This window comes from Chaetodon auriga, chromosome 8, assembly GCF_051107435.1.
Source record: "Chaetodon auriga isolate fChaAug3 chromosome 8, fChaAug3.hap1, whole genome shotgun sequence".
In the NCBI taxonomy this organism is placed as follows: domain Eukaryota; kingdom Metazoa; phylum Chordata; class Actinopteri; order Chaetodontiformes; family Chaetodontidae; genus Chaetodon; species Chaetodon auriga.
Genome location: NC_135081.1, coordinates 1677583 through 1749671, shown reverse-complemented (window position 1 = coordinate 1749671; position 72089 = coordinate 1677583). Strand labels below are relative to the sequence as shown.

General features: G+C 40.8%; 2 protein-coding genes across 3 annotated transcripts; both read right to left on the bottom strand.

Moving 5' to 3' along the window:
- Nucleotides 1-35347: 35347 nt before the first annotated feature.
- LOC143324296 (alpha-N-acetylgalactosaminidase-like) lies at nucleotides 35348-50521 on the bottom strand. Of its 2 annotated transcripts, XM_076736657.1 has the most exons (10): nucleotides 50429-50449; nucleotides 45233-45281; nucleotides 42173-42326; nucleotides 41546-41686; nucleotides 40368-40579; nucleotides 40147-40241; nucleotides 37948-38109; nucleotides 37067-37264; nucleotides 36641-36781; nucleotides 35918-36319 (listed from the first exon to the last, which is right to left on the bottom strand). In XM_076736657.1, exons 3-10 carry the CDS (start codon nucleotides 42322-42324, stop codon nucleotides 36113-36115), a joined length of 1308 nt encoding a protein of 435 aa, XP_076592772.1. In that variant the 5' UTR covers nucleotides 42325-42326; nucleotides 45233-45281; nucleotides 50429-50449; the 3' UTR covers nucleotides 35918-36112. The 2 variants fall into 2 exon arrangements, with proteins under 2 accessions (XP_076592771.1, XP_076592772.1); XM_076736656.1 differs by lacking the exon at nucleotides 45233-45281 and having other exon boundaries at nucleotides 35348-36319; nucleotides 50429-50521.
- A 4016-nt stretch (nucleotides 50522-54537) lies between these two features.
- Nucleotides 54538-59918, bottom strand: LOC143324906 (uncharacterized). Its single transcript, XM_076737713.1, has 2 exons — nucleotides 59821-59918; nucleotides 54538-57648 (listed from the first exon to the last, which is right to left on the bottom strand). Exons 1-2 carry the CDS (start codon nucleotides 59837-59839, stop codon nucleotides 56156-56158), a joined length of 1512 nt encoding a protein of 503 aa, XP_076593828.1. The 5' UTR covers nucleotides 59840-59918; the 3' UTR covers nucleotides 54538-56155.
- Nucleotides 59919-72089: the final 12171 nt, after the last annotated feature.

Here is a 72089-nt window from a genome sequence, read left to right as displayed (position 1 = left end):
TTTTTTAATCGAGTCCCACCCCTAATATATATATATATATATATATATATACACACACACACACACACACACACACACACACACAAAGGCAGGTGTGAAAAAATGCTATAAACTAAGAATGCTTTCAAAATATAAATAATAAATGTTTATTTTTCTCAATTTACAAAATGCAAAGTCAGCAAGCAAATGAAAAATCTGAATCAAATCAACGCTTGGTGTTACTATCCTTTGCCTTCAAACCAGCATTAATTCATATAGGTGCACAAGTCAGGTGTACGATCAACAAATTATACCAAACAGGTGCTAATGATCATCAATTTCACATGTAGGTTTAAACACAGTCATTAACAGAAACAGAAATGTGTACGAGGCTTAAAACTGGGAGAGGATCTACTACCAAGATGAGGTTGTGAAAAACAGTTTCATGCCACAGGTCGTACACCATGGCAAGACTGAACACAGCAATAAGACACAAGACAAGACACAATCAGCAAGGTCTCTCCCAGACAAAGATTTCAAAGCAGACTGGGGTTTCAAGATGTGTTGTTCAAGCTCTTCTGAAGAAGCACAACGAAACGGGCAACGTTGAGGATTGTAGACGCAGTGGTCAGCCAAGGAAACTTGGTGCAGCAGATAAAAACACATCAAGCTCATTTTCCTTCAAAATCGGAAGATGTCCAGCAGTGCCATCAGCTCAGAACTGGCAGACACCAGTTGGACCCAGGTACACCCATCTGTTGTCCGGAGAAGTCTGGCCAGAAGTGGTCTTCATGGAAGAGTTGCAGCCAAAAAGCCATACCTCTGACATGAAAACACGGCCAAGCAACTCAACTATGCAAAAAAACATAGTAACTGGGGTGCAGAAAAATCACAGTAGGTGCTCTGGACTGAGGTCAAAATGTGAAATATTTGGCTGCAGCAGAGGGCAGTTTGTTCGATGAAGGGCTGGAAAGCGGTACAATAATGAGTGTCTGCAGGGAACAGTGAAGCATGGTGGAGGTTCCTTGCAAGTTTGTGGCTGCATTTCTGCAAATGGAGTTGAAGATTTGGTCAGGATTAATGGTGTCCTCAATGCTGAGAAATACAGGCAGATACTTATCCATCATGCAATACCATCAGGGAGCCGTATGATTGGCCCCAAATATATTCTGCAGCAGGACAACAACCCCAAACATACAGCCCATGTCATTAAGAACTATCTTTAGCGCAAAGAAGAACAAGAGGTCCTGGAAGTGATGGTATGGCCCCAACAGAGCCCTGATCTCAACATTATCGAGTTGGTCTGGGATTACATGAAGAGACAGAAGGATTTGAGGATGCCTACATCCACAGAAGATCTGTGGTTAACTCTCCAAGATGTTTGGAACAACTTACCAGCTGAGTTCCTTCAAAAACTGTGTGCAAGTGTACCTAGAAGAATTGATGCTGTTTTGAAGGCAAAGGATGGTCAAACCAAATATTGATTTGATTTAGATTTCTCTTCTGTTCATTCACTGCATTATGTTAATTGATGAAAATAAACTATTTTTGAAAGTATTGTGTGTGTTACCTGTGTTAGTGAGACTAAATAACACTAGGCAGATTAGATTACCAACAGGGAGCAGAAACTTCCAGACTCCCTACTCATTGTTCTTAGGGACTTCAACAGAGCAAACCTAGAAGAAGAAGAAGAAGAAGAAGAAGAATCGGGGGAAGACATTCCCCTTTATTTGTCACACACATGCGAACACTGCACACGAGGTGAAATTTGACTTCCGCCTTTAACCCATCCTGGTCGTCCTTCCTCCGCGGCAGACCAGGAGTGGTGGGCAGCCAGACCGGCGCCCGGGGACCCATCTTCGCTGTCACCATTGGTCAGGTGGTGATCTTCTTGCATGTTTTTAGTGGGGGTATATTTTTTACGGAGGATACCCCAGGTGAACACAGGGAGAACATGCAAACTCCACACAGAAAGGCCCTCCTCGAGCAGCAGGCACCGAAGGCATGGTGGAGGACACACCCGGTGCCCGGGACCTTCTTGCTGTGAGGCGACAGTGTTGCCACCGTGCCACCGTGCCACATACTCAGCCTCAGCTACAAACTGCCAAAATATAGAGAGCACAGTAAGTGCCCCACAAGGGGCAGTAGTAAACTACACCACAGCTAAACAATATTCAAGGATGCATATCACTCTCTCTGGCTCTCCCATCACTGTTTGGTCCAACCTACAGACAGAAATTGAAGTCTGCTAAGCCTGTAGTTAAAACCACGAAAAGATAGACCACTGATGCAAAGCATACCACAGACCTGCATCTGGATGAACTCATTAACACTGTGACATCTTATATTAGTTTTTGTGAGGACTTGTGTGTGCCAACTTAAACTGTCCACATATACAAGACAATAAGACATACCTCTCTGCTAAACTGAGGGAGCTTCATCAGGCTAAAGCCTGGTTTATGCTTCTGTGTCGCGGCAATGCCGTACCTACGGCGTACACCCGACGCCGTCACTGAGCATTCATTGTCGAGGGAACGTGTTGCTCCGCAATTCACCGCCAAGCCGCTAGGTTACTTGGTTAGGTTTAGGAAAACATCATAATTTGGCATATTTACATTGATGCTCTGTATGCTTTTAACACAGACACCTCCTTTCCCTTTGGTTGCAAGATCTTGCACTTGGTAGATCAGAAGTGACACAAGTAGTCATGTGAATAAGGTAAAATGGAGCTTGAGAGAAAACTTCAAACCCTATACCCTTTTTCTTAACCTAACCTGTGTAACAATTGTCCTCTGGGCCCTACTGTAGCAAGTGTAACAAAAAATATTGGGTCAATGATTAAAAAAGTTTAAGATTATGTTTTTGAATAGATAAAGTGATTAATTGATTAATGGCTGCAGCTTTAGATGGAATAGAAGAAACAAAATGCTGCCCTTGTGACATCTTTCTGTGCCACACATAAATGTTAAAGATTTTGGGGTTTGTACATTATTAGTGCATGTAGACAAATAGATCATGTATTAATAATAATCATACTACAAATCCTGCAATCACAAAATGCTTTGATAATAACAACACTGACACAATAATGACGTTTTGTGACTACAGATGTGTCTTCACTCCTGGACATCTGAGCCATTCATTTCTTCTTCTTTTTTTTTCACAGATGGGTTAGCCTTTATGTTCTCTCTTATGACAAATTTGTTTTGGGCATTAGAGAGAACACAGCTGATGTGGAAGCACACTTGTACAATCAAACTACAGTTGAGGTGCAGTCGGTGTTGGGCAGTAGCAGCGCTAACAGTGGCAGTATTATTACTTTAACTGCATTTCTCAGTATTGTTTTTGGTAGCTTTAATGTTTTCGGAATCAAATACATAGCTTTTCAGCAGCTTCTCTCTTTTATTGACTAAGTAGTGTGGTAGCGTCCACACAAGTTACTATTTTGCTAGCATTTCTGAAGTTCAAATGCAGCTGAACTTTCTGCCACAGTCTGAAATAAAACTGCTAAGGATCAGTAAGTGATAGCGCCACCATACACAGATGTGTATGTGTGCCGACAGAAGCGCTTCCATATGTTGGTGACATCACACACCAATTCTTGGGCTCTTGTCTTCAACGTCTCCAGAAGATGAACCCTTTCCATGAGCTTTCCTCTGGCAGCACCCTTGGGGCCACATTGTCAACTTTGTATGTAAGATTCCTGATAATTTATAGCATATTGGAATAAGGATCTTTAGAGATTTTGTCTAATCAAACATAGTTCAAAACATCCAATGTTTCTCACTAAAACATCCTCTAGTTCTAGCCTACATAGTGAATACATTTCCATCACAAAAATTTGCAAAGGAACAAGTCAGGTGACGCAGTTTAAAGAGCAAGAAAGTCAACATTTGGAGGAAGGTGGGGTAGATTGATGAGTCCAAAAATCATACAAATACTACTGTTCATGTTCTATGTGAAGCTGAAAGTGTACTATGACCTATTTTAAAGTACCTTATGTTACATCATGAATGTAAAAGTAAAATAATAATTATTATTATAACCCAGGATCTTTTCCTATACTTAACCTAGTCCATTTGCTGCCTAAACATAAGCAAGTGGTTTTGTTGGATAAACGTAACCAATTGGTTTAGGTGCTTAAACTGAAACAAACTGCAACCATTTCACAATGTTAATATGTGAGGATGAAGGTCTAGTATGACAAAATCTTGTTGCTTGCACTCTCCAATGGTGATATATGTCGTTTGTCGATTTATTCAGTCATCTATGTATGAATATGTCATCAGGACCCTTGTGGCTGCTTGGCTGTATTTGAAACATGAGTCTCTGTAGATGGAAGCCAGATGGTGGGAGAAAGTGTAGAGTGCCTCTTCAAAGGACAGAGGAACACCTTCTCCCACTGAGTTGTAACATGAATTACGTAAGACACATGTTTTTCCATAACAGGTCTCGTGGTGTTGAATTATTAGCCATGTTTCAAATCTGGCACATTGCAGTGATTTCAGCAAGAATCATATGACACCTTTTCTCACAAGTGTGTGCTCCCTGGTAAAACAAGCCATAAATGTTCTTAGTAGGCCTGATTTGAATAAACCCATAAACCCACTTAAATGCTACCCAATCTAGATTTACTTTGTAATTACATTTATCTCATAAACATGCACTTCAGCCTGTGATTAACATTTTTCTCCTATTAAAAACCAGTGAAGAAGGCAATTTTCATCATTTATTAGTCAGAAATAAAGTGCTGAGTGTTCCAGAAAAAAGATCTGTAGCTAAATTAAAATGAATAAATCTGAAAGCATTTCTTTTGATCCTCTAGAGTCCATTCCTATCGTACAAAACATCTTGGCTCCCTGTCCACAAATGTCAAACCTGCAGCAAATGAAGTGCTTGTTGGATCAACTATCAGCATCTGAATCCTCCTTTGAACAACAGAATTGAGGCAACTGCATCCAATAATTTTTAAAACTTTCTAAAACAGATAATCCTGCCCACAATCATGCCCACTTTACACATTGGCCGGGTAAGTGGAGGTGTGGAAGCAGGCAGTATTGGAGCTTTTTCCCTCATACTTGATTCTTCACTCAACTACTTCCATCACTTTTCATGTGAACAACCAAGTGCAACACAATGCAGGGCTTGAAAGTTGTGACATCCCTTTTCACCTCATCCTCAAGGACAAACACTTGCCTTTGGACATAGAAAGCATTGACCAGAGATTACAATCAAATCAGCCAATCATATATTAATGAACTGATAATTATCTATGTAGGAGAACCAGAGACCTCCAATTCACCTTTCCCTCCCACATTCTTTCAGGAGGGCTGGGGAGGAAGGACATTTCAACTACAAACGGTTACCGATCAGTTAAGCTATTTTCATGGAGATGCTGATCTTTTCTTCCAGCTCCACACCAGATGAAGGCGTTAAAACCGTCAGGATGGACAATTAACAGGTCTCAAGAGGCCTCAAGAACCATATAACACTGACGAGTTGCAAATCAGACATTCCTAGAGCAAACTGTTTTGTGTGTCTGTGTGCTTTCTTGTCTGCCACATCAGGATAATGCATTCATTTAATCTATAATGGAGACATGAAAGCAGATAGAAAAGGTACCAGCTTGGTACCTGGGTCAGCCTTCATTTTCTTTGGAGATTTTACCAGGTGACAAACAAAATTGCATAGTGAAAGTGAGGCCTATAGCGAACCAGAATAAACACAGATGGTATCATTATTCTATAGCCTTTACTTTGTGCATTGTACATTGTAACACTTACTTCATAATGATATGTTAAACAAAAAAATGTGTCTTTTGATAGTTTAATGAAGAAAAAAATTCTTAATTTCTTAAGTGTACAACCTGTGAGGCTATACTCGGGAGAAGCACCTTTGGCAGATGACGATCTTGGCCCACTCCTCTATGCAGAACTGTTTGAGTTGGGAGAAATTTATTGGTTTCTGATGGACAGCAACTTTAAAGTCATTCCACAGATTTTCTATGGGATTTAGGCCACGGTTTTGACTTTGCCACTCCAGACCATCCACCTTGTTCATTACAAATGACTCCATGGTACTTTTGGCATTGTGCTTTCGGTTGTTCTCCTGTTTTTGGTCTTTTTGCAGACCTCTTCAGATTCTTCTCCAGAATCTCCTTGTATTTGGCTCCATCCCCCCTTCAATTCAATCAAGTTTCCCAGTCCATTTAGATGATCAAAAACATTCCCACAACATGACACTGCCACCACCATGCTTCACAGTTAATATGGTATTGTTTGTTGATGGACATCTGTGGTTTTTTGCTGAATCACCAAACTTTGTTGTTTGTTGCAGCATCCTGAAGGAGTCTCTTTGTAAAATTCAGACAGGCCTCTAGCTGAACCTTATTCAGAAACAGCTTTTTTCTTGACACCCTCCCACACAAGCCTCTGTGTGGTTGTGTGCACACGTTGCCCTCTGTTGGCCATAAAACCCTATAGGCCTTTCAAAGTGTCCATTGCATTCTGCATAGCATGTCTGACCAAATGTCTTCTCTCCCAGTCATCTACCTTAGATGGACATGTTGGTAGACTGTGGGTGGTGCCATGCACTTTCCACTATTTAATGATTGTCTTCACAGTGCTTCTAGGACAATCTTTTTATATCCCTCACCTGATGTGTGCTTTACGTCAGTACTGTCACAGACATGTTTTGAGACATCTCTGGAGTCCATGCTGCTGTCTTTATGTGAGAATGCACTTTGGACTAGATGGACCATGGCAAAAAACAGTTTTAATTCATGTCATTAAGTTCATTGTTGTGATTCCACACAGGTGTTGGAAATTGAGTTATTGTATGATCTTGAAGGTATTCTGAGACAGTTTAAGTGATACTTCAGTGAGGGGGGTATATGCTTCTAAAACCAAGTTTTGGTTTGTTAATTCTTATTGTTTATTTTTCTTAGTATTGTGTGCACATTAGCAGGGAAAATAAATAGATTTATTCCACTTTAATTCCAGGCTATAGGTCAACATAATCAGAAAATTGTTCAAGGGGGTGCATTCATTTTCTCCCCACTATGTAGCTACATCATTTCAAATAGAGTCACATTGCTATATATACCTATACACACACACACACACACACACACACACACACACACACACACACACATATGTATGTATGTATGTATGTGTGTGTGTGTGTGTGTGTGTGTGTGTGTGTGTGTGTACTTATATACTTTTCTACTGTCCTAGCAGTGCAGAATGTAATGCTTAATTTAAAAAACAATACATTTTCATAGAACTGGAAACAAGTAAGCTAATGCAAGAAAGAAATAATGAAAGAAAGAAAAGGGTATCAGAGTATTGGTCATGTTTCCGTCAAATGCAAATTTGTGAATTCTTACTTATTCTTAAATCATTCACAGGCTATAGTTAATCCATTAGTCTAGCCTAAGTAGTATTTTAGCATATGTGCTATTCTTTCTACACCAGGAAGGTTAAAGAGAATCAAAGACCATTTCAATCAGGAGAGACAAGAGAATAAAGTAAGATAATTGCTTATTTCACAGTTGATTATGTGACATTAGTATAAGCAGAAGTTTTTGGTGGAAGGACTCTACAGGGGAGAGTTTTTGTAATTGAGGTGTCTGCCCTGAGTAGCAGCTACACTAAAAACTTTGTGGAGTCCAGACACTGGTGATGGTGGCTGTTGACTGAGGCTGATGAATTGATGAAATTCAGAAAACTGGGCAGAGATGGGTAGGTGGAGGGGCGCACATAACTGTAGCATGAAAAAAAGAGCAGAGAGAGAAAAAATTAAAGCGTGTCACTGTGCTATTGCTTAGATGTGCTGATGAAAATAGATGATATCTCAATTGACAGTCCCAGACAATGACAGCAAGGAAATGAGTGAACATGCATGTGGGGTGAAAGCAGGATGGTATGAGAAATAAACTTCAGGCCTAAGCATGCCAGAGAATCGTCTTCCTGACTGAACTTTCACTAGAGCTTCACTTACCTATCTTGAAGAACAGGTAAATCCTGCACAGATCAGGACATCAGGCTGAAGTCTGAGGGAAGTAACATAAACTCTTTAGAAGATATGAAGTCTCTCCATATTCTATCTCACTCTGCAGAGGTGATTGAAATCACTTGGACTAGTGTTGAAATTGGAGCATTGAACCAACAACCTATACAACAATACCTGTACGTACAGCTAACAAACTAAATGAGTGTCTCAGCATGATAGTATAATGACTCAGGAAAGCTTGAGTAAGATTACTTTGTCAAACCACAAATCCTCAGTTTATGTCTCCTTCTGAGGTCAGCAAATTATACTTTACAGTTTCCCCCTGTAAATACTATTTGAAAAGCAAACTTGCATCATGCTAGTTTTCACTGATTGCATAAGCCACAATAGTCAAAAGAAAACCCCCCTATTTAAAAAAGGCAAAATGACACTTCCATTTGTTGTCTGTTCCATATGTTCTTGGGTATCATTTTAATCTACTTTTATTTCATTAAATCTTAATTTCACTCTGTTATGTCAGTCATGTCTTTGTATTATGCAACAGTAGAGCATGCAACAGCCCTCTAACATGGAGCAGGCTGACAAATTCAGAGAAGACACTCTGTGTATGTGTTTTACTCATACACATTATGCTTTGATTTAGTAAATGACATGAAAAAAATATTTTTGACTTGTGATGAAGGGTACTTTCGTACCCCTTTACTGCAGCATACTTTTTTTTCTTTTTGGTTGAGCAGTCTAAAATGACTGCTCTGGGCCTCTGTTGTAAATATTTTAGTGTGTGTGATAACATACACCCAAACGACACATGTATAACTCTCATCATGTTTGGTGTCTTCCTTTGTGGAATCATCTGTGAGTGATGACAGCTGGCAGAAGGGCGCTGACCCACACTGATCCCAGGCGGACCAAAAAGGCTGTGTGGGAAAGATGTGGGTGGACATGGACCACTTCCTCAGGCTCAGCAGATCCCTGGACCAGAGAAAGACCCCAGAGAGGCCAAGGGTTTCAGAGCAGTGCAAACAGCTAGGCAGAGAAAGGGTGCACAAGATATAAAACTTCAAAGTGAAAGCTTTTGAACATTAATATACACAGAAATCCTGTTCAATATTTATTCTCTTTTGGCTCTGATTTTGGTCTCTAACTGCTGCTAAATGCTCCACTATCTTCGCCAGCTAAAGCTTAATGCTGGAAATGGGGTGCTGAGACTGAGCTATACATTAAATGTGAAACCAAAATAAGTTCAATGAGGCTAAATGGCTCTCGTAAAATTGCGGAGTTGACTGATAATGACTGACTGATTCTGTGGGTTTTTCATGAGTGATATGCAGTCAAAGTAGTATTGATAAAGTATTAAGTATTATTAAAGTATTGAGTAATTCAATGTTTGAATTGTTGGGGGACTTAGAGCATGTTACATGAGCACATAATTTGGGAATGACTGTTAGTACATGGGGGAAACATTAAAACATGGCTCATCTTCCACTTAACATGACCAGAGCCTCAGAACTGTGGCCCTGTGCTTGACATGATGATGGTCTCCTTTGTCCGAGTGTGTTTTCTTACTCTGGAGGGATCACATTCCACAAGGCCTGTGATGATAGTACAGTAACTGTCTGCTAAGGCTCTTCTGGCCTTACGCAGCCCACTCTTCTCTTGATGTACACAGCTCAGGTTTTATCTTAGACAGGTGGATGTTCCAAATGTATCATACACAACTCAAAAACAACAAATCTAACCATTCAAGCAAGATAATTTCAATGTAGCAAAGCTCAACATCTCCACTTTTGCTCTCCAAGGGCCAGATGCAAAAAATTAAGATGAAATGAGATTCCTGCCCCTGTGTATACGCACAAAGACAGAAATATGCATCCATATTTTTTTGTCATACTTATAAAGCCACACGTTCATCTGATCTCAGTCATAGTGGAACTGGCCAAACATACACAGGCCTCATTTCCACTCCCACAGTTGATTCATTTACCTGCTCCATCACTCATTAGACCTGCCAGTGAGAACAGAAAAGAAGCTGTGCAAGTTCACAAATATGCACGGCTGTGGATATTTAAAATGTCCAGACCACAAATTCATCACATGTACTTGTAAACCATCATTGCAGTATTGTACAATATCTCAATTGTCGGTTTTATTTGTTTATTGATGCCACTAAATAAGTTTCATTTTATACTAAAGCCAGTTTACATTTAAACTAATCCACAGCCCTGTGAAAGCCCAGTATAGATTAGAAGGCTTAACTTGCTCTGACAACCAGAGTAACCAAGCTTACCCCACACAATCCAAAAATACCTAACCTACTCTCCACCATGACCTTGCATCGCTCTTAGCTAAAGATGGAGGCATGTGCCTTAAGAGATTAAGAAGGACTCCAAATGTCTGATGACACTTTTCAGTCTACACTGGCCTTCAGTGGTGAGTGTCTGTAACCTCATGCAGTCTGAATTCTGACCAAGAGAATTATTTCCCTTGAGGGATTCTCACCCCCGCCTCACAGAAATGAAGCAGAAAAAGCATCTCATCAACTCTGCCTAGTGCGAGCTTTGTCTGAGTATGTTCTGTGCACAGCAACCATCAGCCAGATGCAAGAACGGTTAGTTGATTTTCCATTAGAGGGCATTCACAAGGTATGGCTCACTGTGATTCTATCATATAAGCCTACTGTTGAGTCCAAAGTCAAAATAAGTCAAAGTCAAAGAAACCATGACACCTGTAGGAAGAGTGGAGCAGTGTATGGCCTCCCTGCTGAGGCCATAGAGGAAAATCATCAAAATGACACCAGCTGATTAGCTGACTGAGGACACCTGCCTGTACTTTGTCAGCAGGATCACTCTGCACTTCAGTGTGGCTTCAGACAACAGAGGAGAAACAACTGTTCAGCTTGGGTCAAACCATGAAGAAGCTACTGATATGGATGAACTGAAATGATATTGATGAGAAATGTTTGTTTTGTTGCTGAAAGTAGGAAAGGTGTAAAGGTATAGGTTTCATGTATGACTAGGATAGACAGCAGGCCTACTCACGTTGAGCAGCAGTGAAGCAACCTGTTTGGTTTTATTTGTCTCTTTGCTGGCACAAGTTGATTTCATGTTTAATGTAAATGATCACTGATAAATAATATTTGATAATTGATAAATTAGAGGCACATGGTAATCAAATATTGTAAAGATTAAAAACAGTGAATGTTCTGCACTTTAAAACAGTTAAGTTAAAATATTTGAATAATAAATTACTTTAAAACGGTAAAACATTTAATAAGTATGTGAGATGTTTTATTTGAAAGTGATGATGGTTGTGCATTCCTGTCTCTGGTTGAAGGTTTTCAACCTAATATTTCCTCCAATCAGAAAATAAATTTGAGAAGAAGAAAAGAGTTGTCCCATTGCATCCTTTGGGCTTCTTCATCCCCGTTCATCCATTTCTATCTATACACTGTGTCTGAGTCCCTCTGACTCATTCAGTTTTGAACTTGCTCAATGGCAGATGATGTGCAGTTCTTAAATCTGGCCCTTTTGCGCACATGTGGCGCACCTTTAATCCCATCATCCCAGATCAGTAGGCTTCATGGGGGAGTGGGACTACTACAGTATGTGATCACTGTCTACCATTCGGCAGTGTCATGGCTGTGTGGAGGGAGTTTAATATCCCACAGCCCCTTTCTTTTTCATACAGGACTGATAGGGTGTTGACCATGGCACAGCTGCTGTTGGCCTGCCTTATTATGCTTTGACATTACGTTAACTGTTGTATGTTATTTGCTCGTGGACATGGGTGTCATAGTAGACATTGGCTATATCACCCTTAACCCAATAGCGACAGCTCTTAGAGGGCGGAGATGATATGAAATATAACATTAGTTATGAGACATAACTGCAAAATCTATGACTATGGCTGTAACTCTCTAATACTAACCCCCACCCCCACCCCCCACCCCCCCATGCAGTTTTGCACACTTGTGTGCACAGATGTCATAGCAGGCTTTTGGCCTTACTAAGTACGAAAATGCACAGTGTTACCCCTTTTCCGGTTGTAGTAATAGTAATTTAGGGTAACCTTTTCTGTAGAGAAGGGAGTTCCAGTTTTCCCATCACCTTGTGAAAGAAATCTTGAGCTGGTCAAAACAAAAGTGCGGAAGGTTAGGGAGACCTGAATATCTTATGCCAGAGTATTTAGTGAAGGTTGATCAAGGAGATAAGCATTACAGGAGAATCACTGTGTGTATTGCCACCAAAACTCTGAAGGTTAACTCCTTGCAGTGAGAAGTATTTCACCCTTTATCAGACCTATGAGGTGTCCAAATAATAATTTACCCATTCCCATATATTCTGTATATATAACTGAACACAAACAGGATGAAAATGCTTCAACCAAAATAACCTTATTGCAAGAAAGCTTCTAATATTACAATACATAATCTCCAACATACAGAGCTATGCTTACCTGAGTTAAAATCACATTGTATACACATTCCAAGAGGAGACAACCTGTCTCTTGAATCTGAGGTGAAGTTCAGTTCAGTTGGTTTTCATATCCAAGGAGGCGGAGACAGCCCACTTTGTCAGGTCAGCTGCACTGTGATCCCTGGACAGGGAGACAGGGAGTTTGTCATTTTACATATTAATGAACTGAACCTGTTTTTTTTTTTTTTTTCCAACAGACTGAATTCTAGCCCCATTCCTCCCCCCACCCACCTGAGCCCAGACCTTACGCTGTGACTTCTCCCCCCCCCCCACAGCACTGCTGACACCAACAAAACCCTCTTCATACCACTTAACCCCCAGGGAGACCAGCCACTTCAGGCCAGTAGCCTTAATCTCCCACCTGCTGAAGAGTATTATACTGAACCACCTCCTTCAACTGGTAGGCAGCGAGCTAGACCCCCTACAGTTTGCATATCGTCCAAACATTGGCGTGGAGGACACAGTTCCTCCACAGGGGACAGTGCTCTCCTCATTCCACTTCGCCCTTTACTTCAGACTCAACACCGACGGCAGCCACATCCAAAAGTTCTCAGATGATACAGCCATTGTTGGACGCGTATGACACGGGGAACAAATTGGAATACAGGGAGGCTGTAACCAACTTCATCAACTGGTGTGGACTGAACCACCTGCACATTAACAGCAGCAAGACGAAGGAGATTATAATTGATTTCCAAACAAATGTACTACAGACTACACCAGTGAACATCCAGGGCTTGGTCATTGAGATAGTGGGGGATTACAAATACCTGGGTGTTCACCTCAACAACAAACTGGACTGGACAAATAAAACAGATGCCCTGTAGAGGAAGAGGCAAAGTCATCTGCACCTGCTAAGAAGACTGAGGTCCTTTGGAGTATGTAGGACACTGTTACATTTTACAACTCTGTGATGGCATCTGCAGTTTTCTATGCAGTGGTCTGCTGGGGCTGTGGGAGCTCTGAGAGGGACAGAAAAAGACTTAAACTGGTCAGGAGAGCTGGCTCTGTCCTCTGGACTGCCCTCTGGACACCATCAAGGGGGTGGATGAGAGGATGATGTTAGCCAAGCTGACATCGATCATGGAAAACCCATCCCACCTCCTGCATGAGACGATGGGGGGGTAAAGCAGCTCCTTCAGTAACAGACTGCTGTATCCAGTCTGTAAGAAAGAACACTACCACAGCCCTCTTCGAAAAAGAAGTATACTTCAAGTTCATTTTTTAAGTATACTTAATAGGTATGAGCCAGTACACCACTATCTGTATCTGTTCAACCATCTAAATTATCTGTATCCGTATCTGTGCTCAGAGTGGGTGGGGCCTAACAGGAATGGGTGGGGCTTGAATCTGTACATTATTTTAAGTCTGAAATTGATATACAATAAAAATATTAATATAGGCTACTTTGTGTGTTCAGCTATATGTGTGTATGTGTGTAAGTGGTCTGTAAGACTGTTTATTTTTTAATGATCTGTGTGAACTTGGTGATTCATGCAAACATCCAGTGATGGCAAACAGGGTAATAATATGTCAGCCTTTCTCACTGTATTCTTCTCAAAAGCACCGTGTTCAGTACGAGCAAAGTTTTCCAACTGACTTTATATCACCAGCCAAACTAAGAGCAAGCAGACAGTAAAAAAAAAAACAAAAAAACAAACGGAGTGGAGGCAGTGACTGACGCGACACGAGCCGTTTTCAGCTCTGTCTTGTCGAATGCACCACGTACGTTACGAAACAAGTTCACCAAGTAACTTTAAATATCATACAAACCGAAATAGAGGCGAGCTGCAGAAAACCTAAGGAGTACTGAAGAGAGCAACGTGAGCTAGAGACGTGTCTGTGTAGGGAGGGGCGGGCGCTGTGTGTGATTGGCCAATTACAGAGCATGAAGACAGTCTGTTACCCAATGAGGACTTTCCTTCAGCATGAGCACAGATAGTGACGAGATTTACTCGTATCATGCTCGTACTCGTCAAAAATGCTTTATCCGTAATGGATACTCGTCTGACATGAGTATCCGGCTCAACCCTAATACTTAAGTGAAGCTTAAGTATATTTTTCCAAGAATACTTCCTCAATGTTCTAGTAGTATACTTCTAAATGTACTTTTTTAATACTGCTTGGGACTAAATTGGCCCACTTTTAGTTTATAAAAAGTATACTTTAAGAGAATAAACTTTGAGTACACAATTAGTTTACATTCAAGTTTTATTTTGTACTGTACAAGTAAACTTACAGGTATTTTCTTAGTTTACTAGTTATATACTTCTAGCACACTTTTTAGTTTATAAAAGTATAAGTATTTTCTTAGGCTAGAGTAGTAAACTTTGAGTACGCAACTAGTTTACATTCAAGTTTTATCTTGTACTGAAACTATATTACAAGTGAACTTATAGGTATACTGCTAGTTTACTACTTATATACTTCCAGTCCACTTTTTACTCTATGAAAGGACACTTTTATACTTCAAGTCTAAACTTAGTAAAATTTCAGTAAGCTACTAGTTTAATAGTTCGTATACTTTAAAGTTTTCTTTAAGTGAAGATAACATCATACTTATAGTTTACTATTTCAATATTATTTTCACACTTTAAAATATACTACTAGATTACTATTTAGGTATACTTAACCTTTAACTGAACTTTCAGTAGACTTGACATTAAAAGGCACACATAAGAATTCACAATTAAACAACACATACTCAGGATTAAGAACTTTCGTTTTCTTTATAAATTCAAATTTTCAAATGCAGCTTTGTTTTCGATGCCAAAGTATAACAACAAATTAGTAACTACGGAGATCAACATCCCAGTTCAAAACAAACAAAACAAGACAAAACAAATGTTCCTTTCTCTTATATGGAACCAAAAACTTGCTTAAGTTGTAAATTAACAATGCCTTCTGCCTGACCAGTAGGAAAAGGCCAGTGGTGGAACTAGGGAAAAGGCTGACGATACATTCCAAATGTGTGCACTTGTGAGCATGCGTGCACATTGCTTGATCACATACACTTTCGTCAGAATGGTACTGTGTACAATGGAAAAGGGATCTTCTTGTTGGACCTTCTAAATGACTTTTTCAACTAAATTGAAACAAAAAAGTTATTTTTACATGGTCTTGTTCACAGTGGCTTGCTTGGTTTAGCGTTCGTTGTTGCATTTTTTTCTTTTGTCTCCTCCTCCTCCTCTGGTAGCTGGTCTCTGTCTGGGCTCATGATTTGAGGTTGCAGTGTTGGAAACTAAAGTTCAGCGTCTGGAAATAAACGCAGAAGTGAACGGACCTTGTGGAAATGACAGCACTTTGCCGCTGACTCAAAACAGCAAAACTAAAGGGCTGTGTACTGTAATAAATCTAATAAATAAATCTGCCAGTATCAGTCCTCCCTGGAATGCTCTCGGGCAAGCCCAAGAGTAAATCAGCTGATATGGGGCGACATCCAACAGGTAGAACCCAGCATCTGAACGAAAAAAGATAATGTGTGGGGTGCCGCAAGGGTCCATTCTCGGACCACATCTTTTCAATATCTGCATGTTGCCCCTAGCTTAGATTATGGAGCATCATAATTTTTCTTATCATACTTGCGCAGATGATACACAACTTTATATTTCTGCGTCATCATATGACTACAATCCCTTACTTTCACTGAGTGAGTGTATTCATTAAATCAATGAGTGGATGTGCCAGAATTTTCTTCGGCTTAATGCAGATAAGACAGAAGTGATTGTATTTGGCCCCAAAAATGAAAGGTCAAATATCAGTGCTCACCTTAAATCCATGTCACTGACAACAACAGATAAAGCCAGAAATCTTGGTGTAATTATTGATTCTGACCTGAATTTTAACAACCATTTAAAGCTCATTACCAAAATAGCCTACTACCACCTGAAAAATATAACCGGAATTAAGGGATGTCTGTCCAAAGATGACATGGAAAAACTTGTTCATGCATTCATTTTCAGTAGGATGGACTATTGCAATGGAGTCTTTACTGGCCAAAACAAAAAAAAAAATTAGGCTACTACAGCTGATTCAAAATGCTGCTGCACGAGTCCTTACAAACACCAGAAAAATGGACCATATCACACCAGTCCTCAGATCACCACATTGGCTTCCTGTGAGTCAAAGAATAGACTTTAAAATCTCACTGTTGGTCTACAAAGCATTAAATGGTCTAGGACCAAAATATATTCTAGATTTATTTACTCCATATGAAGTATCCAGACCTCTCAGGTCATCAGGGACAGGTCTATTGTGTGTTCCCAGAATCAGAACCAAACAAAATGAAGCAGCTTTCAGTTATTTTACTCCTCACCTGTGGAACAATCTCCCTGCACACCTGGGGTCTCCACCAACTGTCAGCTCATTTAAATCAGGGTTGAAAACATTATTTGCTACAGCTTTTACTTAAAGTAAATATATCTGCTCAATGATTTTAATCATTCTAAATGTTAAATTATTGTCTTTTACTGGCTTCTGTTTTTAATTTTCCTTTAATTGTAATTCATTTTATTTTTATTTTTCTATTCACTTCTAATTTCTTTCTTTCTTTCTTTGAAATCTATTTTCTATTTATGATTTTAATGTATTTTTATGCTTCTGTAAAGCACTTTGAATTGCCTGGTGTGTGAATTGTGAGATACAAATAAATTTGCCTTTGCCTTTTGCCTTTATGATGCATCTCACATCTTGCATGCTGATGTCAGGGAACTTTGAAAGAGCGTGGCCTGTGAATTAAAACATACACACACAAACAAAACATCAGTTTAATATTTTTTTTCCATCACCCTAAGTCCACCGTTCAGAATTACAGTCAAAGCAACATGTACAAACATGAACATCTCTGGGGCCACAATCACAGTGTAATGTAGTGAAGTGACAGCAGCAAAGCATTAGCACTGAAGTTGGACAGAAATTTCAATGGACACAGTAGTTACTAGATAAAAAATGTCTCGCCTTATTAGGATCTGATGGTTTTGACTAGTCAGGTATATGCCTAAGTAACCAAAAATAACTTAATTAATTTAAAAAAAAAAAAGTGTTGCAAAACCAATACAACACTGTCAGCTGTGTGACAGAATTTGCAGCCATAGTGCTAGTGTGATTGTTGCCTTAATACTATAGAACACATGTAGCCATTACACCTGCGCCATGGTAGCATATGTGGGTTTTCGATCCTGTCTTCTGTGTATTTGTGTTTCTTTGTCTGTGTGTGAGTGTGTGTTGATTCAATTTAGATCAAACTTGGTGGAACTGTTAAGAGTCAGGGAAGGAAGAATTGATTCAATTTTGTAAAGAATCAGTAAAAGGTCAAGGTCACAGGATATGGCCAAAGTTTCTCCCAATGCATACGCATATCGTTACTATTAAACACTAATATAAGGCCATATATAAACTTTCCATTGGTCACATGACCTTTGACCTTCAGTGACCTTGGATCAAAAACCATTTGCAAGCTGGTGACAGTAATTGAACTCAATCACTTTCACCCCCTACATGACAGTCCGCAGAGAGTTCAGCTTTTGTCTCGGGACTTTGACATTATAGCCTGGCACAAGAGACACATGCAAAATAATGGAGTGATCAGTCAGTTTGCAATAGGTCATTCATTGTTGTTACATGCCAATGAGTTATTATTCATATTTCCCAACCATTCCCCAAATCATATTGACCAAATCTGGGACAGCCTCCCAGATTTCCCAATGAAACAATTAATGTGGGTGCAAAATACTACTGTACCCGACCATGCTGCTGCATGATTAGAAGTGTCATACATTGACATGCTTTTATGCATGGACACTGTAGGATAGACCTATAACATCAATCTTGTTTTTTTTCCTCCACCATGGCTATACGTTTAACACATATAGGCTGTCAGACTATAGCTCAAAGTAGAGAAACACACTACTAATTTCCAATGATAAAGGTCTAAGATTATGCAAGATGAATTGTTATTAATGATGTGACAGATGAAACTCATTGCTGATGACTCAATAAAAATCATCACATGAATTAATGTTTTTGAAAGCTGCACATTTGTTGGGTTGAATAATCGAATCAGGACATCCAGCGTTCACTTGAGTCTTGGCAGATTTCCAGTGCATCTATGTCTTTGTATGCACAGATGATAATGAGATTTGGGCACCCATTGCAGGTCCAATCTATAAAATCCACATGTGATATTTTTCTCTATTATAAGCTAGGGCTAGGCAATATGGATAAAACCACATATCAGGATATTTTTGACTAAATCCTTCGATATCGACACTGTGACGATATTGGGGGCATGCATTCACAAAATATTTACCCAATGAGATTTTGATAAATAATCATCAGTAATGCTAATATAATAACTAAGTGGGTAAAGGCAAATAATAGAAAAGCTAGAACAGTCTGGTAAGTTCAGGAAATGACATCACTTTATTGCAATGCAGCCTTTAAAACCAGGAAAAGATAACACTTATGCCATATTATATTATGATATGCAAAATCCCAGACAATATCTGATATCTCACATCACGATAGCAATATAATATCCATATATTGCCCAGCCTTACTAAAAACAACTGAAGTGAACACATAAACCATAGAATGTCATCACATATTCATGTCTTTGCCCACCATGCACAAAAAACATTTTTGATATGGCACAATATGGTTTGGGCACACCTAACGACTTTTAAGCACGCCTAATCTTTAGTGTAAGAGTTTTGCTGCACATGACAAAATCTTATAATCAACATTTATACACGTGGACTGTAACATATCTATGTGAGGTAATTACCATATCATCAGATATTTCTTGAGGAGAAACACGTGCAGAAACGGGTGAGTCTACAGATGAGACTTAGACTTAGGTTGTTTCTTTATTGATCCCAATTTGGGAAATTGTTTTGTTGCAGTAGCAATTCAACATACAGCAAACACAGGATGTATACACAATTATTTAGAAAAAGTAACAAAAAATATAAACAGGAATAAAAATAAAACAAAGTAAAACAAAGTAAAACTAAATATAGTTATATGATGTGTATTATAATGTATAATACATATTCTATAATATTATAATAATAAAATAAAAAATACAATATAACTAAGTATATAACAGTATTTACAGCAAAAAACAGCAAAAAAAAATGTGCAAGTAGACTGAATGTGCAATATTGCAGTAGTGCAGATAATGTGTAAGTAATATGTAAAACACAAGCATTTGTGAGGTTGGTGGATTAACTGTTTAACTTTCTATTGTATAGTGTGATGGCGCGTAGCAGGAATGATTCCCTGAAGTGGCCCTTGTGACAGTGGAGCTGGAGCGGTCTATTGGAGAACGAGCTCCGCTGTCTGTCCACAAGGTGGTAAAGAGGATGTTCAGGGTTATCTGTGATGGATAACACTCTCTCCAGTGTCCTCTTCTCCACCACCTCCTCAAAAGTGTCTAGTTTGCAGCCAATAATGGAGTCAGCCTTCCTGATCACTTTGTTCAGTCTGTTGGTGTCGCCGGCTCTGATGCTGCTCCCCCAGCACACTGCAGCAAAGAAGAGTGCACTCGCAACAACAGACTGGTAGAAGACCTCCAACATCTTGCTGCACATATTGAATGATCTGAGCCTCCTCAGGAAATAGAGTCTGCTCATCCCCTTCTTATACACAGCATTGATGTTAATTTTCCAGTTCAGTCTGTTGTTGAGGTGCACTCCGAGGTATTTGTAATCCTCAACCACTGTGACATTGTCCCCCAGAATACACAGTGGTTGTGTGGTCGTCCTGTTCCTTCTGAAATCATTCACTATCTTCTTGGTCTTGACCACGTTAAGCAGCAGGTGATCTCTGCCAGAACATTCCGCAAAATCTTACACCACTGATCTGTATTCCTCCTCTCATCCATCCTTTATACACCCCACCACCACTGAGTCGTCCGAAAACTTCTATAGGTGGCACAATGAAGAGTTGTGCTGAAAGTCTGAGGTGAAAAAGGTTTAGAGAAAAAGAGACAGAACAGTCCCCTGTGGTGCTCCTGTACTACTTTCCACAGTCTCAGACAGAACATTGCCCAGTCGGACAAATTGCAGTCTGTTTGTCAGGTAGTCAGTAATCCTGGAGATTGTGGGCATGTCGACTCCCTTCACTCGCAGCTTCTCACCAAGGAGCAGCGGCTGGATGGTATTAAATGCACTGGAGAAATCAAAGAAAGTGATCTTCACAGTGCTGTCGCTAAGTCGGAGTGAGCACACTGCAGCAGGTGTATGATGGCGTCGTCCACACCCAGATGGGGTTGGTAGGCAAACTGTAGAGGGTCCAGTGATGATTTCACCTGCGGTCGGACGTGGGCCAGGACCAGCTTCTTCACCACCTTCATCATGAGCGATGTAAGGGCAATGGTTCTGTAGTCGTTGGGGCCAGATGGAGATTTCTTCTTCGGAACAGGAACCACGCAGGATGTCTTCCACAGCACCGGGAGTCTCTGCAGACTCAGGCTCAGGTTGAAGAGGTGTCCCTGGATCACGTACAGCTGGCTAGCACAAATCCTCAGGACTCTGAATGAACACCGTCAGGGCCAGCAGCTTTACCCAGGTGCAACATCTCCAGCTGTTTTCTTACGTGGCCTGCAGTCAGGCAGGGGATGGTGCTAGTGGAGGGGGTGCTGTGGGGGATGTTGGGGGATGTGGGAGTTAAGTCCAAGGGAGGGAGGAGAGGGATCACCAGGGAGGGTTGAGGGTTGGAGGGAGAAAGCTTGGACAAAGGGGGGCTGTGGAGGCCATTGTGGATAATGGGTAGATGTGAAGTGGTGGGGGACTGTAGGGCCCCTCCTGGTTGTGAGCTAAATCTGTTGAAAAAGTGCTTTAGCTTGTTGGCCCTCTCAAGGCTGCTGGCTGCTGGTCTGTCTCTTGCCTTGAGTCCCGTGATCTCCTTCATTCCTGTCTCCACATCTTTCACTCTGTTCTGCTGGAGTTTGGCTTCCAGCTTCCTCCCGTAGGCATCTCTGCTCTGCCTTAGCTTCTCCCTCAGCTCCTGTTGAATACTCCTCAGTTCTATTTTGTCCCCTGACCTGAAAGCTTGTTTTTTTCTTTTTCAGCAGACTTTTCAGTTCACTGGTGATCCAGGGCTTGTTGTTGGGAAAGCAGCACACAGTCCGGGTTGGCAGTATGGTCTGTTCACAGAACTTGATGTACTCTGTGATACACTCTATCAGACTGTTGATGTCCTCCCCATGTGGCTCACACAACACATTCCAGTCTGTTGTCTCAAAGCAGTCCTGCAGTGACTCATTAGCCTCCTAAGTCCACCTCCTCACTGTTCTCGTGGACACAGGCTGCCTCTGGACAGTAGGGACATACAGAGATGTTAACAACACCAGGCTGTGATCAGCTCTGCCTAGGGGGGGAAGGGCAGTGGCACTGTATGCATCCTTTCCATTAACATACAGTAGGTCTAATGTAGCGTTGTCCCTGGTGGGACAGTTAATAAACTGGTTGAAAGTTGGCAGAGTTTTATTCAATGTATTATGGTTAAAGTCTCCAGTGATGACTACAAACGCATTTGGTTGCTGTGTTTGTAGCCCCGCTACAGTAGAGTGGATGACGTCATGAGCTACTGCAACAGACTGCCATCTAGCACAGCGCCATCTTGCATGATTTGGGTGTTGACCAGGCAGATGCAGGACTTGAGGTCTGAAATGTGACTTTTTCAAGAACTTATATAGCTTTCTGATTACTGGAAGCTCTGTTAAAAGAATGAAGATATAAATGATTATAAGACAGGGGTGCCAAAGGTTTAAGTCTCATGACTGCATGTTGAGAAAAGTTCCAAACAACACAATAGTCCCTTTAAAGCTGGGGTAGGCAGTTTTAAAGGGACTATTGTGTTGTTTGGAACTTTTTGGGCATCATTGGCCAAATATTCCATCCTCCCCTTTCAGCCTATAGTAACTGAAGTGGTCTGAGAGAAAACAAGACTTCTGCACCTCCTCTTGGCTCCACATACAGGCTTTAGAAAATCTAGCAGGGAACAGCTGCGAATGAGTGGCAGGACAAAGAAGAAAGAGGGGAGGAGCAAGTCAGAGAAAAGGAGAGGCTGTGCCGCAGCAACTTGACTTTCACTTTCTTACCTGAGTCAGACACAAGTAGCTGAGTAGAACAGACGTTAGTTTGTCTATGCAGATTCTCATTCATCCAGGTCATATAGGCATCTCAAGGACATTGAATCAGGTCAACTAGTGACAAATTAGTCTAGTGTAGTGAACAAGCAAGGGGCAAAACATCTTTAAAACATCTTCTAAAACATATAACTAAGTCCAGTTGACCTGATTCAATTTCCTTGAGAGACGTTTGTTCGCTGCTTAGTTACAACGGTTGACAACCTCGATGTTCGGTTTCAAGCCCTTACTCCAGTTCCTGGGATGTAGGTCGTCATCTGATGATTCCTTATATTCAGTAGTTGACTACAGCAAAACACACACACACACACACACACACACACACACACAATCTACTGCGTCAAACACAAGATGAAATGGTCTGCATCCTCAGTGGCAGCAGAAGTCCCATATAAGTTAGTAATCCAGCATTTAGCCAAATGTATGGCACTGATAGAGACAAAGATGCAATGATGAGATGTGCAATGACCAATTCAGGATTTATACTTAAAATATCTATCTATCTGCAGTATCCTTCTGTCTATCTTATATATTTTCTTTTCTCTGAGGAAAAATGTCATGAATAATTGTGGTAACAATATTAGACAGAATAACTGAGATTAGCATTTCAGTCAAAATAATACAGCCCACAGTTGTACCTAAGTGAATATTCTCTGGCCAAAACCGAAAATGAAAACAAGGAAATACTCTGTTCAGTACTCAGTCACAACTGCCATGCCAGCATACAGAACATGGTGTTGTGTTTTCAATTCAATTCAATTCAATTCAATATTCCTTTATTAGTCCCGCGAAGGGAAATTCCAAATTAGAGCAGCATCAATAGAGCAGATAGAGTAATATAAGAAGTGCAGGCAAATATAAAACATCGGTATCTATACAAAAGAGTGAGAATTTTAAATAAAAATAAAAAGAAACATCATCCTAAGAAATTAAAAAAAAAAAAAAGTAATAAATTGTAAATAGTATTTACAAACTGTTATGTACATGTTTTATTGCACAGCTTATTGCACAGACTATTGCACTGATTACTCGGAGCAGTTCTTATTGTACAGTCTGACAGCTGCAGGGAGGAATGACCTGCAATACCACTCCTTTCAAATGATGGCTAAAGACTTCAAGATTTAAAAGGTTTTGATGATGCACCCCATCAAGTTTCACTTAAAGAAGGTTTGCAAATGGCTACCCTTGAGTTGTTGCCAGAAAGGGTGAAATACCTCCATACCCCTGACATGATTGCTGGAGTTATGGCAGGCACTCACACAGTTCATCACACACTGATTGAATGCATCATCATCAATATGGTGGACTGAATCTGAATATGGTGGACTGAATCTGAAAATCAAACATTGCAACATATACAAACAAACTGTCTTAAATCATAAAGCTTCTATTATAAAGCATTCAGTGAAAAACATGACAGGCAACACAGAAATGGCATTACTTTTGATTAGAGACAAATATGACACATGCCAAACTAAGATGCAAACCCTTCATTACATTGTCGTTGTCACTTGATTTATTTATTGAAAAACAGTCAACAGGGATTTGTTTTTTAAGATGTTTGACGGTGATTACATTTCAATATGGCACAATTTTGTGACATTGTTGATGGGAATGGAGGGACAACTTGTTGCAAATATTAAGTAATGCAAATTTCCAACAATGCACCTGCCTTTGTAAGTGGATTACTGTCACATTTGACACAAACTCAGCATTTAATTCTTAAAAACCATTCCCTGTTATTTATTTATTTATTTGGATGAAGAGATCAAGTGAGGTCAGAACACTGTAAGGAAGGTTTTACTTTTAGTATGGCATGTTTAATGCACATTAATGTGTAAGGAGAAAGTACATGTGTCACTTCTGTATTGCATTTTACATTTATCTGCTGGAATCGCAGAGAGGTATATGGAATCTTCATCATACTGTTGTTGATCTATTAAATTACCTGTTTTGGTGGCCCTTATCCTCTTCCACATCCTTCATCCACCTACTGTTTGTCTTCCTCTTGAGTGTTTTTTTTTTTTTTTCCAGATGTCTTCACCCTTTATAAATTCCTCCCCCTTCTTGCAGAGGTCACTGTACTATGTCTGTCTATGTGAAGTTTTGGTACAATGAGAAAATTAAAAGTGTATAAAAAGTCAGTGTGGAAGGAGTCACACAATGTACGCTTCCATATAAATCATCTCATACAACTAGCTAGAAAAAGCTTCTCAAACAACTACTGGCACAGCACTGTTTTGCCACTAGGTTAGGCTGTATATAGCCCAGTTAATTGTGACATAATAGGAATGTGTATGTTTTTTCCTCTTGATTTTTGATTAGTCATTTTTTTGTACACATTACATTATAGACATGAACAAGCAGTAACATCCATTCAGCAATTTCACACAGATGTCATCACATAATACTAGGACCAAAAGAATAAGTTCTATATCTTTGCTGTGCAAGACAGCTGAGTAACGTTACTCCCTCTAGACTCCCTCTCACCTTTCCCAAAATAGTGAACAAAATGTTTCAAAACATAGAGCACAGATGGCTTGGTTGTAGGCTAATGTTAATGTTAAATTGCCAACTTTTTTTAAATGATTAATGTCAGCTCCCAATAACCAAAACACAAACTAACACAGTTTTAAGTGAAGTTATGCTAACACAAACATTACTTAACATTAATCCCAGCAGGGTAGTTAGGCAACACATGTCAATTGCTAGTTAACATATAAAGGTAGGACGACTTACCACCTAGTATTAAAACCTATGCTGGAAAAAAGGCCAGGCCGTCTTTTTTTCCTGCCTTTGTCCCACTTAACACTTATCCATCCATCTTCATCCTCCAGTCTGGGGCACTGTGTAATATTTTTTGAAGATGTTTCTTGCTGGTCTACAATACTCATCCAATCTATTTTCCCGACTTCTACGGTCGTATCCTTGAAATAATATATTGCATACGCCATCATGATGTTTAAATATTATCACTGAGAGTAACTTTTTTGTTTCTTTTTTGAAATTGTCAGTTCATGAATTGTTGCTTGACTCCAGCAACCCCTGCTGCAATGGCTCAGTAAAAACAAGCGCGAACCGGGACCATATTATCGCGAGATGTGCATGACTATCGTCGCGTTGAAAAGAATTTCTGGAGCTAAGTTACAGCGTAACAACAGAACATGAAGAAGCATGGAGAGAAGGTTAATTACTGCAATGGCTATCATTACTTCTACTCTTGATCCAGTTTGTCATTGCTAGCCATTGTGTGTGACTTGTAAAATAACGGCAAAACGTTCAGGACCTTACAAAAGATACTTGGAGGATGGCACAAAAAGAATTCCAAGGAGAAGGTGATGGAAATTAGTGTTAGCAAAAGTACGTAACGTTAACTTTAGTAACGCTTAGTTTGCGAAGTAATGTCACATCACCTCTAGGTTGCTTTTTTTTCCCCCATTCAAAGTCAGATTACCACAGCTGTAACTTCGTCCTCGTCTATCAGAGGACGCTGCCTCAGGGGATCTTTTTCTTATTTCTTATTAACTACAATTAGCACAGTAGCTATGTGACAAAAATATCAACATCTCTCTTTCATAAAATGCAGACACCGAGAAGGCGACGGGTCAACGTTAGATGGAAATAATGAAGATGGTGATGACAGTTTGCTAAATGTGGGTGACAAGTGCTGCAAGTAACGATTGTTCCACATCATTTGTCTTCTACTTGTCAAACAGACTTTAACCTTAGCTTGACGTTTCTCATATGACAATTTCCTGCACATAAACAATGTCCGTCACCCATTAGTGATTAAGAATTTAGTCTAGACATTACCAAGCTGAAAAATCTATCATTTGTAGTACAAGAAAAGCTTGCTATTTTTTGAAATGTTCATTGACATTTTTCCTCTGACATGTTGACCAAATAAACACAGAAGATGACAAGAGTAATGCTTCCAACAGTGAAGACGAAGATGTTGAAGTAGATAATGAAAAGTCATCCACAACGTTCAAGAGGTAAATCCATAATTATATGTTTTAAGCTCTATTGGTATTATGTCTTTGCATCCAACTTACTGCTCCAACAACAAATCATGAAATATACTGGACTAATCGATATGAAATTTGGTAAGCACATTCATGATCCTCAACCCTGTCAACCGTGTTGACCCTATGACCTTTCATCTAGTGCTACTCTTAGGCCAAAATGTCAACTTTGCGCACAATATATTACATGTCATTTGTGGATTGATGTGATATTTGGTAAGTGCATTCGTACTCCCTAGAGGAAGGTTCCACTTGATTGTGGTGACACTGTGACCTTTCCTCTAGTGCCACCCCCAGGCCAAATGACAAACTTCATTTTCCCACTACTTGAATTTTTCGAACAGTGGCAGAGGGCCTTCATGAATTCAATGACATTATTTTATTCATTCAGTTATTCATTCTCTTTCCCTTGTAAACCTGTAGAACGTCAATGAAGTTGACCAAATAAACACAGAAGATGACAAGAGTAATGCTTCCAACAGTGAAGACGATGATGAAGTCAATAATGGAAAATCATCCACAACTAGCCTGTTGGGTACTGACACTGAAGAGGTAAATACACACTTATACATCACAGTTTTTATCTTTGATGAAATAAGTGCATACCCTTTTAATTCACTGATACTCTCTTAAGTCATCTTTTTTCCTTGTTAACCTGCAGAACGAGGAAGACCTGTCAGATTCTGAAGTGAACATGTTTGATGCTGCCAAAAGTGAAGAAGAGAACGCCGTTGGCAACAAAGACTTGGACTGCAATACTAGTCGAGAAAACACATCTGAATTTTCAATGGTATGTAGTAAATAGTACAATGACATGGTTCTAGTAGTTAGTGTAATAGCTCATGTAGAGATGCCCAATACATAAAACAAATGCATATGTAGACAAAATAAAAGAGGTATGAGCTAGTAGCTGTAGCCCCCACTGCGAAATGAGAGAGATCATTTTTAGTCATGCAATGTCAGCTTCAGTTAATGAGCCAGTGTTTGGAGTCAAAAGGCCATCACCTTTAATGAACCTTGGTCACTTCCAAATGATAAATGGTTTCATTCCAGAATATCAACACAATGTGTGCCTTGGAGTCACTCCGCAACTGTCCGCATTGTGGTTTGAGATGGCAAACAGTGAAGCCCCCTGCTACATCAGCAAACAGATGGAAGAGGTTCATTTGCGACTTGTAAAAAAAAAAAAAAAAAAAAAAAAAAAAAACTCCTGTTGAGGTAACTAAGACACCAAGGTCAGTGAGTGAAAGGAAGTTCTGGAAAGTTTCAGAATGGCGAGCTTTTCTTCTCTTCTATGCTCTGCCTGTATTGAAGGGCATGCTACCTGCCAGATTTTGGAATCTTCTGTTCCTTTCAGTGTTTGGCATATATACATTACTGCAGGATAAGATTAGGACTAGAAGCATCTTGATGGCAGAACTGGCTCTTAAAAAAATTGTCATTGAATTTCAAAGCCTATATAGGAAAGACCACATGACTTTGGTTTTGGGCATCCCCCATTGCAAGAAAATATCACAACTTCTCATAGGCTTGCCATTAACAAGTTATGTGGAAATCTAAGTTACTGCTTCTGTTCTTACAGCCGATTTTTGGTTGATGGAGTTCACAGTCAAAAATATGACCGGCTAAAGAAAAGATTCAACAGTGCTGTATACTTAAAAGATCGTACATTGTGTTTAATTAATGACTTAGTCATGTGTAAACAAAAGTGTGCACATGAATTCCCTGCATATTGTGCATGTACCAAACATTGCTGTGTGTTGGTTGAGGTACTCGCTAAATGTAGCAGGCCGTGCAAAGATTCACAGATAAATGTACAGAGTACTTTCATACATGAAGTTAGGAACACTGGAAACTTGAGTGCCATCTGGCCTAATATGATAACAATGAAATGTGTTGTTGAAACGGTTGACAAACTGTACATTACACCTTTGCCAAATCCATATGAACAGGGTTAGAAAAGCAGTCATGCATTATAATCACAAAGTTCAGTGTTGTAGTCAGTGATGTATTTTGGTAATGGTTCATAATAACAGCCAGTAAGTATCAAGTCTGTCACAATACTGAGACCTTGGAAGGCATTTCAATTTTTTTCTCAAATAAAATCAGACAAATGTTTATCTGTTTCTGTGTGGGTTAATAACACTACCTAAAAGATGAAGTTCAGTTCCACCCATGTGTACTTCAAAGAAGCCAATATGTATGGGAAAAATATTTTAATACGCTGCTATCAAAAGAATAAGCGCAACTGCAATCCAAATATACTTTCATTCATTCATCTTCTATACCAGCCTATCCCTTTCGGGGTTGCGGGGGGCTGGAGCCTATCCCAGCTGTCAATGGGCGAGAGGCGGGGTACACCCTGAACTGGTTGCCAGCCGATTGCAGGGCAACATATACAGACCAACAACCATTCACACTCACACCTATGGACAATTTAGAGTCACCAATTAACCCAATGAGCCTGTTTTTGGTCTGTGGTAGGAAGCCGGAGTGCCTGGAGAGAACCCACGCATGCACGGGAAGAACATGTAAACTTCACACAGAAAGGCCCCCGCCTGACCCAGGGATCGACCCGCAACCTTCTTGCTGTGAGGCACACGCACTACCTGCTGCGCCACCGTGCCGCCCCCAAATATACTTGAACATTTTTATACTTTTCCCAAGTATAACTCGATCAAAAGTTCAAGTACAAGTATAAGCCAAATATACTTAGACTTTTCTGTATACTTTTCAGTATAAGCCAAGTATACTTAAGTATAACTTTGTTTAAGTATATCTCTGATAAGTACATCAAAAGTAAACTGAAAGTATACTCTCTTATTTTTAGTTAAAAAGAAGTATACTAATAATATACTTAAATAAACTTATTTTTTGTAAGGGAGGTCCTTCATTCTTGCATCTGTCAGACTAACTTCAACATCATGTAATGTAGCACTGTGTTGATGCTGTCTTTCTCAATTCCACATCATACCCAATTTTTGTTTGCACTACTGTTTCAATGCTAATATATGCTCTAATGCTAATATCTGCTCACATGTAACAATTTCACCTGGTGCAATTTCTAAGTTGTGCATTTCTCTCAACTGTGCAATAACACTATTTATTGTCCCTATTGGCAACTGTATTTTTATTAACTGTATATACATAAACTCAGTGTTTCTCAAGTGAAAATAGTATTTTTCTCAAGTACAATAGTATTCTGTGCAATACATACATGCCATGTCAGCAGTTAGTTTTTCTCTTAAGACTACTAGCAACAGAATTTTTCTAAGGCAGTAGGATTATTTGGCATTTACTATTTTTATGATCTGTAAAAATGTACATATACATAGTTGCTTTTTTGATTCTGTATCTTGTATACTTTTATATTTTTATTTTTTGACCTCTTATGCCACTGTGCCTGCTTTTTCTAAATTTCCCTGGTGTGGGATCAAAATAGTCCTATCTTATCTTATCTTACCTCATCTTACGCCAACCTAAAACCTTAAAATGACATGGATCAGGTGTATAGAAAAATGAGACAACATATGTTTTCAGAGGGGTTCACGTATCAAATGGCTCAGGAGATAGAGTGGTCGTCCACTTAACAGAAGTTCAGTGGTTCGATCGCTGGCCTTGGCAGCCTGCATGCCAAAGTAGGGCAAGATACTGAACCCCAAATTGTTCCTGATGCTATGCAATTGTGTGTGACTGTGTTAATACTTGTGATGTAATGAGCCACCAGTGTGTGAATGGGTGAATGCAGGCTTGTGTTGCAGAAAGTACTTTTAGTGGTTGTCAGAAAAGGGAAAATTAGCTGTGTTTGGGGAAATATGCAGTTAAAAAAATGAATACATGCAACATTCTTTATGTTGTGAAAGTTATGAACGCCGATCATTATTATATATTCACCCAGTATTCACCCAAAGTTACTGCTTACTAACCCCTGAGTTTAGCAGCTGAGTTGGCTCTGCAAAGCAGGGAAACATGCTGTTGCTGCAGGGATGTGAGGTGAAGATTCAGCAGTTGAAATTGAAGTTAAAGGTGACATATTATGAAGCTTTTTCAATAAGTTACATAAGTCTGTGATTCCATAAAACATGTTTTTGAACCTGTATGCTGGAAACAGCTTTGAGGAAAAGATTCTCACCCCCCTCTGCTTCCCTCTGTTTCAGTCCCTTTCAGAATGTGCTGTTTCTGGTGTCTGTAGCTTCAAATGCAAATGAGCTGCTGCTGTCCCACCCATGTTACCGTGGTAATGGGGAGAGCTTAGACTCACGTAACACAATCCGTGTGAAAGTAGCAGACATGGCGGCAGTGAACAGACTGAGTGCTTTCGTAATTCAACCGTATATGTTCGAACCTGAATCGGATCCTGAAGGGAGTGGAGGCTCCTACAGAACTTCAGACCCAGAGAATTCAGCAGGACACTAGGAAGCACCAATCCTAATTTATAGCATGCCAGAATAGCTGAGGACAAACTCAGCTAAAAGCCTCTACCAAGCATTGCCACCCAAACGAAACATAAATCATACCCCAAGAAATTATATGGGCATGGAACAAAAACACGAAAATAGCGTATGTCCACTTTAGTGTGTCTGCTGATTTCACCACATCAGTGGTCTGAAGGTCCTGGTCGTTTATATAAAGATGAGGGGTTTCCAGAGTGGGGGCGTGGGGGGGCACGCTCTTCATGCGATATACTGTCTCTGGGGGTTACTTCCTTCTGGATAGTCATTGGTGTTTCTATGGTGAACTTGGGTCCTGCCCCTCGAATCTCTTGACTCTGACTGGTCAATAGAGGTGTCGATCATCAATACGGTACAGTGGCACGGTGGAAACACTGTCGCCTCACAGCAAGAAGGTCCCGGGTTTGATTCTCGCTGCGGGCACCGGGGGTGTGTCCTCCACCATGCCTTCGGTGCCTGCTGCTTGAGGAAAAAGGCCTTTCTGTGTGGGGTTTGCATGTTCTCCCCGTGTTCACCTGGGGTATCCTCCATAAAATATACCCCCACTAAAAACATGCAAGAAGATCACCACCTGACCAATGGTGACAAAGGAACTGGGTCCCCGGGCGCCAGTTGGATGGCAGCCCACCGCTCCTGGTCTGCCGCGGAGGAAGGACGACCAGGAAGTTAAATTTCACCAGTGCATGGGCGTGTGTGGGCATGATATGGGCATGTATCTGTGTGACGAATAAAGGGGATTGTCCCTCTGATTCTTCTTCTTCTTCTTCTAAATTCGACCACTGGGTTGCTGAGATATTGACCGGTCTGACTGTGCTGTTAGTTTCATCGCTCACTTGAATGGGCAGTGCGCTAACATGCCACTGCAGATACTGACCTTATGTTATGCATAATAGGTTACAAGGCAGCTGCAGCAGCTGGACGAAAGGCCTCCACGCCTGATCGACCATCCAGGTTAGAACCTGTTTGCCTAAATGTGTTCTCACTGCAGGACACATACAACACTTACAGGGCTGACTACGGTCCTTTACCGTTACGGGGGATAGAGCAGTGAGTTTCATCTATAATAACCTTCTTAACTTCACTGTTCATACACCATAATAAACTAAATATAGTCAGCCAATGCCACAAATTCAGATCGTGAACCTGTCAACTAACATAATGTTCAATTTTCTCAGTCGTTACAGGTATCTAGCCTATGTGAGTTTTGTGAGCTGGTGCTGGAGCTTCCTTGGGAAGTAGATTCGTGTAGTCATCCCATCATGCGTAGTACTTCAGATACATTGGGAGTTTCCTGACGCCCAGGGACACGGTGGCTTCAAACCCCCCCTCCGATTGAATCTTGACACGTAGCTGGCGATGACCTCCTCCTTGTCTGGATGCTCATGTCGTGAAGACACATCAGGCGTGATGTTTATCTTCAGAATCTCAGCTCTGTATGATGATGGGTTGACAAAGATCTTCTCCATGATCATGTCCTTCAAATCATCAATATACCCTGTGCAATACACGAGTGTGTTTTTTGGTTTATTTATTGTGTTGAAAGTACCGAGTTGTGGTACTTTGCGTCATGTACAACATAAATGTTAGTTTTTTGAGTGAAAAAAAAAAGAAGTCAACACTTACGAATGTGGCCTCAGTCTTCACTGGTTTGGCTCTGCACTCTCCCTTCCTGGACTTTGGAAAGCTCAGTTTGAAAAGAGAATCCCCTGATGATGTGGTGACTTGTCCTCTATCAGCGTTCTCGCTGTAATGCAGTGCATTACAACATTAGTCCTTGCAGGACATAGTAGCCTGGACAGCTGTAATGAAAGTATATTGTTATGATAACAGGGCATACTTAGGAGTAAAACATGACAGCACTGTTACAGTATAAATTCATGGACTTAAGGCTGCAACAGCTCATTGCTACACTTGATCAACAGCAGATAACTGTAATGATGCACTGGCCTATATAAAAAGAGAGAAGTGACATCAATCTTATCTTACATGTATAGCTCTGCCAACAGCTACATACAGCGTAAAAAAGGATCACTCATAAATAAACTCCAAGAAGAAACTCCAAGAATTGCACAGAATGGTTGGCTTGGAGTGTAAATTGTGCTGTGATGTAGCAGTCTCAATCATACACTCTTTTTGCCCTGGGCTTTTCTAACATACTCCAGTGTAGACAATATTTCCAGATGCATTATTTTCTCAAATTCCTGAAGTTTAGACCCTGCAGAGTGTCTGTGTATGTATCGCTTGACTGACTGGGTCACTAGTTTTGCACATGGAGACCAGGCTGATTGCTAACTAGAAGCTAGCAGTTAGCAGTTCGCGCTAATCTAAAGAGAAACACACAGCTATTATTTGTATACTTACATGTCCCCCGTCTGCAGGTATTCCATGCAAAGCTGGAAGTGACTCCACCTTTAGAGAAAGTCTCCCAGCTAATCCTGCCTTGTACTGCCGAGGTTGGAGAAAGTGTTTAGCACACACCAACAGGTTTTTGCCAACTGTAGCGGGGATGTTGCCTTCAAAAATGAATTCAACCCATGCCACTCTTCTGTCCTCTGCGGCTGGGAGCCGATGGAGCATTTTGTGCTGGTCTTTACAGCCAACAACAGAACACTGCGTGTGGCACCTCGACATGATGATTCCTAACACGGTGCTTTCGATAGAGAAATGGTGGATCTGTGAGAAGGTAGCGCTGTATCTGGTGGGTGGAGAGACACAGGGGAGATGCAAAGGGGGTGGTGGCTGGTAGGTGGGAATATGTAAATGTGTGGGCTTGTTGCGTAATTGTCCTCGCCGAATTCGATCGGCTCGTTTGGAAGCTGCAGGCAGGGTGCTTTCAGAGATTGGTATCTCACTCAAAAAAGCATGGACGGTCTTATTTCACACTTTGTTTTGCGTGTGGTAGCACAAGAGACACAAAATAACACCCCAAATCCCAGGAAAAGTGAGTTTTTCATAATATGAGACCTTTAAAACAGAGACAGGGGAAATTAATAGTGGTAAAGTTAAATGGTAATGGTAAACATCAGCTTTGCATTTTCTGTGAGGGCCTTTTATACAGTGTGTGTTTATGAAGTGTCGTGAGGGGTTTCAAAAAGTTTTTATCCAATCCATGGATGACTTGGGGAGGCGGTTTCCAGGGCCCACCCCCCATCTGAGTGCCATCCCAGGGAGGCAATAACAAGATTTTTTTACTTACTTACTTTATTTTTTTCCGACAATTTCCTTAAAAAACTGTATCTCATTACTACACAACCACAGTGAATAAAGATCGAGGCTTTTGATGCTCAGAGGTGGATAATGACACTAAACATGCAAATAATGCATACATGCATTCATTCATGCATGTATAACAGAAAGTCATTTTTTACCTCAAACAGAAAAAGGAAGTATCTTTTCAATATTCCTGTTGGGAAAGAGTCAGCCATCATTAGCAGTCAGTTGGTAATCCGTCTTGTCTTCTGTCTCCAAGAAAGCTTGGGTCATCCTAATGTAGCCCATGGAAGTAGATACCACACAGTACACAATTACTTCAAGGGCTTTTATAGCATTTTTTTGTGGTTAGTCAGATTTGCACCAACCTTTTTTAACAGAATGAGCAAGCTACCGAGCCCCCTGTTAAAGCAGCTCAGCAGTGGGCTATTACCACCATGGTTAGGCACTAATGGTGACTCAGATAATGTAACTAATGGTAACTCAGATAATGTCCTTTTTGTATCTGCACAGGAATATTTTGCAAGGTGGGTGTGTATTTACCTACTACCTTCCACAACAGGGTCACCACACTGTCCACTCTGCAAATTTCCACGTTGTTTGCACGTAAAACAGTAAGAAAGACCATGATGCACTTGGTGTAGTGACAGTAATTATATTCAATGCTGCCACCTTGTGACTAAAGTCTGTGAGTGAAAATGTGGTGGGCCACTTCCAAATCTGCCTCACATTTTACTCAGACTTAAACAATTTTACACTGGGGGGGGGGCGGACACCAACGACACATTCATTAACATTTAAACAATTTCGAGAACTATACCAACCCTAAGTGGAAAAGTACATCTGAATAGATGTTGTTGATACATGTGTGTTTTTTCTCAAGGTGTTTCGTTCAGCAGTTGAATTCATTTCTAAACTCCTCTGACTAAATAATGGAAGAGCTTCTATGTTTAAAGATGGAACTGTTGTGGCACTTTTTTATTTTAATTCTGTGTTTCATTCTCAATACAATCTTATTTCTTTTTTTTTTTTTTTTTACCGTCATTATTATCCTGTGCCACAGTGACCTGACATCATTTTGTTATTTATTACTCTGTTCAGATGACTCATTAATTATGTATTTTATGTACAGTTGCAATCAAAATTATTCAAGCCCCATTACATATTAGGCTTATTTGGGCTTAGGCTTATTAGGCTATTTTGCCAATAAGCCTAATATGCAATGGGGGTTGATTGCAGCTGTATTAAATGTGTCACCATTTTGACTACAAAGCTCAAAGCAAAGAACAATTTTCATCTCAATGACTTCAAAGTGGTTCAGTGCTTTGCTCCCCTCTTAACTACTTTTGAGGTATATATAGCAGTTATCACATATGAAATAATCTTCAAAAAAAAATAACAAAAACAAAAATGAAAATAAAGGGAAATTGTTTTTTATCCCTGCCCCCTACTTTCCTACTACTCATCCACAGATGAAACGTGGAGAGATCCTCAGGTTCATATCCCCATAGCTGGTGGCACTAGTAGAATGTACGATATTGTGACAAAATTAAATTCTTCCAGGGAAAAACATCACAAACAAGGGCAACAATTGTTTTTTTTTTTTTTAATTTGAAACAATATGAAAAAAGAACACAGAATTAAAGAATGTTATATTTCCTTCAAGAAAACATAAGTGCAAAAGAAAAATCTGTTCAATAATAAGCTAAGATCAAGCTGACAAGGCTGTGTTCGAGCCTGTCAGCACTTTATATTATTCTAAAAAATCCCATTTTAGCATTTTTGTTCTCTGAAACAGTTCCTTCATAACACAGTGTGATGCCCAGGTTTACCTTTGTGGAATGTGAATTGTGAGGCTTTTTTGTGCTGGTAATGGAGTTTGTCAGTCTGTTTGGACTGTTGTTCTGGCGAGACGTACCACATAACAACACCTGAGGGATTGATGGAAAGTGTAAACTCTGTGGTGGCATCCAACCCTGTCATCGTCATGCCAGTAAACACATCATAGACCTAAAAGCAAGGGAAGAGGATGCATACATATTATACACATACATACACACACACATACACACACACACATATATATATACACACACAGTTTTTCTTCACAAGAGAACCAAAACAGTCAAAAATGGTTACTATTTTAAATGTAAATAAAAACAGAACACAATAATTTATAAACAAACTGCGCATCATTGAAAAGGTAAATCATTCAATACATTGTAGGATTTCCAATTGAGTATATGTCAGAAAGAATTAGCAAATTATCACATTCTACACACATTCATACGAGTATGAACACACAGGCTAACACATAGAGGGTGAATAAACCTTATAGTTGCCAGCATCATAGTTGAGTTTAGCCAGAGAGGTGTGGTAGAGGTAGGGCATGTCACTGCGTCGACTCAAGAATACGAGGGAGCTGGCTGAATGAGACAGAGGCCTCCAGTAAACCTCAATATGACTCTTCTCCTGTGTGATGACAAACAGGCATGCACACACGCACGCACGCACACACACACACACACACACACACACACACAACACATACACAAAATAAAGAAAGATAAAGAAAAAAAGAAGTTCTTTAAAAACACATCCCTTGAGTTTCAGAGAGCCAATCTATTTATCCATATCCCCAAATTTCTTCCCTCCTGAGCATTCAACACCACTAACACTACTATATTATTGTGTATATTATTTTCTGGCCATTTATGTTCACGCTTCATTGACTGATGTTTTAGTAATGATGATGACCTGCAGGAGGCGTCTTCCTGGGATGCCCATTCGGTCCTGGTTGATGGCAATAGCCACTTTGTTTTGCAGGATGGCCCTCGCACTGCTGTCCAAGTTTCGAAGGTCATTAGACATAATGAGGGGTGCAGCCATTATCGCCCAGAGAGCCATCTGAGAGCGAGCCTGGTCCACACTGAGACCAAAGTTTCCAATGATGAGCTGAGTAAAGATATCAGAGCTATGTGAGGCATGAAGAGACATTTAAAAAATGGGTCATTGGCAAAGAATGTATAGTAAGGCGTACAAGAGCTGAGAGGCTATTACACAGTATCATTATGATGTACATAAACTATATTATTATACCATATACTTTTATTTTCATATGCTTAATTAATATAGTCATGTGTCTATTATTATAGCTGTCATTATTATTATCATTGCTGTGCACCCCCCCCCCCCCCCCCCCCACCTGTCTCTATCTCTGTCCACCCCTCTTCCTCTCTATATGTCTACCCACACAGCAGATGGCCGCCCATCCAGAATTTGGTTTTGCTTGAGGTTTCTGCCTATTAAAAATGAGTTTTTCCTCACTGCTGTCACCAAGTGCTTGCTTATGTGGGAATTGTTGGCTGTCTGTACATTAAAGAGTATGGTCCTGACCTGCTGTATGTGGAAAATGTCTGTGTGCGTCATTACTTATGTGTGTGTCATATAACTTCTGTCAACCAAATACAAAAATGAAGCAAAAACAAACAAACAAACAAAAAAACTTTCACTATGGTTTTGAGCAAATTAACCTTGGATGTGAATACACCCTGAGAGACAGCAGTTAGAGCTCTGATTGCCTGTACTATCAGTTGTACTGTTTGGAGGTATAGGATCTGAAGACTAATCCATTTTACCATGTCAGGGTCATTCCACCGTCCAGGCCCTGCAACTGGCTGCAGATCATCCTGGTTGATGGAGAACCACTCAATGATGCCTTGCACACTGTCCCATGAGTCCTGGATATCATAGTAATTCCTCCACAAATGACAAATATCCCCCAGCAGAGAGTAGTTCACCTGGTAGGAGCAGGAAACAGAATTTGCCATTCAGAGAGCCATGCCACTACATCGCTAAAAATCTCCATCTTAACAAGTTATTTTACCTGTTAATAACAATGGCATACAAGGGCCATTGCAGATTTAAAAAATAGTTACGAAGCCTGGGAAGGGGGACAATATTCTGAGAAAAAAATCATTTCAAAGATTAAAGTTGCAAATTTATGATAATCTCTTAGATTATATAGTCATTATTACTGTGGAAAAAACTCAGAAATGCTCTGAGAGCATGTTTGGTAAATCTGAAAGTCACAAATATATGAGAAAAAACCTTTTGTCAAGGAACCACATGGCAACACTTTAAAGCTTAAGTAGGTAAGATCGAGAAGAGGGCAGACTTAGCCTGAAAATTTAAACAAACACAAGTTCAACGTCACTCCCCCTCCCTCTCCGCTGCACTCATGCCCTGCCTCCAAGCCCCTCCTCCCTGCGGCATCTGCGCTGCTGCCGTGACAACCAGTAATGTTAGCCTTAGCATCGGAAACAAGCTAACTCTGCCCAGCCCCTACATCACAGTTGCTAACATACCGTACGCGCTGCAGATTGTTACTGTAACAATCACCATATTAGCTTTATGGTTTTTTGTTGTCTTAGCCGTATATGCTGTTGTTGTCAGTGGTGGTATGGGCAGTTTCTCCTTTGCGGGTGGCTGTTGCGCCACCATAGCTTTCACTCGCCTCCTGACGCCGCTCACAGAGCTGTTTGACTGAGCAGCAGCCGGCAGCATGAGCGGAGGGAGGGGGCGATTCACAGCATGTGTGAGTAGTGATTGACAGATGTCAGACACTCCCTCAGACGCTCCTCTGGCTCTGATTGGTTTTTTTGTGTCAGGCGCGGTGGATTCTTGCAAATCGCAGTAGGAGCAGTAGGTGGGACCAATAGAGCCGTTTTTTTTTTTTTTTTTTACAGATTACATGTTTCACGTACTGCTGTCTGGGCACAGGGACAGTTTTAGCAAATATGACAAAAAATTACTTTTATACAAGTTACCTACTGCAGCTTTAAAAAGTCACGCTCATTACATCACAGACACCATCACTTGCCTTGTATAATGCAGAGAATCACCATATTATCATAAGCACTCAGATTCCAAAGAAATTGCTCATAGATGTAACCAGCAATATCCTTGCATCTGTCCATTGCATTCCAAATGCACAAAAGTTATTACATCATCCAAATCAGTATGTTGTATTTTTTTGAATAGGCCAAATTCATGGCATTATCTCTTCAAAGTCTGTATGTTTATGATAATGTGGTGATTCTGGGCTAAAATCAGGAGTATTCCCTTATCGCTAAATCCCATTGCTGAGGTGAATTTCATTCATAGATTGTTCACAGTTTGGGGTGCTCAGAGAAAGTTAGTCTATGTAATGGCATTATACTAAATTATATGCAACATTCATGGTTTTTGCATTAATCATATCACTTTGAAAGAAGTATTATAGACTAATAAATTTTGACAATAAACGTATAAAAACAATGTAATATCTATTTCCTGCCACAAATACTGGAAAAAGAAGAAAGTCAGAAGTTTAAACTTTTTCATAAACCAGTGGTTTTTATAATGCCAGATTTTATGGGATGCTGCAGCCACCTCAGCAGCCCAAAGTCCCATGTCCATGATTAGATCATCAACTGCAGACAGACAGAAAGGAGGCATCTGTGGTGTGATGAGGTTGATCCAACCTCCAAACACCATTTTTCTCTTTTAACTTTATGGGTTTAATCTTGTAAATTCTTATTTTTTCCCAGAATACAACCCCCTTCCCTGACTACGTATTTTCTTTCTCACGTACATTGGCTGTAATACCCTGACATAGTTAATGAGTTCGAAAATGAACAAAAAACAAGTTTTCAATACAAATGCACTTGTTTCAAGAAGTTACAAGTCTCAGTGCAGTGATATATCCGGTCTTGTTTAAGGATATTGGCACAGTTCTGTCCAAATTCCAATCACCCAACAACATGGTTTGACAGTGATGTAGTGATGACACTCACCATAGGTGGAAGTCCTCCCAGATAGGCAGGCCAACTACAGGAGTAGGCTATAGGTCTACCTGTAGCATTCAAAGCCTTGGACATCAGAGGATAACCTGTGTGACACAAGAAAACACTTGCTATGGCTAGTCCATGATCTCAGGTGGCTTCTTGTACTAAAGAATTTTAGGTTTTCAGGTACATAATTCCATGTATTTTAACAGGCTAGGAGATGCTCTTACCCAGCATTTGTTCCACAGGATTTGAGTAACAGCCATCAAACTTCAGATAATCTACCCCCCAACTGGCAAAAGTCTGGGCATCAATCTCAATTTTATCCAGTGTGGTGCCTGGGAATCCCATACATGTGTGAGTGCCCATGTCTGCATAAATGCCAAGCTTCAGTCCACGGTCATGGATATACCTCGCCAGTTTTGCAATGCCCCCTGGGAACCTGGAGAAAAGCAAGCAAACACTGTTATTTTACAGGAAGCTAATTAAAGCATCAGCCAAGAGTATAGTGATGTTTCAGTTACACACGCTCGACTTATACATTTAAGATGCATGCCAGGGTACGCACCAACAGACAATAAGAAGGAGGCATTAATCACAAACAACATTTTCATTAAAAAAAAAAATAAACATGTCTGTTTGTCAATCACCAAAAACACCACAAAAAGAAGAATCATTGTTTAATAATCTGTGCTCAAACAGTTAAGCTAGATAGCAAACAATTAACCAGTAATACAGCGGCTCCTAACCTGAGGGTCGAGACCCATAAAACTGCAGGTTCACAGGTTGATTTAACGGCTGGACATACTCCATGGATGATGGATTGATGGCATGGGCAAATGAACACATGTATGACATACAATCCCCAGCAGCTATACACGAATTGAAAATATTTTGGTGCTTTTTGGACAGGAAAGCAGAGAAAAAATAAAGATTTACACAAATAAGATTTATTCCTTCAGATGATTTTCTAATTAATAAACTAATTTTCATTTGTGAAATACTGGATAATCTTACGTCATGAGACCTATACATAGTATTTAAATAAAACAAATGTTTGGTTGACGTGGTCCTGATGTATAACCATATGTAACTGAAGACGATAGGTCAGATGTAAATTGTTTGTTTTTTTGGTTTTTTTTTTCGATAACAGACATCATCTGCCCATGATCTGTCCATGAGTGAAACTGGTTGCTAATTAGATCTCACAATACAAACTCAGAATGGCAGATTCTGTTTATTTAAATCTTTGAGAGCAAAACTGTACTTCAAGAGGTCATCAGAATAATTCAAATGAATTCAAATAAAAGTCCCTACTGAGGGGCTTTCTAAACAAATGATTGCACAATAACGAATGTTGACGCAACACAGACATGCTGAATCTACAATGTGAAGGAAGAATACTGACCTGGAGGGTTCAGGCTGCAGCCTCCCTTGTTCATCTCTCAACATGGACATCCAGCAGTCATCAATGATTACATACTTGTAGCCCAGCTCCTTCCAGCCATCCTCAGCCAGCCGGTCAGCCATGTCTCTGAACAGATCCTCCCTGTCAACAGGAAGGACAAAGAAAGAGTGTTTGTCAGCCATGCATACCTTTTTTTTTTTTTATCATTTCAAAATTTTTGTCCAAATGTAATGGGTTTTCACCAACGGATGGCACCACAGCAAAATACTAAATCTATTTGACTGTAAATCGGTGGTCATGAGTATAATATGTTTGATATTTTGCACCCTTCATACCATTATTCCAAGGGAGGGCTTAGGAATTCTCCAAAAATCTACCAGAGTGCCACAGTGTTTCACAGAAAGCACAATTTGTTTGTTTTCATTGCAGAAGTAGAAGTATGTAACTCATTGTGTGGTTTCTTACTCTAGAATGCAGTCCCCTCTTTTGCTCTCCACTCTGACTCTACCTCCGTCCGTTATCTTGTTGGTGATAAAGCCTTTGGTGTCTTTGTTCAAAACATCAATATCAAATAAAATAAAATAAAGCAGGTATGCTAAATCACAGAGATTCGGCAATTGATCATACCTGATGCAGTTCTCTGGGTCATCTTTACAGTCAGTGTCACAGCGAAAGCGTTCCCAGGCCATCCATCCCATGGGTGGGGTCTTCAGCAATCCATTGTCTAGGGCCACAGTCAGAGAGATGAGGGCAAAGAGACTTGTTGCTAAGGGCCCCATTCCTAAAAGAAGAAACGTGCAAATTAAAGATTTACTTAACATTTGCTCACACGCAGGCATATATACAGAATGTTTTTCTTGCTGTGGTGGTAAAATGTGTGGGGTTTTTTTTGGATTAATTTATGTTTTACTGTTTCACATTTGTGTGTATTATGAAGAATGTTGTAAACTGACAGTTCAACCATCTTCATTTCTTACTGAACAAGTGACATTTAAACTACTTTCATGACTTACACATCAACTGACACTGCTTCCACCTTTTACCTAGTTTACTACTACTACTACTACTTTCAGTGTTGTATATAAACTGACAATTCAACTGTTTCAACAACTGAAATTTTAGCCAATTGATTTCAACTGAACTGATTTCAACCACTGTCAGCACTTACGACTTGAAATGACACCCGAACATATTTAGTGCAACTATGTCCAAACTACTGAACTTGATGCCTGTGAAAAAAATATTAAATTATGTCTCAGCAACTGCACTGCACACAGTGAGTAATGTTTCTCCCAAAAGTGTATATTGTGACTGTGTTAGCCATTAACCTGAACACTTTCCAGCACGGTGAAACTGAAAGCTAATGTCCACAACATAACACTGCTTCAGACTGTCAAAGCTTGGCGAAGGAGGGAGAAAAAACATGTACCATCGGTTACAGTTTTTCACAATTGCTAAAACACATTTCTTGAAACCTCCACCCATTTTCTCAAAACCTTAAACACAAACCCAAAAATTCAAACTACATTTACAAAACACCAGAGTTTTCTATCACAATCAAACTATCACCTCAAATCCAGTTATCCTATGTTCAAAACCAACAATGTGTTCAGATCATATACACAACATGTAAAAACATATTGACCTCAGAGCATTCGTTAGACACTACATAAAATAATTTAGGACACAGCATCCAGGGCATGTAGTTAACAGAAAATGTTTATTGTAAATGCATTCAGCATAAAATTATCGTAGTCAAAGTGATATCTACATTCAACAAAACAAAAAAAAAAAAGAAAAGAAAAGAAAGACAATATCTTGTCTTTGTGCAGGGTTTGGCCAGAGGACTTCATCCACATCGCAGGCAATATTTTCCCTTGCCAGACATCAGGGGGGAAGAACCCTCTGCTGTGCCGATCCCAGCCTTGACAAGACTCCACAGTTATGTCATCACAGGCCTGTTCCATTGCCTCCAATAAATTTTCCCTGGTGTAGGGCTGTTGGTCATAGACCTTCCACCGCCATGCAGAGAAAAACTCCTATTGGATTCAGGAAGGGCTGTAGGGCGAAAAGAAAACCTTGATGAAGTGCTGGTTGTTGGTGAACCACTCACGGACAGCATGGTGAAAACTCATATTGTCCCAAACTGTGACATATATTGGATGCACTGCTTGCTGATCCAGCTGTTCACGCGCAGTCATAATATCCTGTAGACCACCCAGAAATGTCAGGAGATGTTTGGTGTTATATGGCCCCAGGTTTGTATGACAGTGGAGAACCCCCAGTTACTTATGGCTGCACAAAGGGTGACATTGCCACCATGCTGGCCAGGGACATCCACAATGGCATGTTGACCAATTATGTTCCTGCCTCTCTGCCTCCTTTTTGCCAGCCTGTACCCTGCTTCATCTATGAAAATGTATTAATGGGGCCTTTCCATGGAATCCAGTTCAAACACTCGCTATAAAAATACATAAAAAGTAGTTTAGTGCAGCAAGTGACACAGAAAGACAGACTTCTGCAATAGTGTATTTACAGTATGCACTCCAGATTTACATACATTACAATATAGTTTACTGTACTGCAAAATTAGCAACACAACTACTAGCCTACAGTAACAGTCAGCCTATGAGCATAGAATTGTACTGAAAGTGTGTAGGTTACACTTACTTGCACATACTGATATCTTAGTAATAGATAATAGTTGACAGAGACACACTGTTGATTCCATCAAAGTTGACATTGTCTTCAATCACTCTGCTGGATTTCATGGAGTCGGATGGCATTATTTTGAAGGACCATGTCAACAATCAGTGCTTTTTGTTGTTGGGAGAAAAGAGCAGCCCTTCATCCTCATTTGGCCATCTTTCAATTCTATAAAGGAGAAAATGCACTTACAAACGTATACAGGCAGTGAAAATAGCATTGTAATGATCATTACAGTACTTACAGTACAGTATTCTGTATGTCAAATGTTGTACAACAAGAAACAATTACCTGTTCTCTTCTCTGAATGTCCTGATGATGCTGGCCACAGAGAATCTGCTCAAGTTAGGCTGGACTCTTTGTCCTACTTCTCTCATTGTCATACCATGAACAAGGATGTGGTGTACAATAGTTGCCTGAATTTCATCAGTGATGATTGTTCTAGGTCTTCCTCAGCCTCTTCCTCGTCACCTTCCTCCTCGTCCACCACCTCTCATATGAACTCCTCTGCCTCTCTGTATGTTTCTATCCATTGTAGATGAAAGCACATGTGCCACCTGTGCCCTCTGAACTGGCTTTTATCCTGCCCAATTGGTCTGATGACATCATTAGAAACATGCGTATTCACTTTTGAGTTGTGTGTAAAAGATGACAGCTGTGTTGGAGTTCACATGTTCACATTTTGCTGCCAGTGTTTACAATTTTGAAACACAAGTGTATCACAGTGTGAAATATGTTTAGTGGCTGAGAATGTGTTTAAGGTTTTGCCAAAAAGAGCAGATGAGTTTTGCAAATTGAGAGTGCCTGAACACTGTTTAAGGTTTGGCCAAAGGTTTGGCCAAAAGAGTGTTTCGAAATTTGCTTAAGCCACTGAGAATTTGGTTCAGAGAATGGGGTTTTGTGTTTTAGCAATTGTGAAAAACTGTAAATTGCTGCAGCCAGAGAAACTTCATGAGGGTGTAGTGAAAACACTTGGCTTACCAGTAGTAAGGCAAGACACTGCATCTCCACACCTTTAGATGCACAACTCCTGTAACAGCACATTGTAAAAGTATCACTGGAAAATATGATGTATGTGCTGTAAATGCACATACCTCACATTTACATCAATGATATTAATAAAAAATAATTGTTAGTATTATACATAATATTTATATAGCACAATTTGTGCATAAAATACAACAAAAAGTGCTTACAGTTTTTGCCCATTGCTTGAACACTATTGACATACGCTTAGACTAAAGTAACAAAACTTGAAGTTTTTTAACCACTTTTTTAATTGGAAATACTTAGACACACACTTGAAAATACTCACAAAACTGTACACCAATCAGCCAGCCACAAATAGGCCTCAGCTAAGCAATAGTTGGCTAATGCTCCTTTTGAAACAAAAATTGGTAGTTCTGTGAAACATACAGTACAGTATAGTACATAATACTGCACTATTGAGATGTTTCAGTACTGTGTATGATATACACAGTAAAGTACAGTATATACGTTACTGTAAAAAAATAAATAAATACCCAAACCAATAACAATTCACGGTTTCACTTTTCTACAGAATGTCTAGAAGACCTTCTGGGGGTGGACAGGAACACTTGTTCACCCAACAGCAGGAACTTGCCATTGTGGAAATAATCAGAGCAAACAATGCAATCTGTCTCCACCACCTACAGCAACAAATACTTGCAGATAGGCAAGTATTCATCAACATAAATTGAGAAAGCGTTATTAGGGTAAGGGTTATTATTATTATTATATTATTATTATTGAGGGTTGTGAAAACCTTTGTTGGAAGAAAAAAAAAAACAGTGTTGCATTGATCTTCACAGAATGCTTGGAGAAACTGAATAAAAACTGTTAAAATGAAAGACTGCAGTGTTTTATTTAAGTACACTAGTGTGTTCCTGCCAATCTGAAAGTGTATTCATATGATGCAAGTGTGTATCATTTTCTCGTCAGAGTGACATTTTGACAAAGGATTATGTTTTGATAGTAGAGTTTCAGTTTGACATAGATGTGAATGGTTTATTTCCCAGTGTTGTGTTTTATTTGCTTGTGTGCAGTTTTGACACAATGAGCCAAGTTTTGCAAAAAGTGTTCAAGCAACGGTCAAAAATTTGGTTTGGTCCTTTTTTACAGCACTGTATATATTGTATTTTACTGTATATACCATACTGCATGTTTCACAAAACTCTATTGTATTTACAGTACTGTACTGTAACATCTCAATGGTACAGTATTATGTACTATGCAGTACTGTATATTACTGTATACTTACATTGTTTCACAGAACTACCAATTTTTGTTACAAAAGGAGGGAGTACAGTCTGGAGTAGAGAGTTCAAGACATACCTGCTTTCCAGTCTGAACGTCCTTATGATGGAGGCAACTGTGAATTTGCTTAGATGTGGGTGGACTCTGTGCCCACCTTCTCTCATTGTCAGGCCATGATTTATCATATGGTCCACCAAAGTTGCTCTAATATCATCTGAAATATCACTCCATGCGTAGCCTCTTCAACCACGTCCTACTCCTCTCTCTTTGTCTTCCTCTTCCTCTACCTCTGCCTCTGCCTCTTGCTCTCCCTGCTTCCATGCGTGCAAAGTTCTCAAAATGGCTTAGCTGAGGCCTATTTGTGGCTGGCTGATTGGTGTTCAGTTTTGTAAGTATTTTCAGGTGTGTGTCTAAGTATTTCCAATTACCCAATGTGTTTTATATTGTGAATGGATGTGTTTTCCCAATGGTACCCTGAGATTTCATTTATGAACAAAATTTCTTATGTATGAAATAGTGTGTAGGGTGCAGGAGCAAGTGTGTTGCACAATTGCAACAAAAGTGCAAAGCAGCACTTTTGTTTAGGGTATGGTTACGCTGTCTTTAAGGTAAAGTAACAAAAACTTCAAGTTTTGTTACTTTGGTCTCAGCATGTGTCAATAGTGTTAAAACAATGGGCAAAAACTGTAAAGCAGTTGAAGATCATTATGTCTTAAGGGCCAATATATGTGTCTTTCCCATGGCTGTGAAAAGAAACTTCACGTTTTATGAATCTATTTTTGACGGAAGCCATGTCAAGCTTCATGCAGCTGATCGAGCCAGGCAGGAAGTCAGACACAGGAACAGCATAGAGAATGCTCTATGTAGCAGAACCATAGAGCTGTGAGAGGGAACATTTAGTTCAGTGTGGTTTTATTAATTAGAGAGAGCCACTCTTAATTATTGGTCCACTAATCAATTTAATTTCAGTCACCCTAATAATATCAAATAATATCAAACAAACTGTGTCTTTTGCTGATAAGGTAAGAGGCTTTGAAATGCACAAATTTACTTTAATTCAGGTAAAATGAAGAAAAAGGAATTAGCGTACATGAAGTGACTGGAAGTAAGATATAGAAAGCAAGACACCAACAAAGAATCAAACGACAAATACAAATAAAGGGACAAATGTAATTGAATAAGAAATATAGTGATGACAATCAATGAATGAAAACGATGGTATAAAGATAAAGGCATGAAAGATGATCAGATGTGTTGGTAAACACAGGAGACGATGGGGGGTGAAACCTACCGCATGAAAAAGCGAGATGTGGGAAGCAAAAAAGAAAACAACAAACAACTGGATATTATAACCATGTTGATGGGAAATCCTATTTTTGATCGAATGCTTCCTGAAGTCCTTCTTTCTTTACCTCTCCTTTCTTAAGTTTTTACTTGTTCTAATTTCTTTGTAAAGAATGAATTAGTTAGTTTGTTACAAGTTTAATGCTTCAAGTGCCACTCTTGGCTGCTGAATGATCCTAAACACATCATATATTAACCTGACAGGATATCTTATATCATATGCTTGAATCAGTGGAGTGAAATCACATAGACCTAGACCCCAAAACTGGTGGGAGGGGACGTAAGATCTATACTTATCTGAAAGTGAGGTGCGGGATGTTGTTAAAAGATTCTGAGAGTTAATACCTCTCAAACTGATGCAAGGCTTCACAGTAGAAGTAAACATGTTTGCAGACACAAAAACGGTTTTGGTCTCGATAGCTAATTTCCTCATTCATGACATGTATGGTGGGTATATTTTATATAACTCATTAGTTTAAATTACATTAAGGCTTAAAGTTATGCATAATTGCAGGCATGGCCCCTTTGAGTCACAGCTTGCTGCTCATTTTCAGCTACCAGGCTTCATCCAGCCTCAGCTCCATCCATGCTCTACCTATTTTTGGATTAGTTGGGAGTTTGGCAGAGTCAGGCACTGCCAAGATGACGATGGCCAGAGCCACTGTCACTGACTTTCACAGTGGCTTTATCTTTTTCTATGGGTTGAATAAAAATATGTCACCATCCAACATTTCTGCACCACAGGGTTTAGGGTAAATGGTAAATGGACTGTATTTGTATAGTGCTTTTTTAGTCTGAAAACCAATCAAAGGGCTTTTTACAACACAAGTCATTCACCCGTTTGCACACACATTCATACGGCAGCTAAGCCACCTGCTCATTATGAGCGTTATTCGCTCACACTCCAGTGTGGTGTGGTTGACCACTCTACCTCCTAAACCACAGCCACCCGGTAGAGACCATCCTTTTTAAATAGAGCATACTGTTCCCAGGAAAGATTAAAGCTGTCACTAAAACCATAATATGGACTAGAGAATTTGGATTGAAACCAGCTGTGGAGGCCAGTGGTGTAGTCTACGTGATACGCAGGTATACGCCGTATACCCACTGGAAAAGGTCAGTGATTTGTGTACACCCAGTGGTTTAGTCTGCATGATATGCCAGTATACGCCCTATACTCAATAGAAAATCTTTTTTTTTCCCCCATATCTCCACGTGATGCGTAAGCATACGTAACAACATCATTTGTGAAAGCTTTCACACATTGATTAATTCGCTAAATTAACCCAGTCTGTGTGCACATGATTGCAACCATTTCTTTCACAGGCATTCTCGGCAGTATTGCACAAAGGAAGAAAATCAGCGAGTGAATTACAAAGAGATGAAATGAAAACAAGGCCAGAGGACACTTTTTCAGTGTTTTCTGAAGCATGCCACTGAACTCACAGCCAGATGAAGATGAAGCTGAAGCTTTATTTAATATTATAGTATACTATTATAGTTAAGTAATGATTTTGTCTTGTTTGAAGCCAATTTGAGGTGTTTTCTTGTTAATTTAATAATAATGCTAATAAGAATTTATTCAAAATGATATGTTCATTGTGGCTACTACTGATAAGACTAAATTATCATTGTTGTTCATTGACTGATGGCTGTAGGTATGAAGGATCTTCTGTATCTCTCCGTCCTGCAGTGAAGAGAGAGGAGCCATCCACCATTGCTGTTTTTTTTGGTTCATCATGGTGTTATGAAGTGGATGATCTGTGCTTTTCCGAATGACCTAGATGTCCAGTCTATTCTTGTACTAAAAAAAACATCTGAATCTGAATCATTCACTAATGCATAGCCTACACTATACATCTTGAGAGCATTCTGAAAGACCGGTTACGTTATCAACATGTTAAGAGGCAGCATCAGACACAAGGTCATGATGGTGCTTATGAGGTGTTCCTCCAAGATGGTTGTCATTCTAAGATGTGTTGTTCCTGGACGGGTGAGTACAAGTATATACAGTATACCCGCTATAAAAAACTAGACTACACCACTGGTGGAGGTTAAGCAGTCTGCTAAAATGCCCGTTTTCAGTAGGGTCCAGAGATAAAAATGCCCTTTCCACTGGACTCCAGAGCATTGAAAATATGTTAAAAATCTAGTTTCAATATTTAATATAGTCGACATGGGATGCCATTGGTGTCAGCGTGAATGACAACTGTACTTTACCATCAGTTACCTCAGTCATTGCCAAAATTTCCTCATGTAAACAAAGGAGAAAACAGTGCATACTCCAATGCAAACACAGCTCTATATAGAGACCAAAAAAGATTAAAATACTTTACTCATACATAACTGCATGAGTTATGTATAATACTGGATCTCGGCAAGTAAAAAAGAACACTTGAGCTGCCGACATCCTGTTTACACAATTACACACACACACACACACACACACACACACACACACACACCATATTAATACTCAGATAATGTCTTTTCAAGATTTTCTCAAAACATTACTGAAAAACAGTTGTGAAAATTGTGAAAATGACAGCCTCTTACCTTTTTACCCGAAGCTTCAGTTTCTCTTCTTCCTGGATTTTTCCCTGAGCTGCAACGTCTCTTCCTGGTAAGGTAAGCTGAGTGTCATATGACTGCTCAGTGTCACATGATAAAACAGGAAATGAGTTGAAGAGGCAGAGAAGGTGATATGTTTTGGTGCATATTATTGTACTCTCTCTCTCTCTCTCTCTCTCTGCTTTATGTAATATCAGTGGTCTCCAAGGGACAGCTCATATAAGATATGAACATATAATGATCACTATGACCCTGCTTTCAAGGATCAGTACATTTGTTTGCTGTTTTATTTGCTCTAATAAATAATAAAACCCTGAACTGAGAAATAGCTATGTTGTGAACGTTTCAAGAGAAATATTTCAGTGACCCATATTTCATTTTCTCCTTTGTAAAATGGAGCAATGGAAACTGGCAATTCCTTTGTATATTACAGTTGGATTTTTTTCTTTTTCTTCAACTGTACCTGGAGGTTCAGACCTGCAGTGCTTCATTATGATTTTGCCACATTCTGTCACATCCTGTTTGTCACATGTAGGTGATACAGCCATGAATGTACTACCTACTATTACCATACATGTTACCTGAGGGTGCCTGAGAGGAACTGAGTTTTCATAGCTCATTCCTCAAGCTGAAATGTGTCATATCACTTGTTGAGTTTTCATACAAAACACTGAATCCCATGTGAAAGGTCAGCTGAAGTTCGCTGAACTAACCAAAATCTTGTGCGATGACAATGTTGAACCTAATTCAATAGAGCAAATAGACTCACAACTCTGGAGCTTGGCTCTCAAGGTTCTGGCTTTAGATAAAAATACAGCATGTTTAGTGGAACTGGCTGAACTGGTTCAGGGACTTGACTACAGAAACATCCCCCTAAATCAAAATGTCTTACCATTTTGTCTTGAAAGATATAAACTTTCAATGTAATTATTTTACCCAGAGAGATTCTAATGTGTAACGGGGTTGAAACCCCTAATTGTTTTCTTTACAGCTCTACTGGGGAGCAATCTGCTAATCAGCACACAGAGGAAGCCTTAGTAGGAACATTTATTTAAATTAAAACACATAAAAAAATTGTTAAAATAGTCCAGGGCTAGAGCCTCCCGAAAAGCCCACAGTTCACCGGCCGCTAGGAGTTCAGGGTCCTGGGGAGCCTCATCTTGCAAGACAGCTAGCCCTGTGGCTGCATCCACAGGTATGGCAGCGAGGAGCCTATGTGAAAAAGGGCTGAATTACTTCAGAGTCTGATAACCGCCTGTACAGTAGGTCCATCCAATAAACAGGGGTACAGTCATAGGGTCTCTTCCCCCTCCAAAACAAGCATCAAAAGAAATTCCAAACAAACAAGAAAACACTCTTGGATAAATATCCACACCAACCAAACTAATAAAGACAGATTAATTAAATAAATTATGATAAAGGGAGGGGGGAAGGAAGACACAACTATGAATGTCCCCCTTGTATAGGTTGTGGGAATCAGCGTGCCCCTGACGTCATGAAGATAAAGAGAGGTTACTTAGCTGAGAAGAGGAGTGAAGCGTGCCTCACTCCTCCACCATCCTTACGGCGCCTCCTCTCTCTCTCTCCCTCTCTCTCTCGCCGGTTCCTCTTTCGGGTCCTGCCGCACGGATCTTTCGGGTCCACCACGCGCTGGTCCCTCTACCTGCGGTGTGTCGTCACTGTGTCCTCCCGCTGCCACCGTTCAGCTCCGTTTCTCTCGCCCCGGTGCGCTCCTTCTTGACTCCGCGGCTGCCTATCGCCCTGTGGTCTGACTCCCTTCCTTTTAATGCAACACACCTGTGTCTTTTAAGGGAAAAACTAACCACCCCCCGTGCACCAATCGCAGTCGCTGCCGTTTTTGTGGACAGGTGCACCTAATCACTGCAATTCAATCGGTGCCCTTAGTAACAACTGGGGAGCAGGAGCAGACCCGCAACCCAGCCACCGGCACGCACACACACACACGCGCACACACACACACACACACACACACACACACACACACACACACACACACACACACGCCCTGTGACACTATGCAATGGGCCTCTTAGCACAGAAACATAAAAATACAAAACATTATAGCATATTAGCACATTATGCATAAATACACAAATATTACTGAAAAACCTGTGTCGGTTTTTTCTTTGTCAGCTTATTACTGTGTGTGATGGAATCCTACATGAGCACACTATTTTCAAGTTAGAACAGTTTTTTATTTCACTTTTTTTTTCTTCTGTGTTCCACTTACTGGTTTTGTGTTGGCTGAAGCTAATTTAGTAAGAAGTGATGTGAAAAACTGCACCAATCATGTTTTAGCAACATTTGAATCTGAATCTGATGACAGTCAGTTGGTTATTTTGTTAATGTCAATCAAATTCCATCAAAGTACCCACACAGTGCTGATGTGGCACACTAGCACAGTTTTGAGAGTTAAACTTTTCATTTTTTTTTTCCTTTTTGTTTATCTTGATTGTTGCTGTTGCTGTTCTCTGTGTTTGGAGATCTATATATTATCTATTATTGTACTTTGATTAATAATGTGTTTTCAAATAAATTTAATAGGGTTGTGCAGTATCCAGTTTTTGATACCATTTAACCTTCCCCAAATGTGCCACAACATGTGGATATCACAACGGAGAACTTTGAGGTGGCTGCCAATTGTTGCAGTGTCATTTCTTGCCACCGGGTGGCTACAGTGCATATCAACTGTGATTTCCCATCTTACCTTAAGGTTTTTAAAATGTTTTTAATGTTCATTTCATGTCTATTTTTATGTGAAGCTCTCAGTGTATGCAATTTCTTTGTTGTAAAGCATTTTGAGCTGCATTTCTTGTTTGAAAGGTGCTATACAAATCAGGCCTATTACTAATATTATTTTCACACAACAAAAATGTGATACATGTTCCCATTTGTATTGTCTAAACAATGTCAGAAACACAATAGCAGATGTTAAACAGCATTAACAACATGTATTAACAACAAATCTAAAACTTGAGTGCAATTACAGCGGGTTGACTAAGGTAAATAAAGTGTGCAAGGACATGACATTAATTTTCAGGCATCTGTCAACCAAGTGAAATGAAATGAACAACAACAACAACAACAGTAGTCTATGGCCAGTACAAATAAATTTAAAGCACAACCTATACCCTCTAGTAGGCTTATCAAATAATAACAAAATAACAATATATAACAAAAATAGTGCTAACAAAAATGAGCAGAAAAGATTAGATTCAACTTTATTGTCATCATCAGAGTGCAACACAGAGACAATGACATGCAGTTTAGCATCTAAACAGAAGTGCAAATAGTCTTAATATCCAAAATATAAATAAATACAGGTAGTGCAATTGACATAAGGTATAAACAGTTGAGGTAGGTGCAGGTAGTGCAAGTAATTTCTATGAAACTATAAAACATGTGCAACACAGTATGTAAACAGGTGACATGCAACAGGTAGTAAGTGGCAAACCTGTGTCAGTTTTTTCTTAGTCAGCTTATTACTGTGTGTGATGAAATTCTACATGAGCACACTATTTCATGGCAAAGTTAGAACAGTTTTTTTTGTTATTTCATGGAAAGACATCAGCAAACTCACAAGGAAAGGAGACAGTTAATTCAGCACTCACACTCATGGGACACACGATCACGCCAGGCGTCAGGACAATCCGGCAACAGGTAGGTGAGAGCTCTCCCCTTTTATCCTGTGCCTAAATCAGAGTTATGCACATCAGGTGTGCACCTGTGGAGGCGGAGCTGGCCAGATGTAGAGACACACCCAGCTAGACAGACAGGGAAAAAGACAGACAACCCATAACACTGGGGAAAAGGAAAAAAGGGAGAACACTGGGAACAGACAGGTCTGTAGAATCGTAACACTGATGGTATTTCCAGGGCACCCTCAACATCAGTGGAAAATGGAAGTGGAATCTATTTTTTCTAATTCTCCCGTCTGAGGAGAAGTGGTTACGTGATACACATTGATGATTGCCTCTAAACAGTTATGTTTTTTTGAGGTAATTTTTTGACACATTGTTCACATAAGTTCTAGAGCATCAGAGCATCTTCAACCACACAAGAGACTTCTGGACAAATGCTTTTATTGTGTTTGTTACATATATGTGGACATTACACAAGGATTTTTTTCATGATGGTAGTGAAACCACTGTTGTTGTAGTCTTACAATTTTCAAATAGCTTGGGATACTGTATTACTGCATTACCCCTTAAAAAAATTGATTTAATGAGCACACAGAAACTTTCTGTTTTCAGGAGATGAAGTAAAAACAGCCTCGTGTCAAACTGCACATTGTATCATTCAGCACAGTGAAGCTCAGCAAAGCTCAAACATTCAGCTGTAGGACCAAGAAAGAAAAATTCAGTAGAGGGTGATTTTAATGTTATAGAGAAATACTTACATGTTTGCACTCTACAGTTGTATTATGTGGGGACCAAAAAAAAACGCCAAAATTAAAACACATTAGACAGTATCTGCAGATACTTGATAAGGATCAGGAACACTAGCACAACAACATGAAACAAAACAATAAAAAAAACTTCCCTTCCCTTCTGACTTCGCAACCTGAACCTTAATATACTTCAAACAGTGGCTCTGACTTTGGTACTGCCTCTGTCTTTGGGCCATGCTCCAAATCAAGTGGACAAATGTGAGTTCTTTTAATAGGTGGCATTTTTCATTAACTAATAGAATCCATTAGCTAATTAGCATTAAATATTTTGCAACTGTTTTTCATACAAATTTTTCATGTAACACACATTTTCATCCCAGTGTCCTTTGTTCTCTTTTTCTTTCTTTTGAGCTGATTCTAATAAAGCATCATCAGCTGCTCCGCTTTAGATACAATACCACGTCTGGTTAGCATGGGTGTTGATGACTAGAGCTCCACTGAGACCGCACAGTTAAATTTGGTTGGCTTTAGAGTCACATCTGTGAAGAACTAGCAAAAGCTCTTAGCAAAATGATTGGCATAATGGACAAAACACAGTAGAATATGAATCAGGTCAAAATGGCTGTTAAACTTTAGAGTGTATGTCTGGTATTATTCTATATTTTTGTTACTGTCAACAAATCTTATTTCTTTACCTTGTTTGGAGCACTCGGCAACAAGCACAATGGCTCTGACTGAAAATATAAATCTTTAAAAACAACTCACAAATAGATAGTTGCTTTCAAAAATGCTAAGTAATTTGGGAATGGAGTGTGACTCTGATGGTGGTGTCAGAGAGGAGGATGCTGACTAAGCTATGGACTATCTTGGACAATGTCTCACACTCACTTCATGATGTGCTGGTTGGGCACAGGAGTACTTTCAGTGAGAGACTCCTGCCTGTGGCCATCAAACTGTACAACTCCTCCCTCTGAATGGCCCTTCTGTCTCATATATATATATATATGTATATATACCCATCCATCCATCTTCTATACCGACTATCCCTTTTGGGTTTGCGGGGGGGCTGGAGCCTATCCCAGCTGTCAACGGGCGAGAGGCGGGGTACACCCTGAACCGGTATATATGTCTCTACATGGGATTTGTTGACTATGAGAAAAGCATAGAATATCACCACTCATATCCTTTGAAGTAGAGTCTTCTAAAACAGATTACAAGTATGACAAACTAGCAACTAGCACTAGCACTAGGGCATTGACAACATTCTTCACAATTGCCCTATGGAATCTTAACGTGTTGTGTTAAAATGGATTGGTCATAGCGAAGACATAGGCCACTGGCACCTGCAGTCCAATGTTGACAATATGCCATTTTCCAATCCCTATTGCTCCTATAACCAACCCTGCTATTGTTCCCAAAGTTCCTGGCCATGAGGACCACATTCCAGCCACAGCTGTGGCTGCACCCACAGCCACCCCTGCTGCTCCCACCACCCCCAGAAGTGCCCCAGCCCCTCCCCCCACTCCCAACACTGGGGATAAAACCTGTACCCCAGTCAGCAAACCCAGCGCCACTAAAGCTGCCCCTGCTATGATTTTAACCTCTCCACCTACTCCCCTCACCAGTGTCCCCCCCACTGTAGCCCCCAAACCCAGCTCACACAGTTTTGCCACAAAGAAAGCTGCGTTCAAAGCTTCCAGAGAGGATTGGTGGTTCATAAGAGCACTGATGTTTTCTCTGGACTGACTCTGTCCTGCCGCTCTCATCTTCATGGCAGTTGTTACGACCACCTGCCCGGCATGTAGGCTGAGAATGGCAATAACAAAGGTTGCAAGCATTCCCATGCATCCAACCAACATCCAGAATTTAAGGTCATAAGATTTCAGAAGCAAATAGGCTATGAGTGTAACCAAAGTCAGAAGTACTATAAACACTGACTGGTGGCCTCCATAACCAAACTCCCCAAATCCTGATGTTACCATGGCGACCACTGTCATTGGTATCCCTGAGAAAGCTAAGAAGTCCACATGTTTGACCACCACAGTGTTGATCCAGTCTTGGATGTTTCTTTGCTCCATCTCTGCCTCTTCATTCTCCATCTTCTTCCTCTCCATCTCCTCTCTCTGCCTTCGCTCACTGACCCATGTTGTCCTGGGCTCCATCCCGCCGATGCTGACTCCCCTCTCCAGCATCAGGATCCTCTGCTCTATCTGCACAGCCACTCTCTGTCTCTGCTGCCACTCTGTAATCTCAATCTGTTTCCTCTCCCTGGCCCAATCTATGGATCCCAGACTGCAACAGGCTTCTCCCTGCTTCCAGAGGAGCTTAAATACAAAGTGCAGGGGTGGTTTGAGCACAGTGAATACACTCAGTGCCCACAGAAGGCCTGTCATGCTGTAATTCTTCACTATCCATTCAATAGCGATCCCGAGTGTGCCTCCACTAAGAGTTGTCCCAAAAGCCCCAGCAAGTCCTGCCGATGCCCACAAGCCAACAGAGTCTGTGTAGGCACTGCAGCTCCTTGTGGCCACAAACACTGAAGCTACTGCTGCTCCCAGAATGACACCAGCTACAACGGAGGTCATCACCATGGTCAGTGCTGTGGCTCCAATAAGGGACCCCAGCCCTAGAGCACCCACTGTCCTTACTTCCTCCATCACTGGTTCTAGTGGACCAGCTGCAGTCATCACTGACAGAGTCTTGTCCACTGGATCTTCTGTGGATCCCAGTGTGCAGCCAGCCACTGCTCCCAGTGCAAACCCCACAATCGCCTCCATTAATGGGCTGCTGGCTCCTGAAACATGACAAGAACGAAACTGTTAACCAGTGAAGAAGTGTCATTAATGTGATGTTTGTGGGGGTTCCCTAACTTTCATCTTTGGTTACTTGGTTTCTTTTTCCAAGGTTCTCTGATCTCTGATTTAGTTTTTTCATTGAGATTTAACTTGATGGATATTTTAATAAGTTCTTTGGCACAGTGTATTGTTTAATAGTAGGATATCAATTTTAAAATTCACCTGTTCATAAATTGTATTTTCCTTCATTAGCAGACAAAGTAGTAGTAGTAGTAGAGAAAGATGGAGCCACTGTGTCTGGATGACATCTTGCCTGCTCTAGTTGGACTTTTGCTTTTACTTCACTATGGCACAGCCTTGGATTATATCAATGTAGCTTTTTTCCCACCCACTGTATTTATGTAAAGACATATATGATCAATAATGAGTCACTGACTTTTGCATAATCAAGTGACTGACAGTACTTATCAGGACTTCATCAAAATCCATGGAATGTAAAACCTTTCAATGAGTGGTCAAACAGCAGAATTCTTATTTCTTCATGCAGATGTACCACTTAAAGCTGCAGTAGGTAAGATCAAGAAGAGAGCAGACTTAGCTTGAAAATTTAAACCAACACAAGTTCACGTCACTCCCCCTCCCTCTCCGCTGCACTCATGCCCTGCCTCCAAGCCCCTCCTCCCCGCGGCGTCTGCTTCGCTGCCGTGACAACCAGTAACGATAGCCTTAGCATCGGATACAAGCTAACTCTGCCCAGCCGCTACATCACAGTCGCTAACATACCGTACGTGCTGCAGAGTGTTACTGTAACAATTACCATATTAGCTTTATGGTTATTTGTTGTCTTAGCCATATATGCTGTTGTTGGCGGCGGCGGCATGGGCAGTTTCTCCTTTGCGGGTGGCAATAGCTCTCACTAGCCTCCTAACGCTGCTCACAGAGCTGTTTGACTGAGCGGCAGCCGGCAGCATGAGCGGAGGGAGGGGACGGTTCACAGCGTGTGTGAGTAGTGATTGACAGATGTCAGACACTCCCTCAGACACTCCTCTGGCTCTGATTGGTTGTTTTGTGTCGCGTCACAGTCCAGCATAGCACTTACCTGTGCTGCAGCTCTTCAGCCACGCCCCATGCCTGCCTATCTGCACACCTAGCCAATAAGAGTCATCAGGAGGGTATTTAAGCCACACTGTCATTCTTCCCAGTTGCCAGATTATCTTTGTGTCATGCCAGACTCTCCAGCGTTCTTTTCCAGATTGACCCCCGGTGTCCGACCTTGCCTGTTCCTGACTACTCCTTCCGTCCTAGCCCTGTGTCTGCACGTATCTCACCGCCTCGGTGGTTTCAAAAAGCATATTCCTCCTCTGAGAGTGGTTTCAACCATGCCAAAATCTGTCCGTGATTTCCACGTTCGATCCACTCTCCTCACACTAACTCCCTCTGAGCCGGCTCTCTCCTCAGTACGGCACATTGTTGCTCTGGTTGTCCGTATCCCCGCATTCCCTGTAAATTGGCCGGCACTGCAATTGGGTCCTCCGCTAGCCCGTTACAGTGTCGGACGCGGTGGATTCTTGCAAGGAGCAGTAGGTGGGAGCAATGGAGCGGTTTGTTTTTTTTTTTTTTCACAGATTACATGTTTCATGTACTGCTGTCTGGGCATAGGGACAGTTTTAGCAAATATGACAAAAAATACTTTTATACAAGTTACCTACTGCAGCTTTAATGACTTTAATAACTTTAATGCTGTGTAAGTGAGTAAAGTCTCCCTGCATCTGCAATGCATGACGGGCCCGCAGTCAGTGATCTCAACAGACTGGTTGATCAGGTTTAAGCACAAGAAACACTTGCTGCCATGATTACTATGTGTTCACACTCTGCATTTGCCATTTACACTTCGTGACATTAAACTGGGATAGTTAAAATAGAAAAAAGGAACAATACAAAAAGTAAAGATCAGGATAGTTTTCATACTATTATTGTAACCCTCCAAAGTCAGTAAAAAGTATATTTAGTATGTAGCATGAACACACTGAAAGCATAATCACAAAAAGAATCACTTTTACACTGCTTATTGTGTGTTCAGTGTACACAAGCAAAGCAGGGAACCACACATTTTAACTTTCAGTTATCAACATAATGATGAATGAAAATGCAGATTAAGAAATTGTCTTTACCCAGTATAGCCCGTGCCATGTTGTAAAATGGGCTGAAGAATCCTTTTCCCTTGGAGTTGTGTCAGGCTTCCTCCTAACCTGTTTGGTAGGAGAACTGACAGCACCCTGCGAGTCGTAAAATATGGTTGAAAGTGTTTCTTTTTCCCTGATTATATCACAGCAGCCCATACAGGACACACCCACTACCAGTTTGTTCTTTCTGTATCTTCTCTCTGGGTGATCCTGTCCTAATCTTCAGGATCTCAGCACCACACTGGTTTTGAGTGTCACATGTGAAGCAGCATTCCTGTACTGCAGTATCTGTCATCTGCCTCCTCCTCCTCCTCTCTCATCTACCCCATCCTGCCCTTCATTCCCTTACACCACCTTCTCTGGGAACTGGTACTGAATATACTGAGTGATTTCATCATATGATGTCCTGTCATATATTCTGGTATTTCAGTTGAAAAGGTAATGGACTGCATACTAACATGGAAAGCAATCAGAGTGCAAACTTCCACAAAAGGCTGCACAATAATTCTTCTATTTGTTATTTTTGAGGAGTTTGAATGGAAATTATATCTTAAAAGTTTTTATCTGCAGTAATGGACAAACAGAAGATTATACTTATTTTTGGAGAATAAAATATGTGCATACAACATCTCAATCTGTTTGGAATTGTATGTTCAACAAGGTGGTATTTGTCAATAGTCATAACTGTGCATGCATTGGCACATAAAACTGTCATAAAGACAGGGCTCATTAAGTTAATTGGTGACTCTAAATTGTCCATAGGTGTGAGTGTGAATGGTTGTCTGTCTGTCTGTGTGTCTTTCTATGTTGCCCTGCGATCGGCTGGCGACCGGTTCAGGGTGTACCCCGCCTCTCGCCCATTGCTAGCTGGGATAGGCTCCAGCCCCCCGCAACCCCGAAAGGGATACGTGGGTATGGAAGATAAATGAATGAATGAACTCTATCAACAACTTGTTTTGTTTGTTGTTGTCGTTTTTGTTTTGTTTTTTTTTACTCGTCCTCATACAGTAAGCAGTAAGTGTCAGATTTAGTGAAGTGTGGAGTGTGGAAAAACATTTTTTACAAATGCATGCATCCTATACTGAACCAAAGAGAAGAAGAAAAAAATCTTTTCTTTTATGCCTTAGGGTCCAGGCCAGGTTTTGAGCAAAGATTTAATGGAGATGAATTCAAGGGAAATTGATGTCCTTGAGCTGAGCCTTCTTGATTTTCTTTTCCATTTATATGTCAAAGTTGATGTTTATTTTTGGAGCAGCTGATAACAGCACAGAAAAGAAAGCTGAGTTTAAAAACTTTAAGTTTGGATAGATATATAAAAATACAAAAAATGTATAGATAATACAGAAAAGTATAATACAAAAAGAGAGATAGGCCAGGACTCTTATCAAACGTGAAATGTGGGGCAAATTGGATATTATACACTCAAGGTACAACTTTCTGTCTTATGGCGAATAATGCACCATAATGGCAACCACATTTGATAATGTGTCTTCAGGCTGGGACTCTTCTGGGACCATGTACAGTCGAGTTACAAACCACTTCCTTTCTTGTAGTGAAACATGGAAATTCCACACCTTGCTGTGGCTCCACTGTTCAATGAAAACTCAAAGGCCCAATTTGAAATTGTTACATGAAAATAAATGGACTTTATTTTATATAGCGCGTTTCTAGTCTGACAACAAAGTTTGCATTCACTCACTCACTCACTCACACACACACACACACACACACACACAATCATTATGAGCATTAACCAATGGCACAGCATCGGGAGCAATCTGGGGTTCAGTATCTTGCCATGGATACTTTTGACACATAGACTGCCGAGGCCAGGGATCAACCCACCCTCTGATAAGCGGGCCGACAAACCAGCATATACAGTATCTCACAAAAGTGAGTACACCCCTCACATTTTTGTAAATATTTTATTGTATCTTTTCACGGGACAACATTGAAGATATGGCACTTTGATACAATGTAAAGTAGTCACTGTACAGCTTGTATAACAGTGTAAATTAGCTGTGCCCTCAAAATAATTCAACACATAGTCATTAATGTCTTTCCGCTAGCAAAAAAAAGTGAGTACATCCCTAAGTGAAAATGGCCAAATTGTGCCCAATTAGCCATTTTCCCTCCCCGGTGTCATGTGACTCGTTAGTGTTGCAAGGTCTCAGGTGTGAATGGGGAGCAGGTGTGTTAAATTTGGTGTTATCACTCTCACAATCTCTCATACTGGAAGTTCAACATGGCACCTCATGGCAAAGAACTCTCTGAGGATCTGAAAAAAAGAATTGTTGCTCTACATAAAGATGGCCTAGGCTATAAGAAGATTGCCAGCACCCTGAAACTGAGCTGCAGCACGGTGGCCAAGACCATACAGTGGTTTAACAGGGCGGGTTCCACTCAGAACAGCCTCGCCATGGTCAAGCAAAGAAGTTGAGTGCATGTGTTCAGCATCATATCGAGAGGTTGTCTCTTGAAAATAGACGTATGACTGCTGCCAGCATTGCTGCAGAGGTTAAAGGGGTGGGGGGTCAGTCTGTCAGTGCTCAGACCATACGCCACACAGTGTATCAAACTGGTCTGCATGGCTGTCGTCCCAGAAAGAAGCCTCTTCTAAAGATAAAAAGAAAAAGACATCCTTTATTCATCACACACAACACAACATGCACATGCCATGCTTTAGGTGAGATTCTTAAACCCATCCTGGTAAGTCCTTTCTCCGCGGCAGACCAGGAGCGGTGGGCTGCCAGCCCAGAGCAGCGCCCGGGGACCCAGTTCCTTCGTCGTCACCATTCGGTCAGGTGGTGATCTTAGAGGGTGTTTTTTATGGAGGACACGGGGAGAAACATGCAAACTCCACACAGAAAGGCCCCTTTCTTTGTGATAAAGGGCAGCAGGCACCGAAGGCATGGTGGAGGACACGCCCCCAGCGCCCACAGCACCCCAGGCAGGAATCGAACCCGGGACCTTCTAGCTGTGAGGCAACAGTGTTGCCACTGTGCCACCGTGACTAAAGATTATGCACAGGAAAGCCCGCAACCAGTTTGCTGAAGACAAGCAGACTGAGGACATGGATTGCTGGAACCATATCCTGTGGTCTGATGAGGCCGAGATAAACATATTTGGTTCCAATGGTGTCAAGCTGTGTTGTGGCAACCAGACAAGACACAAAAGTCTGTCTTGCCTACAGTCAAGCATGGTAGTTGGAGTGTCATGGTTTGGGGTTGCATGAGTGCTGCCGGCTGTGGGGAGCTACAGTTCATTGAGGGAACCATGAATGCCAACATGTACTGTGACATACTGAAGCAGAGCATGTTCCCCTCCGTTCGAAAACTGGGTTGCAGGGCGGAATTCCAACATGATAACAACCCCAAACACACCTCCAAGATGACCACTGCCTTGCTAAAGAAACTGAGGGTAAAGGTGAGTAAAATGAACATTTTTGTTTTATTCTATAAATTGCTGACAACATTTCTCCCAAATTTCAAATAAAAATATTATAATTTAGAGCATTTATTTGCAGAAAATGACAAATGGTCAAAATAACTGAAAAGATGCAGTCTTCTCAGACCTCAAATAATGCAAAAAAAAAAACAACAAAAAAAAACAAGTTCATATTCATTTAAACAACACAATACTAATGTTTTAACTTAGGAAGAGCTCAGAAATCAATATTTGGTGGAATAACCCTGATTTTCAATCATAGCTTTCATGGCTTGGCATGCTCTCCACCAGTCTTTCACATTGCTGTTGGGTGACTTTATGCCACTCCTGGCACAAAATTTTTTTGTGCCAAAAGTTTTTTGGCTTGTGACCATCCATCTTCCAGGGTCTTGATCTGGTGGTCTGTCATCCATACCTTGATTAATCTAACTGTATGGCATGGAGCATTGTCCTGCTGGAAAAAACAATCCTCAGAGTTGGGGAACATTGTCTACGAGACACTGTGGTTTGTAAGCCTCTCCAAGTCTCCCTCTAACCATTAGATGACCAGGTGTTGGGCAAAGCTGAAAGTTGGACTCATCAGAGAAGATGACCTTACTCCAGTCATCTATGGTCCAGTCCTTATGGTCTTTTGCAAACCTCAGCCTGGCTCCGCTTTGCTTCTCATTGATGAAGGGCTTTTTTCTAGGTTTAGACTTCAGCCCTGCCCCTAGGAGCCTGCTTTGAACCATTCTCGCTGTGCACTTCACCCCAGCTGTCATTTGCCATGGCCTCTGCCGGTCTGTAGCTTTGTTGTCCCCAATGTCTGCTGCTTGAAATTGTTCTTCTGAACTGCCATCTTAGAAATGTTAAGGATGGAAGCAACCTGACGCTGACTGTATCCCTCTGCCAGTAAAGCCAGAATTGAACCCTTCTTTTCCTCACCCAAAACTTTTCTTTTCAACTCTTTTGGCAATAGTTATTTTTGATTCCAATTACTTTTGAGGTACTACTAGCACTGTTTTTGCCATCCAGCTCGTCCTATTGCAAGAGGATAGTAATGACCACAGCAGTGGTTGTTATACTTTTCATCATTAGATAAGATTTGGTACATTGTTGTTTACAACTGCAATGCACGTGCTAAACCGGCGTAACTTAATCACGTAAGTGCTTTCTGGAATTGAGTGTGCGTAACTTGCGTAAATTACGTGAGATTCATGCTAGTTGGAATTGATAAGAGAATCGCTAGATAAACTGCCAAACGATTCCATGGAATTGAAACACACGGAACCGGTTCTCTACAGGAACCGGTTCTCGACTCCCAACCCTACTCCTATGGGGAGTCCATTAAAGTATGCCCCCAGTAAATCGCAAAAAAATACACTAAAATTTCACAATAAATTCAAAATGAATAATGTTCAGTTGGGTTTTCATCATGACTTCATCATGACTCACAAGACTTTTTAAAATCTTACTTGAATATTTGTAAGGGTCGCTATGGCACGGTGGAACGGTGGTAACACTGTCGCCTCACAGCTAGAAGGTCCCAGGTTCGATTCTCGCTGTGGGTGCTGGGGGGGCATGTCCTCCACCATGCCTTCCTGCTGCTCGAGGAAAGGGGCCTTTCTGCGTGGAGTCTGGATACCCCACGTGTTCATGTGGGGTATCCTCCATAAAATATACTCACACTAAAAACATGCAAGAAGATCACCGCCTGACCAATGGTGATGAAGAGAGTTGGGTCCCCCGGGTGCAGCTGTCAACTGGCAGCCCACTGCTCCTGGTATGCCGCGGAGGATAACCAAGGATGGGTTAAATGCGGAGAAAATAATTTCACAGAAGCATGGCGCGTGCATGTAGTGTGCAACTGTGTGCAACTAGCTGTGTGTGATAATAAAAAGTACGTTTCTTCTTCTTCTGATGCATGTGCCAAGTTTCAAGAATTTTTGGCATCCTTAGACTGTCCTCAATCACTCACTGTTTCATGACAAAACACAGACATTTGCCACATCACCACAGGAACACCATTTGGTGAAAAATCACAACTTTCATGACATCATCACCAAGGCCTCAGGCTGGCTCTAGACAACAGTGTGCTCAAGTAAAATTTTCCTCCTTACTTGCATGGAGCATCTGACTGTCTTGGTGGGTATGATGTCAAAGCAAAAGTTAATGTACTCTGTCATGGATTCAGTCATGGAGTTGATGTCATGTCCATGGGGCTTACAGAGCACCCAGTTTGTGGTCTCAAAACACCCCTACAGTGTCTCTTTTGCTTCCTGTAACCACCCCTTCACGGTTCTCTTGGTCACCGCTGCTATTGAAAAATGGTATGTGGGTGAGGGTGAGAAGTACCAGGTTATGATCTGATCTGCCAAGGAAGGGTACGACAATAATAATAACAACACATAGAAAATACAATAGGGCTGGTCAGTGCTCAGGCCCTTAAAATACACACCTTGAAGCATCAATCAGTTTCTGGTTTCGTACTGCGGTACTGTCTCTGTTACTTCTTCTTATTCTAGATTACTGTTTAAAATTCCAACTGATACAGGTACAAAGGAGGTCTTAAACTGATTCAATTTGCATTGCTGAGCTCTGTATCATCTACCTGACAGTTATCTTGTACTGAGAGTATGGAAAATGGGACGGATTACATGGATCACCCTTACTTCTGAGTGATAGATGTTTGTATTATCATGCATACAAAGTTAACATAGCAGAATCATCTGAGTATTTGAAAGGTGACCTGACACTAGTTGTGGAGTTTAGCTGAGACAAACCACTATTGACCTTAACCCACGGAGTTGTGTTTGTGATAACAGTTGATACCTGTAGAGAAGGCTTGCTGTTAGCTAAGTTTCTGAATTCAACAGTGGCGTTGCTAGGATCTCTCGGGGCTCCAAGCAAGAAATCCCTGGGTCCCCCACCCAACCCATGCCTGCCTGCCATGCCTGTCCTCAAGCCCTGCCCTTGGAATTAAAAGATATGACTGAAGAGTGCTGAAATCAATAAAAAGCAGCTGAGCATAAGCTCTACTGTCCCCAAGATGTTTTAAAACAAGGGGCATAATGGCAGTAATAGTATCATTCATACTCCATCCCTGTCTCAGCAAACTGTAATGTGTCTAATTTGGTGTTCACATCCACATTCAACATAGTGATCTAAAAGTTGGTTTAGTTGGTCTAAACTTGTTTTCAGTTGGATGGCCTTTTTTTTTTTTTTTTTTTATAATTTAATAATTTCAGAGCCTTTTCAAAGACCAGGAGCCTTTTTGTTTGACTGTTGACAAATAGAACATAATGCTGTTGCTTTACAGCTCTGTCTTGCAAATTTCAAAGTTTTGAGGGGAAAAAAATTACCAGTATTTGAGGAGCTGCAAATGGTGGGTATTTTTGGTCATAATTAATGTTAAAAAGAGCATATTTATAATGTAAAATAATAATTTGAAAAAGTAAAGGTACAATGAAAAATCTGAAATTTATACATAAAAAAGCTTAAATGGAATGCTCAAGCTGAAAGCTTAAATTGTAAAAAATGAAACTGAAAATGGCAACGAAAACAAGAAAAAGGAAAAAACAGTAAATATGAAACTCAAAACTCGACATGGAAAAGCTTAAAATGGAAATACACAGAAGCTTAATTTTAAACTAATTGAGTTTCTTTCTTTCTTTTTTTTTCTTTTTTCTTTTTTCTTTTTTTTGTTTTGCACTTGCACTTGCACTTTACCATTTGGTATTTTGAATTTCATCAACACCATTTTCCATCAGGTATGGCAATTTGCATGTATGGAAATGAGGAGTGGCCCGAAGACTGGAGGGAGGGTTAAAAACAGTTAGGGCGCAGAGGCACCTTATTGACAGCAGGGGGAGCCAACTGGTAAAGAGCACAGAGAGTTTAACAGAGCAGTATTAGTCTGAAGTAACTTGTGGACTGGACCATTGAGGAACAATAATTTTCTTATTCCAAAATGAGAAATGTAATGAAAAACAGGATTGTTACACCTACTGTGAAGTGTGGGGTCCAGGTGTGTTTTGCGGCAGCACAGCCCAAGTATTGAACTACCGACCTTCTGACAAGAGGTTGGCTTCTCTATCCCCTGACCCACAGCTACCCCAAAGATAGCAGAAAAAAGGACTAACTCTACATAATCATAACTGAATTACTGTAGTAGGTCATAAAAGCCAGTGGCTGTGAGTTGGCAGCCAAATTAATAATGTATCAGTGTGTCTGAGTGAGAGAAAAAGTGCTGAGTCCAGTGGTGTCCATTGATCAAGTGGTAACAGAAACAGTTGTGTGTCTAATATCCAGCTCGTGAACCAGTAAGCACTTCTGGAAACACTGTGCCAGACCACTGATCCAAAGCTGTGACACCAGGTGGTCCCTCACTGTGGGCTTGTGTGCCCCTCGTGCACTGCACTGCAACAATATTTTTAGACAACAGTGTATTGGATAATGTGTGTATCTTTTACAGAAACCCAAGCACCCAAGACTTTCACTTGCCTTTATACTTGTGTATACAGTGAAGCGACCAATAAATATGATACATGACCATGTTTCCCTGAGGTTATGATGATGTTCAGATAACAACTTAATGTTGAAGCTTTCCTAAATAAGGAGAAAGGTTATATATCATGTTAACATACTGACACATGGCATAGTAGAAACAGTTAACAGTCCCCTCCCTCCTCCTGTTTGATTTCAGATGAGTAGCAACACAACACTGAACTGTAGTGTTGGCTGTGGTTGTTTAATCTTTCCACACAAGATAAATTATGTTATGTTGGTGACCAAATGCCACAGACCACACAGGACTAGATCACAGCAGCCAAGTGATGATGCTAACATCAAAAATGAACACGTGAATAGTCAGTTCAGTGAAGTGAAAGGTGAGTAGAAGACAACATGCACACCACTTGGATTGTCTATTATGTGGTTCAAATCCCCCAAACCTCTGCATTGATTTATTTAAAAAAGGTCAAGGGTTTGGTCAGAAGAACCTTTCTCAAATCATATCAGTCATAAAGTGACACAATGCTTAAATACAGCCCATTTATTGCATGAAAACCCACAGCTGTGTAGGACTGTCAAACCATTCAACATCTGTAATACTTTTTATGTCCATGTACTGCTCACATTTAGACAAGGGTACACACAGTGAATCTTAAAATCACCACTAAAGTCATCAGAGGGCAAGTACTCCATCTCTCTCCTGTTCATCCTTCTTCTCCTTCCATTGGTGGCTGCAGTTTCAGTGATGACTTCCTGCCAATGTTACAACCAGCCGTTTTTTTGTTTGTTAAAAAGGTTAAAAATGTGGGAGAGACTCAGTTAAAACAGGAGGGTTGACAAGCCTGTTTTTTGGGGTATATGTATTTTGTATATTTGTACATGGATTTATTCAAAGTAAGAGGATGGGGGCATATACTATATATGTATATTTTCAACTTGGGCTCTGTCTTGATATATAAAATATATGGGCTGTATTGAAGCCCTGTGTCACTTTATGATTGAGATGTCTTGAGAGAGGTCCCTCTGACTGAAATGTCAACCTTTTTCAAACAAATCAATGCAGAGGTGATAACTGTGTGCAAGAATTGACTTTTTCAATATCAATTCAATATCACAGAAGTGCAGGAAGACGGTTGTTGTCCCACTACTCCTGAAGGAACTTGACACCGCCCCGTTTATTGTTTGCAAGTGGCTGTGGTATCAACAGAACACTAGCCATACAGAGGTACATATATCAGAGGTCATCACTCCTGTGAGACTCTGTTTTGGTTGAACGGGTGACATTCAGCTGAATGCGTCTGCTCTTGTTGTAGTTATGACATCTGTTCAAACCAAGAAGAGAAATCGTAGCTGTCTTCGTGGGTACCTCTTTGTTTAGTTTTTATTACAATGTGAAAACCTACTTTATTCATCTTTGGAGTCGACGTGTCACGATCGTCACTTGTTGTTAAAGAATATTGTAGTGAACTGAGGTTTTGGTTGAATCCCATGGTCCTTCATCAAGCATCACTGTAGCTCCCCAGGGTAGTGGTGCCACCACTTGTCCCGGCTTTATACCCAAGACTTTCACGGGCACTGGCCGTCAATAGTCTGATTGGTCAGAACAGTTCGAGTTAGCTGCAGATGTAAACGGGTGGAGTGAATCATTAAAATTAAAATTCATGTCATTGTTACTGTCAGGCTGTTCTTGTGAAATTTATAGTGGTCTGTCGCTAGAGGCTAAAAGTGACTTTACGGTGTTAAAGGATGCCCTGACTAGATGTTTAGAGCCACATGATAGTGAAGATTGGACAAGGGCTAGTTTTCTATCTAGACGGAGGCTACGTAATGAATCTGCTCGAGAATATGGCAGTGTTCTGCGCAGACTGGTTGTGAGAGCATATCCCTCAGTTCATTACTCACTTTGTGACCTGTGATTTTTGTATTAGTCTCCGTAGTGCAAAACCCTCTTCACTGGAGGACGCTTCCGAGATGGAGCTCCTTAGAATGTTGGAACAAAGTCAAATCACATCTGATGACAAAGTTACAGGAATTTCAGAAAAGTCAAAAAGCGATGAATGCATGGAGAGTTTGTTGGGAGTGGTAGAGGGGCTGCGCCAGGAGGTAAGATCTTTGCAAACCGCCTTCCACACCCTCCAAACAACCCCCATTAACCCAATCCCTGCTAACCACCCTCCCGTTTCTGCTGTGGCTCCTGGTCGAGGGGGGCGGGAAGGTAGTGCTGGCTGTTAGGAATGTGGGTGTACTCATCACATACGTCGTGATTGTCCTTATGTGCAGGGAAACTAGAGGGGATGGGCACAGCGGGTCCAATGCCTGCCCCCTCTTTTCCAACAGTGGCCTATTCAAGTGGTAATGGAGGTTCTGGGTACCTGGCCGCCAAAGTAGGTGGGTTGGAGTCCATGATGCTGGTTGATAGTGGGGCAACCCTTTCTGTGATCCCCAAGCAAGTCTGGTTAACTGCTACCAACGGGGGTCTGAATTGACAGGGTACGCTGGGAATGTTTCAGCTGCTAAAGGGGGAGAAATGGGGGTGATGGGACGATGGCAAATGGTGTTTCAATTTGATCAATTGGCCCTAGTGGTGGAGTTCCTGGTTGCCGATATCCCCTCCCAAGAGATTCTTCTAGGCTTTGATTTTCTCTCAAAGTATGGCGTGGTCATTGATTTTGGAGAGAAGACCTGTAAAATACTAGGGAAAGCCTTTTCGTTGGTGGTCCCTGAGGACTCTAAAATGCCCCAAACTGTCGCTGTACAGTCTGACACAGTGGTTCCCCCTCGGAGTGAAGCCATTATTTCAGGGGTGGTTCATAATGGGTTTTGTGAACATGCCGAGGGTTTGCTGGAGCTTGTTACATCCTTGTCCCATCATTGTGATGTTTTGGTGGCGCATGTGGTTTGTAGGGTGGAAAAGGGGGCAGTACCTGTGTGTGTAACCAATGTGACAGAGGAGTCACTGTCTTTAAAGAAAGGGGTGTGGGTAGGGACCCTATTTACAGATATTGAAGTGGAAACTGTGTGCCCTGAACTGGAGGGGGAAAGTGGGGGAGGGACAGTACCATCCTGGTCCATTGATGACCTTGCAGCACAGCTTGGCATTAAGGAGAAGGGGTTGGGGTCCATAGAGTTGAGGTCAGTTCAGGAACTGTTGCTGTGAAATCCCCCTGTATTTAGCGCTGGTGATACAGATTTGGGCAGGACCCATTTGACCCTACATCAATTTGATCAGGTGATGCTAGGCCTGTAAAATTAGTTCAGTATCTAGGCTATGTAGCAGAGGGGGTCGGAGTGGACCCTGCTAAAAGACAGTGTATCCGTGAGTGGACAGTTCCCAAGAACCAGACAGAGGTAAAAAGCTTTGTGGGATTGGCATCTTACTAATGGCATTTTGTTAAGGGGTTTGCGGAAAATGGCTAATTTCCAATACAAAATCGTACACCGCCAAGGTAAAATGCATGCTAATGCTGACGCCCTGTCTAAACTTCCAGTATTTGTAACAGAGTCTTCTGCAGATACGGCCCCTCCCGAAAATCATGGCCAGGACTTGGGCTCAGGCCCTATCATAGGTGCTGTCCAGAAAACGGCTCCCAAGCCCATGTCTGATCAAGAAGATGTAATTGATGAGTTGGCCCTTAGGAGTGCAAAAACTGCAGGGGAAAGTTACAGATAGATTTTACTGGCCGGGGTGGTTTGGTGATGTTAGGCAGTGGTGTAGGGACTGTGTAGACTGTGCACCCCACAAGATGCAGGGGCAAGCCCCGTGCGCACCTCTTCAGCCTTCAGTCCTCAGGACCTCATGAACGTGTGGCTTTAGATATTTTGGGTCCATTGCCAGAAAGTGGTGACAAGAACAGGTACATCTTGGTGATGGGGATTGTTTCTCAAAGTGGGTGGAGGGTTTTCCCCTTCCGAACCAGGAAGCGCACACCAAAGCCCAGGTGTGTCCACGTAGCATCCATACTGACCAGGGGCACAATTTTGACTCAAACCTGTTCAGAGAGATGTGTCAGTTGTTGAAAATCAGTAAAACACGAACCTCCCCATATAATCTACAATCTGATGAACTCATTGAGAGGTTCAATTGCACCTTGCTCTCTATGTCAACTCTGTTTGTAAAAGATAACCAGACAAACTGGGATGTTCTTTTGCCATACATCATGCTAGCCTACCGTAGCAGTGCGCAGGCCACGACAGGATTCAGTCCATACAAAGTGCTGTTTGGTCAGGAAGTGGTCTTACCTATTGACGTCATGCTCAATCTGGAGGGCAGGGAGAGGTTTTCCTCAGCCAGTGAGTACGTGACAAGGTTGGCAGAGATG

Excerpts from the sequence above, each read along its gene's own strand:
- LOC143324296 (XM_076736656.1), bottom strand. The coding sequence starts at position 42,324 with ATGGGGCCCTTAGCAACAAGTCTCTTTGCCCTCATCTCTCTGACTGTG. Across the intron at positions 40,580-41,545 it reads CTGCAGCCTGAACCCTCCAG|GTTCCCAGGGGGCATTGCAA; the intron begins GTCAGTATTCTT and ends GCTTTTCTCCAG. Across the intron at positions 37,265-37,947 it reads GGTGGAATGACCCTGACATG|CTCATCATTGGAAACTTTGG; the intron begins GTAAAATGGATT and ends ATCTTTACTCAG.